This window comes from Cherax quadricarinatus, unplaced genomic scaffold (assembly GCF_038502225.1).
Source record: "Cherax quadricarinatus isolate ZL_2023a unplaced genomic scaffold, ASM3850222v1 Contig1634, whole genome shotgun sequence".
Lineage (NCBI taxonomy): Eukaryota > Metazoa > Arthropoda > Malacostraca > Decapoda > Parastacidae > Cherax > Cherax quadricarinatus.
Genome location: NW_027196660.1, coordinates 2,900 through 74,988, shown reverse-complemented (window position 1 = coordinate 74,988; position 72,089 = coordinate 2,900). Strand labels below are relative to the sequence as shown.

The 72,089-nt window shown below is 42.2% G+C and overlaps 1 protein-coding gene across 2 annotated transcripts; it reads left to right on the top strand.

Moving 5' to 3' along the window:
* Window positions 1-14,914: 14,914 nt before the first annotated feature.
* Window positions 14,915-64,383, top strand: LOC128697252 (nudC domain-containing protein 2). 2 transcript variants are annotated; one of them, XM_053788867.2, is made up of 4 exons: window positions 14,915-15,022; window positions 23,982-24,197; window positions 49,583-49,786; window positions 61,432-64,383. In XM_053788867.2, the coding sequence occupies exons 2-4, from the start codon at window positions 23,997-23,999 to the stop codon at window positions 61,609-61,611; spliced, it is 585 nt and encodes a 194-aa protein (XP_053644842.1). In that variant the 5' UTR covers window positions 14,915-15,022; window positions 23,982-23,996; the 3' UTR covers window positions 61,612-64,383. The 2 variants fall into 2 exon arrangements, with proteins under 2 accessions (XP_053644842.1, XP_053644843.1); XM_053788868.2 differs by lacking the exon at window positions 61,432-64,383 and adding an exon at window positions 54,601-55,129.
* The last annotated feature ends 7,706 nt before the right edge of the window (window positions 64,384-72,089 follow it).

The window sequence follows — 72,089 nt, the reverse complement described above, 5'->3', positions numbered from 1 at the left end:
CCCTCACTACCTACACTACCCTCACTACCCTCACTACCCTCGCTACCCTCACTACCCTCACTACCCTCACTACCCACACTACCCACACTACCCTCACTACCCTCACTACCCTCACTACCCTCACTACCCTCGCTACCCTCGCTACCCTCACTACCCTCACTACCCTCACTACCCACACTACCCACACTACCCTCACTACCCTCACTACCCTAACTACCCTCACTACCCTCACTACCCTCACTACCCTCACTACCCTCACTACCCACACTACCCACACTACCCTCACTACCCTCACTACCCTCACTACCCTCACTACCCTCGCTACCCTCGCTACCCTCGCTACCCTCACTACCCACACTACCCACACTACCCTCACTACCCACACTACCCTCACTACCCACACTACCCTCACTACCCTCACTACCCTCACTACCCACACTACCCACACTACCCTCACTACCCTCACTACCCTCACTACCCTCGCTACCCTCACTACCCTCACTACCCTCACTACCCACACTACCCTCGCTACCCTCGCTACCCTCGCTACCCTCGCTACCCTCACTACCCTCACTACCCTCACTACCCTCGCTACCCTCACTACCCTCACTACCCTCACTACCCTCACTACCCACACTACCCTCGCTACCCTCGCTACCCTCACTACCCTCACTACCCACACTACCCTCACTACCCTCACTACCCACACTACCCTCACTACCCTCACTACCCTCACTACCCTCACTACCCTCGCTACCCTCACTCCCCTCGCTACCCTCACTACCCTCACTACCCTCTCTACCCTCGCTACCCTCACTACCCACACTACCCTCACTACCCTCACTACCCTCACTACCCACACTACCCTCACTACCCTCACTACCCTCACTACCTACACTACCCTCACTACCCTCACTACCCTCACTACCCTCACTACCCTCACTACCCTCACTACCCACACTACCCTCACTACCCACACTACCCTCACTACCCTCACTACCCACACTACCCTCACTACCCTCACTACCCACACTACCCTCACTACCCTCACTACCCTCACTACCCACACTACCCTCACTACCCACACTACCCTCACTACCCTCACTACCCTCACTACCCACACTACCCTCACTACCCTCACTACCCACACTACCCTCACTACCCTCACTACCCTCACTACCTACACTACCCTCACTACCCTCACTACCCTCACTACCCACACTACCCTCACTACCTACAATACCCTCACTACCCTCACTACCTACACTACCCTCACTACCCTCACTACCCTCACTACCTACACTACCCTCACTACCCTCACTACCCTCACTACCCTCACTACCCACACTACCCTCACTACCTACACTACCCTCACTACCTACACTACCCTCACTACCCTCACTACCCACACTACCTACACTACCCTCACTACCCTCACTAACCTCACTACCCTCACTACCCACACTGCCCTCACTACCCTCACTACCCTCATTACCCACACTACCCTCACTACCTACACTACCTACACTACCCTCACTACCCACACTACCCTCACTACCCTCACTACCCTCACTACCCTCACTACCCTCACTACCCTCACTACCTACACTACCTACACTACCCTCACTACCCACACTACCCTCACTACCTACACTACCTACACTACCCTCACTACCCCCACTACCCTCACTACCCACACTACCCTCACTACCTACACTACCCTCACTACCCACACTACCCTCACTACCCACACTACCCTCACTACCCACACTACCCTCACTACCCTCACTACCCACACTACCCTCACTACCCACACTACCCTCACTACCCACACTCACACTACCCTCACTACCTACACTACCCTCACTACCCACACTACTCACACTACCCTCACTACCCTCACTACCTACACTACCCTCACTACCTACACTACCCTCACTACCCACACTACCCTCACTACCCTCACTACCCACACTACCCTCACTACCCACACTACCCTCACTACCCACACTACCCTCACTACCCACACTACCCACACTACCCTCACTACCCACACTACCCACACTACCCACACTACCCTCACTACCCACACTACCCACACTACCCTCACTACCCACACTACCCACACTACCCTCACTACCCACACTACCATCACTACCCACACTACCCTCACTACCCACACTACCCTCACTACCCACACTACCCTCACTACCCACACTACCCTCACTACCCACACTACCCTCACTACCCACACTACCCTCACTACCCACACTACCCTCACTACCCACACTACTCACACTACCCTCACTACCCTCACTACCTACACTACTCACACTACCCACACTACTCACACTACCCTCACTACCTACACTGCCCTCACTACCTACACTACCCTCACTACCCACACTACCCTCACTACCCACACTACCCTCACTACCCACACTACCCTCACTACCTACACTACCCTCACTACCCACACTACCCACACTACCCTCACTACCCACACTACTCACACTACCCTCACTCCCCTCACTACCCTCACTACCTACACTACCCTCACTACCTACACTACCCTCACTACCCACACTACCCTCACTACCCACACTACTCACACTACCCTCACTACCCACACTACCCTCACTACCTACACTACCCTCACTACCTACACTACCCTCACTACCTACACTACCCTCACTACCCACACTACCCTCACTACCTACACTACCCTCACTACCTACACTACCCTCACTACCCACACTACCCTCACTACCCACACTACCCACACTACCCTCACTACCTACACTACCCTCACTACCTACACTACCCACACTACCCTCACTACCCACACTACTCACACTACTCACACTACCCACACTACCCTCACTACCCACACTACCCTCACTACCTACACTACCCTCACTACCCACACTACCCTCACTACCCACACTACTCACACTACCCTCACTACCTACACTACCTTCACTACCCACACTACCCTCACTAGCCACACTACTCACACTGCCCTCACTACCCACACTACCCTCACTACCTACACTACCCTCACTACATACACTACCCTCACTACCCACACTACCCTCACTACCTACACTACCCTCACTACCTACACTACCTACACTACCCACACTACTCACACTACCCTCACTACCTACACTACCCTCACTACCTACACTACCCTCACTACCTACACTACCCTCACTACCCACACTACCCTCACTACCCACACTACCCTCACTACCCACACTACCCTCACTACCCACACTACTCACACTACCCTCACTACCTACACTACCCTCACTACCTACACTACCCTCACTACCTACACTACCCTCACTACCCACACTACCCTCACTACCCACACTACCCTCACTACCCACACTACCCTCACTACCCACACTACTCACACTACCCTCACTACCTACACTACCCTCACTACCTACACTACCCTCACTACCTACACTACCCTCACTACCCACACTACCCTCACTACCCACACTACCCTCACTACCCACACTACCCTCACTACCCACACTACTCACACTACCCTCACTACCTACACTACCCTCACTACCTACACTACCCTCACTACCCACACTACCCTCACTACCCACACTACCCTCACTACCTACACTACCCTCACTACCCACACTACCCTCACAACCCACACTACCCCCACCACCCACACTACACACACTACCCTCACTACCTACACTACCCTCACTACCTACACTACCCTCACTACCTACACTACCCTCACTACCCACACTACCCTCACTACCTACACTACCCTCACTACCTACACTACCCTCACTACCTACACTACCCTCACTACCTACACTACCCTCACTACCTACACTACCCTCACTACCCACACTACCCTCACTACCTACACTACCCTCACTACCTACACTACCCTCACTACCCACACTACCCTCACTACCTACACTACCCTCACTACCTACACTACCCTCACTACCCACACTACCCTCACTACCTACACTACCCTCACTACCTACACTACCCTCACTACCCACACTACCCTCACTACCCACACTACCCTCACTACCTACACTACCCTCACTACCTACACTACCCTCACTACCTACACTACCCTCACTACCTACACTACCCTCACTACCTACACTACCCTCACTACCCACACTACCCTCACTACCTACACTACCCTCACTACCTACACTACCCTCACTACCTACACTACCCTCACTACCTACACTACCCTCACTACCCACACTACCCTCACTACCCACACTACCCTCACTACCCACACTACTCACACTACCCTCACTACCTACACTACCCTCACTACCTACACTACCCTCACTACCTACACTACCCTCACTACCCACACGACCCTCACTACCTACACTACCCTCACTACCTACACTACCCTCACTACCTACACTACCCTCACTACCTACACTACCCTCACTACCTACACTACCCTCACTACCCCACACTACACTACCTACACTACCCTCACTACCTACACTACCCTCACTACCTACACTACCCTCACTACCCACACTACCCTCACTACACTACTCACTACCTACACTACCCTCACTACCTACACTACCCTCACTACCCACACTACCCTCACTACCCACACTACCCTCACTACCCACACTACTCACACTACCCTCACTACCTACACTACCCTCACTACCTACACTACCCTCACTACCTACACTACCCTCACTACCCACACTACCCTCACTACCCACACTACCCTCACTACCCACACTACTCACACTACCCTCACTACCTACACTACCCTCACTACCTACACTACCCTCACTACCTACACTACCCTCACTACCCACACTACCCTCACTACCTACACTACCCTCACTACCCACACTACCCTCACTACCTACACTACCCTCACTACCTACACTACCCTCACTACCTACACTACCCTCACTACCTACACTACCCTCACTACCTACACTACCCTCACTACCCACACTACCCTCACTACCTACACTACCCTCACTACCCACACTACCCTCACTACCCACACTACCCTCACTACCCACACTACCCTCACTACCCACACTACTCACACTACCCTCACTACCTACACTACCCTCACTACCTACACTACCCTCACTACCTACACTACCCTCACTACCCACACTACCCTCACTACCCACACTACCCTCACTACCCACACTACTCACACTACCCTCACTACCTACACTACCCTCACTACCTACACTACCCTCACTACCTACACTACCCTCACTACCCACACTACCCTCACTACCTACACTACCCTCACTACCCACACTACCCTCACTACCTACACTACCCTCACTACCTACACTACCCTCACTACCTACACTACCCTCACTACCTACACTACCCTCACTACCTACACTACCCTCACTACCTACACTACCCTCACTACCCACACTACCCTCACTACCTACACTACCCTCACTACCCACACTACCCTCACTACCTACACTACCCTCACTACCTACACTACCCTCACTACCTACACTACCCTCACTACCCACACTACCCTCACTACCTACACTACCCTCACTACCTACACTACCCTCACTACCCACACTACCCTCACTACCTACACTACCCTCACTACCTACACTACCCTCACTACCTACACTACCCTCACTACCTACACTACCCTCACTACATACACTACCCTCACTACCTACACTACCCTCACTACCCACACTACCCTCACTACCTACACTACCCTCACTACCTACACTACCCTCACTACCCACACTACCCTCACTACCTACACTACCCTCACTACCTACACTACCCTTACTACCTACACTACCCTCACTACCTACACTACCCTCACTACCCACACTACCCACACTACCCTCACTACCTACACTACCCTCACTACCCACACTACCCACACTACCCTCACTACCCACACTACCCACACCATTGTAAACTCTCCCCAAGATACCACCACCCTCTTTCTCCTGTGAACTTCTAAACTTGCAGAACTTTCTCTGTGATGACTTCACATCGTAAAATAACAAGAATATCTTCGCCATCTGGCTATTGTCCCAGTAGTTACTGCAGTGTTTGTGGGTATACCACAAGGTATAAAATACTTCTTAAATGTAAGGAGTCTACTTGTTCCAACTACTGCAGCACAGAGTGCATTCCAGAAGAATTTTTTGTTGTAGCCAGGTAGAAAATCTCAGAAAATTGGAAAATATCCATAATCCTGTGGTATATGTGGATACAAGCCTGGAGCTACAGGAGGAAGGTTCAGAAGTCCTACCTCAGGGACTCCTGTCCAAAGATCAAGACTGCCCTCTTGGGCTGTGTTGTAAAGTTGCAGCTAAGATAATCCATCACAGGGAAACACTTCATGAGCTCCTCAAATCATTAGATAACCTACAAGCTATTGTAGAAGGCCAGTGCAAGCCTGCATCAAGTGACGTAAGCTGCTCAGCCGATGGTGACACTATTGTAGAAGGTCAGTGCAAGCCTGCATCAAGTGACGTAAGCTGCTCAGCTGATGGTGACACTATTGTAGAAGGTCAGTGCAAGCCTGCATCAAGTGACGTAAGCTGCTCAGCTGATGGTGACACTATTGTAGAAGGTCAGTGCAAGCCTGCATCAAGTGACGTAAGCTGCTCAGCTGATGGTGACACTATTGTAGAAGGTCAGTGCAAGCCTGCATCAAGTGACGTAAGCTGCTCAGCTGATGGTGACACTATTGTAGAAGGTCAGTGCAAGTCTGCATCAAGTGACGTAAGCTGCTCAGCCGATGGTGACACTATTGTAGAAGGTCAGTGCAAGCCTGCATCAAGTGACGTAAGCTGCTCAGCTGATGGTGACACTATTGTAGAAGGCCAGTGCAAGCCTGCATCAAGTGACGTAAGCTGCTCAGCCGATGGTGACACTATTGTAGAAGGTCAGTGCAAGCCTGCATCAAGTGACGTAAGCTGCTCAGCTGATGGTGACACTATTGTAGAAGGTCAGTGCAAGTCTGCATCAAGTGACGTAAGCTGCTCAGCTGATGGTGACACTATTGTAGAAGGCCAGTGCAAGCCTACATCAAGTGACGTAAGCTGCTCAGCTGATGGTGACACTATTGACAAAGACTGGAGGTCCCACACTGAGCTTAACTCAGGGGTAAACAACTGGTGGAATTCTGTCATCACTTATGCTCCACAGAAGAGTTCAAAACACTACCTTTGTGAATTCTAACAATTCTAACAGATTCTCTTTCTAGCAACGGAACAAGCCTTGTATCTGTTAATTCTCCTACACCTGACATCTCTGCTTCAGCACCTGCCAGTACACTAGACAGTGCACATACCATCTCTGATCCTACACCTGTCAGCACACCTGCCGACACTATTCCAACATCTGGCAGCAGTGCTTCATCTGCAAGTATTGAGTCAGGATTTTTTCCACCAGAGATTGGTGCAGTTAATAATCAAGGGACTATCACTGCACCTGAACAGCTGCTGCACCAAAGTACGAGCAGCAGGGACACGTTTGTCAGACATGTACAAGGGCGTGGTAAAGGACTTGGAGGAGGAAGACATCTACAGTCGTCTCACCTTCCACCAACAGTCCCAGGAACACGTTCATCAGATACACAATCATCAGGCTCACCGGCGATAGAACCTGCGGATAAATAGGAATCCATCCTCCCCGACACCAAGGCAGTCCTCTCACTGTCACTGGAAGGGGTACACCACTAACAACTGCCTGTAAGATGCCAGGTGCAATTACTGCCACAAGAGGGGACATCAGGAGGACCAGTGTCGGAAGAAAAAGGAACTTGACAGACAGGACCACATGTTTAGAGACCTGTTCTTGGAACAAACCAGCAAGATCTCTGAATTGATGAACACACACACACGTCACCCACTCTGATACTATTATCTCAGCCCAGCAGGTGGTATTGTGCCTTATACAAGACCACAGATATACATCCCAACAACTGCCTCGGTGCCCCACCTCTCTCAAGGGCAGGCACCTTACATGCCTTACACACCCACCCCCTCAGGCTGAACAAATCATGAGGAGCCGGTCTATCAGCATCCTGTCGGCCAACATTAGAAGTTTCATTACTAATGTTGGAGAGCTCACACACAGTTTTGTGAACACTCGACGTCCAGACATGATAGCTGTTGTTGAAACATTTTTGGATGACAGGACTCCATAAAATTTTGCAAGAATTGCTGACTACACCTCATGGATGAGAAGAGACAGGCAAGGGCAAGGAGGAGGTGTTGCTGTGTGCTTCTCTAAAAGTGTTCATGCCCAGCACATTGATGTTGCCACCCCTACACATCTTGAAATGATGTTCTTCAAGCTCTGTATAAACACTAGTACCTCTGTACTAGCATGTGCAATGTACAGACCTCAGTGGCAACATGCAGTCCCTATCAACTTCCTAATGGAAAATGTGGACTCCCTTCTGCTCCAACACAACTGTCAACATATCATAATTGTTGGTGACCTCAACCAACATTTTATACAGAGGGACTTGGATGACCTTCTTGCAGTGTTTGACATAAGAAACTTTGTTGATTTCCCTACTCACATCTCTGGCTCCTCCCTTGACCCAGTAGTGAGTGACCTGGCAGAAGGTATAGTCACTTGTCAACCTCTCGGTTGTGTTGGATCGTCTGACCACAAGGCTGTTTTTACGATACTTAAGATCCCAACAGAACGAGGTGAGGAGTCCACACGCACAACCTGGCTATGGGAAAGAGGTAATTGGCCAGCCCTTTGCTCTGAGCTCGCTACCACTGATTGGAATGCTCTTCTCCAAGGGGATGTTGACAACCAAGTGAAAGCCTTCACTGGACACATCCTTAATCTGCAACAAGAACACATTCCTCACCGGCAATATGTGACGAAGCCTACAGATCAGCCTTGGTTTGGCTTTCGTTGTAGAGAGGCTGCTACTGCTAAGTACAAAGCATGGCGAAGGTATAAGAAACATCTTACAACCTATAACAGGAACTTGCACAGGCAAGCCTGCAGGCATATGGGTGACGTTCAAAAGTGGGCCATTGCTAAATGGGAGGTGGACACAAAAAGAAAGCTAGCATCAGGTAGGGTAGGCTTCAAAACCTGGTGGTCCCTGGTCAAGGACAGACAAGGTTATCTGCCTGATGAACTCATTCCACCTCTAAATCAACAGGATGGGACCACCTCTACTGGTAGTCAAGTGAAAGCGAACCTTTTTACCAAACACTTAGCTACCAAAATGCAGGTTCCAGATCCAGTAAAAGGCCCTCCTTGGCTAGCTGCAAGAACTGTGTCAAAACTGTCAGTGGTGACAATAGGCAGGAGGAGGTGCATTTCCTTATTAAATCGCTTGACCAAGAAAAGGCTGTCGGCCCAAACAAGTTGAGCCCAAGATTACTGAGTAGATGTGCGGACCAGCTAGCAACACCTCTTGCATCTTTTAGCACTGCCTAGCACAGTGTAAATGGTCTTCTCTGTGGGAAGAGGCAAATGTAGTCCCTGTTCACAAAAAGAAGAGCAGAGCAGAAATCAGTAACTACAGGGCAGTGTCACTCCTGTCAATCACTGGCAAGATCCTTGAGACAATTATCTCAAGACAAGTGGAATAACTACCACTCAATACTTTGTGACAGTTATCACGCATTTTGTGTGCTATTACACCATGGTCACATTTGCGAAAGGCTTTCGCAAAGTCTGTGTATACTACATGTGCATTTTGTTTGTCTTCTAGAGCATCCAGAACCTTGACATAGTGGTCCAGTAGTTGGGACAGTGTAGTGATACTGCTCCTGTGGGGAGCAGCAGCAGGATAATACTGCACCACCTCTCAGGGCCCTTAACAACAACAACAGTTTGGTGTGTGTCATGGGCGCCAACACATGGTGTGTGATTCTCTTCTCTTATATCCATATATTAGTGATGCAGATTACATGGTGAGTTTAAATATGTGGCCTGTAGTTATAACTTTTCTCTTGACATATGCAAGACATCACCATCCCTGTAGAAGCCGTTATTAGATGTACTAGTCATTATATTTTGTTGTTGCAGAAGTACTATGAAGATTCTATGTTCAATAAAGCCTAGAGATAAGGCCTGTGTTTCTATCACAACAATTTATTGAACATAGAATCCTGGGCTACCTGGTGGTGATCCTGCGCTAGACTACATCACAACATGGAGCGTTTACTGAAACCTGAGAGGCTAGACTGTGACCCCAGCTTATCAACGGCTGCTCAGGAATGGAAGCACTGGTTTAAGACTTTCGAAAACTTCTTGGGAGCCCTTCCTAAAGAAGATCTAGATAAACTAAGTCTGCTCATCAATTTTGTGTCACCTAAGATATATGATGCTATTTCTGAGTGTAATACCTACGAAGATGCTATCAAAACCCTCAAGTCTCAGTATATTAAACCTACAAATGAAATCTTTGCACGCTATCGCCTTGCAACTCGCCGCCAGCAGACTGATGAATCCTTAGAGGAATACCTTCAAGCACTGAAAATTTTAGGTAAGGACTGTCACTTCCAAGCAGTGACAGCTGCTCAGTATTGTGAAGAGTCCATCAGGGATGCTTTTATCAGTGGCCTCCAATCACCAATAATAAGGCAGCGTTTATTGGAGAATAAAACTCTCGACTTAGCCGCTGCCTTCGACCAGGCAAGAGCTCTAGATTCAGCCCAGAAGAATTCTGAAGTATACAGTACCACTCAGCCTTCTCGAGTGGTAAGTGCTGCAATTCCTGACCAAGACTTGCAATGAAGTTACTGTGGAACCTGCCTCAGTGACAGCAGCAGCAGGTACGGTGTGTTTCTTTTGTGGTTTTTCAAGACATCCACGTCCAAAGTGTCCTGCTCGTGAAGCAATGTGCCATAAATGCCACAAGAAAGGTCACTTTGCTAAAGTATGTCGTGCTAATGCATTAACAAGAGCTAGTGCCTCCACACTTTCCAGTGATCATGCGACTCTAGCAACAGTGACTTCTGCGGCTACTCCAAATTCACTGTCAAAGGCAGTTGTGAAAGTATTCATCAAAGGAACAGAAGTGGATGGTCTTATTGATAGTGGCAGCTCAGAGAGTTTCATCAACCTTGACTTAGTTAAACGCCACTCCTTGACTGTACATCACTCATCAGGTACTGTTTCCATGGCATTAACTAAAAGGCTTAGCATCCTTGGTTATGTAGTGGAAGGAGGCTCAATATTCCCAGACCCTGAACGACTACGACCTCTACGGGAACTTCCAATACCTCAAGACAAAAAGTCACTCCAAAGAACTCTTGGTCTCTTTGCTTATTACTCACAATGGATCTACAACTATTCAAGTAAAGTCTGCCCACTGAGTGCTACCACATTTCCTGTGACAAAGGAAGCAGAAGCCGCTTTACATACTCTCAAACAGGACATTGAAAACTCAGTAGTTCAAGCCATTGATGAGTCCCTACCATTCGAAGTGGAAACGGATGCATCTGACATTGCCATTGCTGCAGTCTTATCTCAGGCAGGACGACCAGTATCAGAGAAATGTTACGCTGCTGTAGAAAAGGAAGCCCAGGCCATCACAGAAGCAGTTCGCCACTGGAGGCATTATTTAACTGGTATACATTTCACCATAAGGACTGACCAACGGTCCGTGATGTATATGTTCGACAAGAAGCACAAAAGTAGGATAAAGAATGACAAGATATTACGCTGGAGGATGGAACTATCGTGTTATGACTTTGATATTCTGTACCGACCGGGTCAAGAGAACATCTCACCTGATGCATTCTCTAGGTCCCACTGTGGAGCAGCATGTCATGATTTGCAATCACTCTCAGCACTCCACAAGGCTTTGTGTCACCCAGGAGTTATACGCCTATACCATTTTGTTAAATCAAAGAACATGCCCTACTCAGTGGAAGATGTGCGACAAGTGATCAGAGCATGCAGAGTATGTGCAGAGTGCAAGCCAAACTTTCATCAGCCAGAGAAGACTCATCTCATAAAATCCACTCAGCCTTTCGAGAGACTGAATGTAGATTTCAAAGGACCTCTACCAAGCACAAATCAGAATAGGTATTTCCTTAACATAGTAGATGAATATTCAAGGTTTCCATTTGTGTTCCCCTGTGCAAATATGACTGCTTCAACTGTTATTAGTTGTCTTTCACAGTTGTTCTCTATTTTTGGTATGCCAGCTTATATCCATTCAGACAAGGGATCCTCGTTCATGAGTAACGAACTTCAGGAGTTTTTGGCTAGCAAAGGTATTGCCTGCAGCAGAACAACAAGCTACAACCCTCAAGGCAATGGTCAAGTGGAGCGGTTCAATGGTGCTATATGGAAGGCAGTTACAATGACATTGAAGTTGCTCAATCTACCTGTTCAACACTGGCAAACTGTCTTACCTGATGCTCTTCACTCTGTTAGATCATTGCTGTGCACAGCTACTAATGCAACCCCTCATGAAAGACTCCTCAACTATTCACGTCGTTCCTCTACAGGAGCCTCCGTGCCCACTTGGTTATGTCATCCTGGACCCGTTCTCCTGAAGAGTCACCGTAGGATGAACAAGACGGATCCTTTAGTGGAAGAGGTAGAGCTCCTGCAAGCTAATCCACATTACGCCCACATTCGCTACCAAAATGGTGAAGAGACTACAGTATCTACAAGACATTTAGCCCCAGTTGAAATCCCCATTAGTGTGGAATCTCAAGATACACCAATAGATGTGAAAGATGCTTCGTTTTCTACTGGAAAGCCCCTTGAGACTACCCCTACGGAAATAGAGGATTCTGCTCCAGCAGTTAGTCAAACCCCGCTGGAAAATATTGAACCTGGTGAAGAGGCTCAAGGGCTATGAAGGTCGGGACGTGTACGTCGCCCACCTAACAGTTTGGGAGATTACTGTCTCTGATATTTTAGAAGGGGGAGATTGTAGTGATACTGCTCCTGTGGGAAGCAGCAGCAGGATAATACTGCACCACCTCTCAGGGCCCTTAACAACAACAACAGTTTGGTGTGTGTCATGGGCGCCAACACATGGTGTGTGATTCTCTTCTCTTATATCCATATATTAGTGATGCAGATTACATGGTGAGTGACATCACCATCCCTGTAGAAGCCGTTATTAGATGTACTAGTCATTATATTTTGTTGTTGCAGAAGTACTATGAAGATTCTATGTTCAATAAAGCCTAGAGATAAGGCCTGTGTTTCTATCACAACAGACAGACAGGAGCGACCTGCTCTAAACCCATGTTGCCCTGGGTTGTGTAATTGATGGGTTTCTAGATGGGTGGTGATCTTGCTTCTTAGGACCCTTTCAAAGATTTTTATGATATGGGATGTTAGTGCTATTGGTCTGTAGTTCTTTGCTATTGCTTTACTGCCACCTTTGTGGAGTGGGGCTATGTCTGTTGTTTTTAGTAACTGTGGGACGACCCCCGTGTCCATGCTCCCTCTCCATAGGATGTTAAAAGCACGTGAAAGGAGCTTCTTGCAGTTCTTGATGAACACTCGCTGTATAGTCCTTGTGGCTTAGCGCTTCTTTTTGATTATAATAATAATAATAATCTTGATGAACACGGAGTTCCATGAGTCGGGGCCTGGGGTAGAGTTTATGGTCATGTCATTTATCGCCTTTTCGAAGTCATTTGACGCCAGGATAATTTCAGATAGGCTCGAGTCTACCAAATTCTGATTATAATAATAATAATTGGAAACTTTAAGTTTCTATGCAGGGCCAGATTTAGAGATGGGGTCCCAGGGCCTGGGCCCAGGCCCCCCACCAGAAGAGGCCCTCCCTTCCGAATGATGAAAAATATTATGACACACATTATACCGAAAATTGAATAGATGGCAAAGAGAAAATGTATGCAAGAGTTTGAATTGTGGTGGGATTGTCATGTTGAATCATCTGATTGCTGGTGTTACATCATCGGAGCGAGTGCGTCGTCAGCTGCATGACGCGAGGATGACTCACAGCACATCATCATCCTGGGTGTGCAGGGCGCTGCAGTATGAATGATCGTGGTCAGTATGTGAAACAGTGTGGTAGTGAGACCCGGTTATGAACGAGCACGAAGGCTTGTGAACCTGACAGTCATGAGCATAGGTTCTGACATCCTGTGCTCGTTGGATTTTGATGGAGTCATCACAGACTTTTCCATCAGAAAAGCACGGAATGTACCTGGCTTATAATATTTTATCTGTTTGAAAAAACTCTTTATAACTTTGTAGATTACTTATGAGTTCCACTTGAAAATGAACTGAAAGGCTGCTAAAATACACTATAAATCCAATTTATTGTTTCAGTTCTTCATCTTAAGAAGATGGTACGTATGTTGAGAGTGGTGGAAGTTTTCCAAGGAGAAACTTAAAAGTCTTCTAACCATTAGACCTTTTTAATGCAAGGGGGGGCCCCCACCAAAATGGGTCCTGGCCCCACACCAAACTGGGCCCCAGGCCCCCACCAAACTGGACCCCAGGCCCCCACCAAAATTAGTCCTGGCTTCCACCACACTGGGCCCCGGGCCCCCACCAAAATGGGTCTCAGCCCCACACCAAACTGGGCTCTGGGCTCCCACCAAACTGGGCCCCGGGCCCCTCACCAAACTGGGCCCCAGGCCCCCACCAAACTGGACCCCAGGCCCCCACCAAAATGAGTCCTGGCCCCTACCACACTGGGCCCCGGGCCCCCCACCAAAATGGGTCCCAGCCCCACACCAAACTGGGCTCCGGGCCCCCACCAAACTGAGCCCAGGCCCCCACCACCTATATCCAGCACTGTAAACTCTGTCTATTTACAAAGGACATTATTATTAGTATAATCAAAAAGAAGCGCTAAACTACAAGGGCTACACAGCGCTGCCAGTTTCGGACAACAAATCTTCCCGGAACATCGGGAAGTCGGGTTCGTTACGACTTATTCTGTCAGTGGCCTTTATAAACCAAACAAAGAAGAGAAGAAGGAAGCCAGGGCTTACCTGGCTTGGCTTTATAGGTAAATTGGCTTCTTATATCTCGTATATTATTCTTGAAGAAGTGACTATAACCTGGGGAGAATATATTACTGATTATATTATTATATATGTGTATATTTCTTGTATATGGTCGAGTCGAAAATTATTTTTGACTTTTTTATTTTGTAATGGATGATTATCTCTCGTAAATTATTAATAATTCCTTGATGCTGGTGAGGGGCTCTTGATCTAGGGAGTTGGATCTGTGGTCCAGTTCCTTGAATTAAACCTGAATACATTTCATACCCCCCCACATAGGTGGTGTATAATCCCTACGGGTTTAGCGCTCCCACATGATTATAATAATTATAATGTAGATCAATAAAGTTTTATATATTGTACATTATATTTTATATATTTCATATATAGTGGGTGACCCGGTGGCCCGATGGCCCGGTGACCCGGTGGCCGGGCTGGTAAAGCTCTCGCTTCACACACGGAGGGCCCGGGTTCGATTCCCGGCGGGTGGAAACATTTCAACACGTTTCCTTACACCTGTTGTCCTGTTCACCTAGCAGCAAATAGGTACCTGGGTGTTAGTGGACTGGTGTGGGTCGCATCCTGGGGGACAAGATTAAGGACCACAATGGAAATAAGTTAGACAGTCCTCGATGACGCACTGACTTTCTTGGGTTATCCTGGGTGGCTAACCCCCCGGGGTTAAAAATCCAAAGAAAATCTTATCTTAATGGAACCACGGTTGTCGAATTTAATTTATTCCAAGTTTGTGGAGTAGGATGCATCTCCTGTCGAGTCTTTTGCTTTCATATGGAGTGATTTTCGTGTGCAGGTTTGGTGCCAATCCCTGTCAGAGGAGAGGTAATGTTGTTTCTCTTTTTTGTCTCTTTTCACCACTAACACCAATGGAAATAAGTCACTCTGTCTGACTTTTTTGGGTTATCCTAGGTTCTCTACACATATGCTGCTATGTATGATAATTCTATGTAACTGTATTTGTGTATACCTGAATAAACTTACTTACTTAACAACTTGTTCTGGCTCACTGGTTCTTTGTCACTTTTCACCACTAACACTTTGTTCTGGCTTACTGGTTCTTTGTCTCTTTTCACCACTAACAACTTGTTCTGGCTCACTGGTTCTTTGTCACTTTTCACCACTAACACTTTGTTCTGGCTTACTGGTTCTTTGTCTCTTTTCACCACTAACAACTTGTTCTGGCTCACTGGTTCTTTGTCACTTTTCACCACTAACACTTTGTTCTGGCTCACTGGTTCTTTGTCACTTTTCACCACTAACAACTTGTTCTGGCTCACTGGTTCTTTGTCACTTTTCACCACTAACACTTTGTTCTGGCTTACTGGTTCTTTGTCTCTTTTCACCACTAACAACTTGTTCTGGCTCACTGGTTCTTTGTCACTTTTCACCACTAACACTTTGTTCTGGCTCACTGGTTCTTTGTCACTTTTCACCACTAACACTTTGTTCTGGCTCACTGGTTCTTTGTCTCACTAAAAACCTGTCCAGTGAGGTTTGTTTCAGGTTCCATTTTAACACTTGTCTAAAGTGAGACATTACACTGTCTTTGTACATGTTAGAGAGACAGACGGCCACTGCTTTTTCTGGATGGTATTTTTCAGCAAACTCCTGCACTTTACACCATTTAACACACATTTCCTTGACAAACACAATGACCACATCATTCCTTCCTCCTCTTCCTCTGATGACAGCTTCTCTGCTGCAATCTGTTGCTGCTCCTTCTGAAGGTCTACAAGTTCTTCTGTGGTGAGTTCAGTTCTACGCTCCTCTACCAACTCCTCGACATCATCTTCAGTCACCTCTAGGTCCAAGGTCTTCCCCAGGGACACAATATCTCTTCCACATCATCTTCAGTCACCTCTAGGTCCAAGGTCTTCCCCAGGGACACAATATCTCCTCTACATCATCTTCAGTCACCTCTAGGTCCAAGGTCTTCCCCAGGCACACAATATCTCTTCCACATCATCTTCAGTCACCTCTAGGTCCAAGGTCTTCCCCAGGCACACAATATCTCTTCCACATCATCTTCAGTCACCTCTAGGTCCAAGGTCTTCCCCAGGGACACAATATCTCTTCCACATCATCTTCAGTCACCTCTAGGTCCAAGGTCTTCCCCAGGCACACAATATCTCCTCTACATCATCTTCAGTCACCTCTAGGTCCAAGGTCTTCCCCAGGCACACAATATCTTCTACTGGCTCGGGTTCATCTACAAAGCCTTCAAAGTCTCTGGCTGCCACAAAGTCAGGCCACAATTTCTTCCATGTTAATTGCATGGTCCTGGAAGACACATTTCCCCAGGCTTTGTCTATAAGCCTCAAACAAGTGAATGTATTGAAATATTCCTTCCAGAACATCCTTAGGGTTAAATTTGTTTCTGAAGTGACTTCAAAGCACCTTCCATAAAGTGCTTTGGTGTAGAGTTTCTTGAAGTTAAGAATGACCTGCTGGTCCATGAGCTGGATGAGAGGAGTGGTGTTAGGAGGCGTGAACTTTATGGTTATAAAACTGAACTTCTCCAGCAACTTGTTTTCCAAACTTGGAGGTTGAGCAGGAACATTATCCATCAGTAAAAGGACCCTGAGTAGCAATTGTTTTTTAATGAGGTACTTTTTGACAGTGGAAGCAAAGACCTCATGAAGCCACTCAGTAAAAAATGTCTTGTTACTGAAGCTTTCATGTCGGCCCTCCACATTACAACCAGTTTTTCATAACATTGTTTTTCTTAAAAACTCATGGATTTTCAGACTGATAAACAAGTAAGGGCTTCAATTTCAAGTCATCACTTGCATTACTACACAGTAAGAGAGTGAGTCTGTCTTTCATTAGTTTGTGTCATAGCATTGACTTTTCCTCTTCAGTTATGTAGGTCCTCTTGGGCATTTTCTTCCAGAAGAGGTCTGTCTTGTCGCAGTTAAACACTTGTTGGGAGACAAACCTCTCAGTCTCTACGTACTCTTGGAATTCAGTAGCATACTTTTCATCAGTCATTTTGTCAACACTGGCAGCATCCCCATGCCTAGCCACACTGTGAATGCCACTTCTTGTCTTAAAATTATATAACCAACCCTTACTAACCTTGAGAAATCGAGTTTCAGCACTTGTTCCAAGTTTTTTCTCAAGAGGTCATCATGCAACTGCCTCGCTTTTTCCCAAATAATGGCCTCTGAAACACCATCACCGTATAACTGTTTTTCGTTTATCCTAATCAATAAGAGTTTCTCGACCTCCTCAATAATTTGATATCACTTTTGCACCTTTTGCAAGGTCAGCTGCTTTAATTTTTTCCCTTTGGCCCAGTATCATGCTAATGGTAGACTCTGATTTACCAAAAAGTTTTGCTATATCAGCCATGCATAGTCGATCTTCTTCATACCTTATAATAACTTCTTTTTTAACCCGTAAACGGTCCAAACGTATATACACGTTTTTTCAACATTTGAAAGTATGTAAAAAAAGTAGATCTTCTTTTTGTTTTTTTACATTTGAAAATGTGTAAAAAAAACTTTGATCTACTTTTTTTTTTTGTTATACAGTGGACCCCCGGTTTACGATCAGCTCCCAATGCGACCAATTATGTAAGTGTATTTATGTAAGTGCGTTTGTATGTGTATGTTTGGGGGTCTGAAATGGACTTATCTGATTCACAATATTCCTTATGGGAACAAATTCGATCAGTACTGGCACCTGAACATACTTCTGGAGTGAAATAATATCGTAAACCGGGGCTCCACTGTATTTGAAAATATGTAAAAAAACATAGATCTACTTTTGTAGCACTACGCATGTGAACGTAGATCTGCTTGGACCGTTTACGGGTTAAACTCAACAGCGCTTTTTACAACTTTTCTTCTTGCTTTTATCTCTCTATCCTTCTTTGGACCCATGATGACTTTTCTCACAATAAAAAAAATTACACCAAAACTGCAGAATAACAAAAAAGTTAACAAGATATATAGCAAAACTCAAGAGATGTTTACAGCACGTTAAGCTTACTTTCTGCTTAACCCGTAAACGGTCCAAGCAGATCTGCGTTCACATGTGTAGTGCTACAAAAGTAGATCTACGTATTTTACATACTTTCAAATATTGAAAAAACGTATATATACGTTTGGACCGTTTACGGGTTAATGAGTTGTTTCTATGAGGTCGCCTGGCTAAATTGGTGGCACACTTAGTTCTCTCTCTGAGGGTCCGGGTTCAATCCTGGGCACGGGTGAGACTTGCTGTCACTTCACCTAGCAGTGTGTACCTGGGTGTTAGTCACCTTACACCTGCTGTCACTGTTCACCTAGCAGTAAGTAGATACCTGGGTGTTAGTTACCTTACACCTGCTGTCACTGTTCACCTAGCAGTAAGTAGATACCTGGGTGTTAGTTACCTTACACCTGCTGTCACTGTTCACCTAGCAGTAAGTAGATACCTGGGTGTTAGTTACCTTACACCTGCTGTCACTGTTCACCTAGCAGTAAGTAGATACCTGGGTGTTAGTTACCTTACACCTGCTGTCACTGTTCACCTAGCAGTAAGTAGATACCTGGGTGTTAGTCACCTTACACCTGCTGTCACTGTTCACCTAGCAGCAAGCAGATACCTTGGTGTTAGTCACCTTACACCTGCTGTCACTGTTCACCTAGCAGCAAGCAGATACCTTGGTGTTAGTCACCTTACACCTGCTGTCACTGTTCACCTAGCAGTAAGTAGGTACCTAGGTGTTAGTTGACTGGTATGGGTGGCATCCTGGGGGAGAGAGATTAAAGACCCACAATGGAAATAAGACTTGACAGTTCCCCCATAACACTGACTTCATTGGGTTATACCCTGTGGCCCGGGCCATGACCCGGCCTCGTGGTGGATCAGGACCTGATCAACTAGGCTGTTACTGCTGGCCACACACAAATCCTAAGTAACTGACCCTCTGGATTAAAAATCCCATGAAAACCTTATCTTGTCTTCTCCAGACAATATCTTGGTCACTTTATAAGATAGTTACTATCTTGGTCACTTTATAATAGAAGTCACTATCTTGGTTACTTTATAATAGAACAGTCACTATCTTGATAAATTAGACACATGTGCAACTCTTGGGTATCTTTATTGAGGAAACGTTTCGCCACACAGTGACTTCATCAAGGTTGAGGGACTGATTACCTCATTCTCCTCCTGTTCTTAAAGATTCTCCTTTGTATGGACTGATGAAGCCACTGTGTGGCGAAACGTTTCCTCAATAAAGATACCCAAGAGTTGCACATGTGTCTAATTTATCAACATGTCGGTTCTCTGAACCATTCATCTAGTCACTATCTTCGTTACTTTATAATAGAACAGTCACTATCTTGGTCACTTTATAATAGAACAGTTCACTATCTTGGTCACTTTATAATAGAACAGTCACTATCTTGGTCACTTTATAATAGAACAGTCACTATCTTGGTCACTTTATAATAGAACAGTCACTATCTTGGTCACTTTATAATAGAACAGTCACTATCTTGGTCACTTTATAATAGAACAGTCACTATCTTGGTCACTTTATAATAGAACAGTCATTATCTTGATCACTTTATTAGAGAGTCACTATCTTTGTCACTTTATAAGATAGTCACTATCTTGGTCACTTTATAAGACAGTCACTATCTTCTAAAGATCGTCGATACTGTATGATTTTATTTTGTAAATATTATTAACTCTTTCAGGGTCCGTGCTGTAGATCTACGGCTTTACGTTCAGGGTCCAAACCGTAGATCTACGCCATGAGCTCAGCTCACTCTGATAAGCTGTGAGCGGTAAATTTGGGCCTATATATGAGAGAATACATCTGTGTGGTATGTGTACATCACATAAATCCTGCAACACACAGTGCATAATGAGAGAAAAAAAACTGAGACCTTAATTTTCGATTAAAACAGCGAATTTGCAGTGTTTTTCGTATCTTTTTTATAGCTGTATTTGCGATTTCTTGGTCTCATTTGATAGAATGGAAGACATATTACAGAAATAGAGATGATTTTGATTGGTTTTAGTACTGGAAATTGCTTGAAACCGAGCTCAAAGTAGCAGAAATGTTAAATTTTTGCTGATGTTCAAGAGTAAACAAACGACCTCACGTCTAATACACGCCAACTGGTGGGTCTAATATACATTCACAAATGTGGTGATATTATTTATACAATTATTACAATATTGCATAACAGTAAATCTTCTATTTTTTGGTTTGAATAAAAATTCATTATGTGAATTAAAAATCAAAATGGAATTCATTAGTAAAACCTGAAGACGTAACTAATGAACAGAAGAAATGTTACTTTAGTGCCAGGAATGCCTGCATTGTTTATTCTGGACCCTATTTTTAAACTGAAATATTCTGAACTTTGCATTAAATTGGCCAAATTACCAAATTCCGATCACTTTATTTTGTAGTTGAAACAGCTGATTTGCTAATTTCTTGTGCTCAGACGATAGAATAGTGAAATAGCTAAGAATTTGGTCGACTGGAATAATGTAATTGGCCTAAAATGTGAGCCGGAGTCGGCAAAATCGCCGATGCGTAAATATCGCCGACACATCAAAATTCGCGAGAGCATAATTTCATCACTTTTCCATCAAATTTCGTACGTTTTGTTTTATTACCTTCAGAAAAAGATTCTCTACCATTTCATAAGAAAAAATAAAATTATTTTTTGAAAATTCTTGGACCCTGGCACACACTTTGAAATTTGGCCTCTGGTCCCAGGAAGGGTTCAAAAAAATTGATTCAAAATAGGCGAACACATGGAAAGGCTCTGCAGTTTTGGATGTTGTTCAGTTTTGAATGCTATTTAATTTTGGATGCATGTTGTCAGTTACATTCACAAAAAATCACACTGGAGAAGTTATATAAGAAAGCTTACTATGTAATAACTTTAATAATTACACTCTTATACAGAAAACCCTGTACAGTGGAACCTTGTTTTTTGTATACCCTAGTCTGTATGTAAAACTATAGTGATTGGTCTATAAAATGTATTTTTTATTAATATTTTTGGGTGTCTGGAACGAATTAATTGGATTTATGTTATTTCCTGTAGGAAATATTAACGAAAAATATATTTTATAGAGATTAACTATACACAAATAACCCGCGCATAGAAGAGAGGAGCTTATGATGACATTTCGGTCAGACTTGGACCATTTACAAAGTCACAGTGTGACTTTGTCAATAGTCCAAGTCGGACCGAAACGTCGTCGTAAGGTCCTCTCTACGTGCGGGTTATTTGTGTATTGTTCCAGTCATGGTATTGTGCCTTTTTTGTTATTTAGAATAACTATAGTTTTGCATACAGACTAGGGCATACGAACACCGAGGTTTCACTAATTGAAGGGAAGTGGGTGGCTGGTAATAGCAGTTGTGATGGATAGAGAAGAGGTTATTTTGCCAGAATTGTAACAATAATGGACACTTGTGGGACCAGTTGATTTCATTTATTTCCAGATTGATTAACTTAGTGGATTTTGTTGTATATTTCCAAAATCTGTTATACGAAGGATTCACTGTCTCTCTTTTCTTTAATACAATGGCTGTCTCCCACACAGGCAGGTGACTCAAAAAAGAAGAAACACTTGCATCATCATTCACTCCATCACTCTTGCCAGAGGTGTACTCACCTATTTGTGGTTGCAAGGGTTGAGTCATAGCTCCTGGCCCAGCCTCTTCACTGATTGCTACTAGGTCTCTCTCTCTGCTCCATGAGCTTTATCATACCTCATCTTAAAACTATGTATGGTTCCTGCCTCCACTACATCACTTTCCAGACTATTCCACTCCCTGACAACTCTATGACTGAAGAAATACTTCCTAACATCCATTTAACTCATCAAAATCTTCAACTTCCAATTGTGACCCCTTGTTTCTGTACCCCATCTCTGGAACATCCTATCTCTGTCCACCTTGTCAATTCCTTGCAGTATTTTATATGTCGTTATCATGTCTCACCTAACCCTCCTGTCATCCAGTGTTGTCAGGCTGATTTCCCTTAACCTTTCTTCGTAGGACATTTCCTTAGCTCTGGGACTAGTCTTGTTAGCAAATCTTTGCACTTCCTCTAATTTCTTGACATGCTTGACCAGGTGTGGGTTCCAAATTGGTGCTGCATACTCCAATATGGGCCTGACATACACGGTGTACAGAGTCTTGAATGATTCCTTACTGAGGTATCAACCAGATAACTGCTGCAGCCCATATGCTGCAGCAGTTATCTGGTTGATGTGCGCCTCAGGAGATATGCTCGGTATTATACTTACCCCAAGATCCTTTTCCTTGAGTGAGGTTTGCAGTCTGTGGCCACCTAGCCTATACAGTGGACCCCCGCATAACGATTACCTCCGAATGCGACCAGTTATGTAAGTGCGTTTGTACGTGTATGTTTGGGGGTCTGAAATGGACTAATCTACTTCACAATATTTCTTATGGGAACAAATTCGGTCAGTACTGGCACCTGAACATACTTCTGGAGTGAAAAAATATCGTTAACCGGGGGTCCACTGTACTCTGTCTGTGGTCTTCTTTGCGAGGTTAAATTCGAGGAGCCAGTTGCTGGACCAGGCTTGCAGCCTGTCCAGGTCCCTTTGTAGTGTGTTGATACTACAGTCCAAAAACTGCAACTTGTCTCCATACCTCCTTCAGAGTGCAGGCACTGTATTTCCCACCTCCATGACTCAGGTCTGGCTCACCGGTTTCCCTGAATCCCTTCATAAATGTTACCTTACTCACACTCCAACAGCACATCAAGTCATAAAACCCACTTGTCTCTACTGACTTCTGTCTAACATGCTCACACAAGCTTGCTGGAAGTCTAAGCCCCTCATGCACAAAACATCTCTTGGTATTTTTAATGTGGGTAACATGAATTATTCAATATTGTTATTTTTCTATTAAATTTTCACATTTTTCTGTTTACTCTTCAGTATCCTAAGGGAGTCATGCCTGACTACGTGGAGACAAACTTTGATGAAAGGAGTGGGATAGTGCCATGCACAGTGCCATGGGGCAGGTGGTGGCAGACAGTCGCTGAAGTCCACATAGAGGTTGATGTACCCGAGGGCACCAAGTCCAAGTTGATACAGGTCGACGTCAAGCCGTCCCACATCAAGGTGGTACTGCTGGACAAAGTGATTTTTGAGGTTAGTGTATTTTGTTACGTGGATGTTGGCAGTGTTTTTAAGGTTACAAATACAAATTTTTGTGTCTTTATATGGTACAAAATAATCAAGTTTAGTTGTAATAAAGTATTATAAGGTACAAAAAAGTCACCAATATACAACAACAATAATAATAATAATTATAATACGTATTTGTTTATTACTTATTCAGTAACAGTAGTTAGTTAGGATGGATGGATAATGAGATGGATAATGGATGGATAATGAGAACTTTCAAAACTAGGAAGGCCAAGCCCATGATGACACTCTTCAGGTCACTTGTTCTATCTAGGCTGGAATATTGCTGCACACAAACAGCACCTTTCAAGGCAGGTGAAATTGCTGACCTAGAAAATGTACAGAGAACCTTCACGGCGCGCATAACGGAGATAAAACACCTCAATTACTGGGAGCGCTTGAGGTTCCTAAACCTGTATTCCCTGGAATGCAGGCAGGAGAGATACATGCTTATATACACCTGGAAAATCCTAGAGGGACTAGTACCGAACTTGCACACGAAAATCACTCACTACGAAAGCAAAAGACTTGGCAGACGATGCAACATCCCCCCAATGAAAAGCAGGGGTGTCACTAGCACGTTAAGAGACCATACAATAAGTGTCAGGGGCCCGAGACTGTTCAACTGCCTCCCAGCATACATAAGGGGGATTACCAACAGACCCCTGGCAGTCTTCAAGCTGGCACTGGACAAGCACCTAAAGTCGGTACCTGACCAGCTGGGCTGTGGCTCGTACGTTGGATTGCGTGCAGCCAGCAGTAAGAGCCTGGTTGATCAGGCTCTGATCCACCAGGAGGCCTGGTCACAGACCGGGCCGCGGGGGCGTTGACCCCCGGAACTCTCTCCAGGTAAACTCCAGGTGTTCGACTTACATTATTTTTGACTTATGATGGGTTTGTCTGAACATAATACAGTGAAACTCCGGGTTTCAGCCGTAATCTGTTCCAGGAGCTAGGCCTAAACGCGAAACGGCCGAAAGGCAAAATAATGTAAATAAAATGTAAAATGTAAACTGTAAATAAAATTAATTCATTCCAGACCCACAAAAATATTCACAAAAAATACATTTTTAAAAAATAACTATAGTTTTACATATACTCAACACAGATAAATACATATACACCTACCATCCGACTTACGACCTGCTCGACTTACAACCATGTTTTTTATGCCAAATTTCTGGGAAATAAACAACTATTAGTGTTGTACACAGTGTTTATCCTAAACCTTACAGTATAAAATACAGTACTAATAGCATAAAAAGTAAAGTAAAACATGAAATACCAAAATAAAACAATAAAATAAAGTCATTACAAAAATGTTTTGTTGATATTCAGTAGTAAAGTTCGACTTACGACCATTTCAACTTACGACCGGTTTCTCGGAACCGAACTCGGTCGTAAGTCAGATGGTAGGTGTATATTATACAATACACAAATTACAATTTAAATAAATGTTTAAAATAACATTTACTTACCTTTATTGAAGAGACTTTCTAGCATCTGGAAGGTAACGGGAGGAGGAGAGAGGGATGACTTATTGTTTGGAAGGTGAATCCCCTTCCATAAAGACTTAAGGTAACAAGTCCTTATCTTGGGTTACTTCCCGTCTTTGTCTTGTGACCCTTAAACTGTCCAAACAGATCTATGTTTACATGCGTATTGCTCCAAAAGTAGATCTACGTTTTTTACATATTTTCAAATACAGTGGTCCCCCGGTTTTCGTAGTTCCTGGCAATCGTAAAATTCGGCAATCATAGGGGTATTTTCGTATAAACATGGACTCGCTTTTCATAGATTGACTCGCGAGTTGTAGTTCGTCCAGGACACGTACCCACTTCGTGAGCCGGGGCAACAGCCAGTCTGGCATTGTTTACCAGTGAGCGAAGGTCCCCTCACGTGCTCCAGGGAAATATTTCATAATATTCCATTTATTTTAGTGCTTGCAAGTACTAGATAAGCTACCATGGCTCCAAAGAAAGCTCCTAGTGCCAAGCCTGTGGTAAAGAAGGTGAGAAATACGATTGAATTTAAGAAAACCATCATTGAACAATATAAAAGTGGTACAAGTGTGACCGAACTGTCCAGGATGTATAAGAAACCCTACACAACCTTATGTTCCATAGTGGCCAACAAAAAAGGAAATAAAGGATGCTGTTGTTGCAAAGGGAGTAACTATGCTGACAAAAATGAGATCACCAGTACTGGAAGAGGTTGAGAAGTTATTATTGGTGTGGATAAATGAGAAACAATTAGCAGGAGATACTTTTATGATTTCGATTATTTGTGAAAAGGCTAGGCAGTTGCATGAAGATTTGGTAAAGAAATTGACTGCAAATAGTGGTGAAGTGAGCGAATTTAAGGCCAGCAAAGGTTGGTTTGAGAGATTTAAGAGCTGTACTGGCATACACAGTGTGGTAAGGCATGGTGAGGCTGCCAGTTCGGACCACAAGGCGGCTGAGAAATATGTGCATGAATTCCAGGAGTACATAGAGGCTGAAGGACTGAAATCTAAACAAGTGTTCAATTGTGACGAAACAGGCCTCTTTTGGAAGAAAATGCCAAAGAGGACCTTCATTTCATAAGAGGAAAAGGCAATGCCAGGACACAAGCTTATGAAAGACAGGCTGACGCTAATGTTCTGTGCTAATGCTAGTGGGGATTTCAAAGTGAAGCCGTTACTAGTGTACCATTCTGAAAATCCCGGAGTGTTCAGGAAAAACAATGTTATGAAGAGTAAATTGTGTGTTTTGGAAATCTAATAGTAAGGCATGGGTCACGAGGGAAATTTTCGTCGAGTGGTTCAATGAAGTGTTTGGCCCTAGTGTGAAGGAGTATCTCCTGGAAAAGAAATTGGATCTCAAGTGCTTGCTAGTAATGGACAATGCACCTGCTCATCCTCCAAACTTGGATGACCTAATTTTCGAGGAGTTTGGGTTCATCACAGTAAAGTTCTTGCCTCCGAATACCACTCCTCTCCTCCAACCCATGGACCAGCAGGTTATTGCAAACTTTAAAAAACTCTACACAAAAGCAATGTTTCACAGGTGCTTGACTGTGACCACAGACACTCACTTGACCCTAAGTGAATTTTGGAGAGAACACTTCAGCATCCTCCACTGCATAACCCTTATAGGTATGGCTTGGGAGGGAGTGACTACCAGGACTTTGAACTCTGCCTGGAGAAAATTGTGGCCAGATTGTGTCCACAAGAGGGATTTTGAAGGATTTGGGACTAACCCTAATGAGCCTATGTCTGTTGTAAAATCAATTGTGGCACTGGGGAGTTCCATGGGGTTGGATGTGAGTTTGGAGGATGTGGAAGAATTGGTGGAAGACCACAACGAAGAGCTCACCACTGAGGAGCTGCAAGAGCTTCAGCAGGAAGAGCAACAGATCGCAGCTCAGAATCTTGCTGCAGAGGAGGAAGAGAGATGGAAGAAGGTGCCTTCTTCAGAAATTAAAGAGATTTTTACTATGTGGGGTAAGATGGAAAGCTTTATGGAGAAACATCACCCTAACAAGGTTGTTGCAAGCCATGTTGGCAACATGTACAGTGACAAAGTCTTGGGCCATTTTAGGGAAGTGTTAAAGAGACACCAGAAACAGAGCTCTCTCCACAGTGATTTTGTGAGACAGGACTCCAGTGACTCTCAAGGTGGTCCTAGTGGCATTAAGAAAGAGAGAAGAGAAGCAACCCCAGAAAAGCAAATGGTACCTGAGGTGTTGATGGAAGGGGATTCCCCTTCCAAACTATAAATAATCCACTCTCTCTCTCCTCCTCCAGTCTCCCATACACTAAGAAGAATCTCCAATAAAGGTAAGTGTTATGCTGTTAATGTTTCATTCATCATGTGGCACTGTATTGTTTATGTACTACATGCATATTTCATGTTAAAAATTTTTTTGTTTTAATACTTCTGAGTGTCAGGAACAGATTAATTGTATTTACATTATTTCTTATGGGGAAAATTGATTCGCAAATAGTAAATTTCATTTATAGTAGCTCCTCCAGGAACGGATTACAGTGGACCCCCGCATACCGATTTTAATCCGTGCAAGAGGGGTAATTGTTATGCGAAATAATCGGTATGCGAATGAATTTTCCCCATAAGAAATAATGGAAATCAAATTAATCCGTGCAAGACACCCAAAAGTATGAAAAAAAAATTTTTACCACATGAAATATACATTTTCCTACACACAAAGAGAAGGATACATGCACAATAGTAGAGTAGTACATGCATGTACTAGTCTACTAAATGAAGAATAAATGACACCTTTATTGAAGATGCAGCAATGACTGATGAGACACTGTGTCCTGGGAGTGCCTTTTCCTCCTGAGTACTGTAGGTCCTGTTTTGCATTTTCTTCCAGAACAGGCCTTATCACACTGTGTATGCCACTACGATTCTTAAATCTCTCAAACCAACCTTTGCTGGCTTTAAATTCACCAATATGAGCACTAGTTCCAGGCATTTTTCCCTGTTCACCTGGGTGTTAGTCGACTTGTGTGGGTTGCATCCTGGGAGACAAGATTAAGGACCCCAATGGAAATAAGTTAGACAGTCTTCGATGACACTGACTTTTTTGGGTTATCCTGGGTGGCAAATCCTCTGGGGTTAATTGTTTCTTGGTATTCTCAATAAGCCACACCAACAACGGTGCTACAGCAGCAGCAGCAGCAGCTGACGGTGGTACAGCAGCAACAGACGATGCTACAGCAGCAGCAGACGATGCTACAGCAGCAGCAGACGATGCTACAGCAGCAGCAGCAGCTGACGGTGGTACAGCAGCAACAGACGATGCTACAGCAGCAGCAGACGATGCTACAGCAGCAGCAGACGATGCTACAGCAGCAGCAGCAGCTGACGGTGGTACAGCAGCAACAGACGATGCTACAGCAGCAGCAGACGATGCTACAGCAGCAGCAGACGATGCTACAGCAGCAGCAGCAGCTGACGGTGGTACAGCAGCAACAGACGATGCTACAGCAGCAGCAGACGATGCTACAGCAGCAGCAGACGATGCTACAGCAGCAGCAGCAGCTGACGGTGGTACAGCAGCAACAGACGATGCTACAGCAGCAGCAGACGATGCTACAGCAGCAACAGACGATGTTACAGCAGCAGCAGACGATGCTACAGCAGCAGCAGCAGCTGATGGTGGTACAGCAGCAACAGACGATGCTACAGCAGCAACAGACGATGTTACAGCAGCAGCAGACGATGCTACAGCAGCAGCAGCAGCTGACGGTGGTACAGCAGCAACAGACGATGCTACAGCAGCAACAGACGATGTTACAGCAGCAGCAGACGATGCTACAGCAGCAGCAGCAGCTGACAGTGCAGCAGCAGCAGCAGCTGTACCACCAATAGTAGCGATGGTTGATTGGGGTTTATTATACAACCTGGCCAGCTCGGAGACACGCACTCCACTTTCATACTTATCAATGATCTTTTTCTTCATCTCTATTGTAATTCTCACCCTTATTGCTGTAGGGTTGGCACTAGAAGCTTTCTTGGGGCCCATGGTCACTTATTTTCCAGAAAAAGCACCGAAAACACTGTAATAATACGAAATATTCCGATTGTATGCTTGGATGTTACCGCGGAGGCTGGCTGGTAAATAATGCCACCGGCGGAACATGTGAGCGTGGCTCAGGCCGCACATTGGACGCGTCTCGGACGAAAATCGGTGAGCGGGTTTTTAAGCGGTATGCGAGGCAAAATTTTTGCGATTAAAGCAAGCGGTATGCGGATTAATCGTTATGTGATGCCATCGGTATGCGGGGGTCCACTGTAATTACGAAAAACGAGGGACCACTGTATAACAAAAAAAAAAAGGTAGATCAAAGTTTTTTGTACACGTTTTCAAATGTAAGAAAAAAGAAGATCTACGTTTTTTTACATATTTTCAAATATAACAAAAAAAAACGTAGATCAAAGTTTTTTTTACACGTTTTCAAATGTAAAAAAAAAAGAAGATCTACTTTTTTTACATACTTTCAAATGTTGAAAAAAAGTAGATGTACGTTTGGACAGTTTAAGGGTTAATGCCACTAGGACCAGCTTGAGAGTCACTGGACCTATGTTGCACAAAATAACTGTCAAGAGAGCTCTGTTTCTGGTGTCTCTAAGATTTGCCTGAAGTTGGACAAGGTTTTGTCACTGAACATGTTGCAGACATGGCTTGTTGCAGCTTGGTTAGGGTGGTACTTTTCAACAAAAGTTTGCAACTCATTCCACTTTGCACACTTTTCACAGTCACAATTAATGGCTGGCTGGCTGGCTGGCTGGCTGGCTGGCTGGCTGGCTGGCTGGCTGTCTGGCTGTCTGGCTGGCTGGCTGTCTGTCTGGCTGTCTGGCTGTCTGGCTGTCTGTCTGTCTGTCTGTCTGTCTGTCTGTCTGTCTGTCTGTCTGTCTGTCTCTCTCTCTCTCTCTCTCTCTCTCTCTGGCTGGATGGCTCTCTGGCTGGCTTGCTGGATGGGTGGCTGGCTGCCTGGTTGGCTGAATGGCTGGCAGGATGAGAGTGCAGGGTAATGTTCACTCGAGGATAAACAATGCTAGACTGGCTGACGACGCCTGTGCGGGGAGGCGCGGAAGCATGGGCAGGCGGACAGGTCTGGTATGCCAGTCGAAACCTGGGGCAACGGCCAAAATGCGGGACAAAATTTGGCCGAAAAAAAGTGGGTGAAACTCGAAGCGGCCGATTCCCAGAGCGGCTGAAACCTGGGGTTTCACTGTACCATTGTAAGTCACGGAGCACCTGTATACATTTTAAGTCAGTACATCTTGGGTAATTCATTACAATCATAAGTAATATAAAGCAGGTTGCTAATGAAGAATTGGTCACTTACAAATAAATTACATTGGTTCCATGACCTGCATTGTATAGAGTGGTTGAACTGAGGTGAAATCTAAGCGTGAAAATTTACGTGTAATTAATGGATATACAGTGGTCCCTCAATTATCATCCTTAATCCGTTCCTGGAAGTGGGACTATTATCGAAATAGACGATTTTCGAATCAATTTTCCCCATAAGAAATAATGTAAATCCAATTAATTCGTTCCAGACACCCAGAAGTATCAACAACAATTTTTTTTTTTACCTAAAAGATAGATTTACATGCACAAAAGAATGAACATTCAACATGACAGTTACCTGTATTGAAGGCTGTTGTTGTAATGAACGGTTTGAAAAACCGACAAGTTGAAGATTGAGACACTTATGCAGCATATGGGAATTCTTCAACACTGTTGAGTAGACTTCAGGCTGTACATGTTTATAGAGGGGCCACAGATATATCAGATCACTTTGTAGTTGTAGCTACACTGAGAGTAAAAGGTAGATGGGATACAAGGAGAATAGAAGCATCAGGGAAGAGAGAGGTGAAGGTTTATAAACTAAAAGAGGAGGCAGTTAGGGTAAGATATAAACAGCTATTGGAGGATAGATGGGCTAATGAGAGCATAGGCAATGGGGTCGAAGAGGTATGGGGTAGGTTTAAAAATGTAGGGTTAGAGTGTTCAGCAGAAGTTTGTGGTTACAGGAAAGTGGATGCGGGAGGGAAGAGGAGCGATTGGTGGAATGATGATGTAAAGAGAGTAGTAAGGGAGAAAAAGTTAGCATATGAGAAGTTTTTACAAAGTAGAAGTGATGCAAGGAGGGAAGAGTATATGGAGAAAAAGAGAGAGGTTAAGAGAGTGGTGAAGCAATGTAAAAAGAGAGCAAATGAGAGAGTGGGTGAGATGTTATCAACAAATTTTGTTGAAAATAAGAAAAAGTTTTGGAGTGAGATTAACAAGTTAAGAAAGCCTAGAGAACAAATGGATTTGTCAGTTAAAAATAGGAGAGGAGAGTTATTAAATGGAGAGTTAGAGGTATTGGGAAGATGGAGGGAATATTTTGAGGAATTGTTAAATGTTGATGAAGATAGGGAAGCTGTGATTTCGTGTATAGGACAAGGAGGAATAACATCTTGTAGGAGTGAGGAAGAGCCAGTTGTGAGTGTGGGGGAAGTTCGTGAGGCAGTAGGTAAAATGAAAGGGGGTAAGGCAGCCGGGATTGATGGGATAAAGATAGAAATGTTAAAAGCAGGTGGGGATATAGTTTTAGAGTGGTTGGTGCAATTATTTAATAAATGTATGGAAGAGGGTAAGGTACCTAGGGATTGGCAGAGAGCATGCCTAGTTCCTTCGTATAAAGGCAAAGGGGATAAAAGAGAGTGCAAAAATTATAGGGGGATAAGTCTGCTGAGTATACCTGGTAAAGTGTATGGTAGAGTTATTATTGAAAGAATTAAGAGTAAGACTGAGAATAGGATAGCAGATGAACAAGGAGGCTTTAGGAAAGGTAGGGGGTGTGTGGACCAGGTGTTTACAGTGAAACATATAAGTGAACAGTATTTAGATAAGGTTAAAGAGGTCTTTGTGGCATTTATGGATTTGGAAAAGGTGTATGACAGGGTGGATAGGGGGGCAATGTGGCAGATGTTGCAAGTGTATGGTGTAGGAGGTAGGTTACTGAAAGCAGTGAAGAGTTTTTACGAGGATAGTGAGGCTCAAGTTAGAGTATGTAGGAAAGAGGGAAATTATTTCCCAGTAAAAGTAGGCCTTAGACAAGGATGTGTGATGTCACCGTGGTTGTTTAATATATTTATAGATGGGGTTGTAAGAGAAGTAAATGCGAGGGTCTTGACAAGAGGCGTGGAGTTAAAAGATAAAGAATCACACACAAAGTTGGAGTTGTCACAGCTGCTCTTTGCTGATGACACTGTGCTCTTGGGAGATTCTGAAGAGAAGTTGCAGAGATTGGTGGATGAATTTGGTAGGGTGTGCAAAAGAAGAAAATTAAAGGTGAATACAGGAAAGAGTAAGGTTATGAGGATAACAAAAAGATTAGGTGATGAAAGATTGAATATCAGATTGGAGGGAGAGAGTATGGAGGAGGTGAATGTATTCAGATATTTGGGAGTGGACGTGTCAGCGGATGGGTCTATGAAAGATGAGGTGAATCATAGAATTGATGAGGGAAAAAGAGTGAGTGGTGCACTTAGGAGTCTGTGGAGACAAAGAACTTTGTCCTTGGAGGCAAAGAGGGGAATGTATGAGAGTATAGTTTTACCAATGCTCTTATATGGGTGTGAAGCATGGGTGATGAATGTTGCAGCGAGGAGAAGGCTGGAGGCAGTGGAGATGTCATGTCTGAGGGCAATGTGTGGTGTGAATATAATGCAGAGAATTCGTAGTTTGGAAGTTAGGAGGAGGTGCGGGATTACCAAAACTGTTGTCCAGAGGGCTGAGGAAGGGTTGTTGAGGTGGTTCGGACATGTAGAGAGAATGGAGCGAAACAGAATGACTTCAAGAGTGTATCAGTCTGTAGTGGAAGGAAGGCGGGGTAGGGGTCGGCCTAGGAAAGGTTGGAGAGAGGGGGTAAAGGAGGTTTTGTGTGCGAGGTTTTTTTGTGTGCGATGGTTTTTAATACTTGACGTGCTGTTGGAGTGTGAGCAAAGTAACATTTATGAAGGGGTTCAGGGAAACCGGCAGGCTGGACTTGAGTCCTGGAGATGGGAAGTACAGTGCCTGCACTCTGAAGGAGGGGTGTTAATGTTGCAGTTTAAAAACTGTAGTGTAAAGCACCCTTCTGGCAAGACAGTGATGGAGTGAATGATGGTGAAAGTTTTTCTTTTTCGGGCCACCCTGCCTTGGTGGGAATCGGCCAGTGTGATAATAAAAAAAAAAAAAATACACGAGTGAGAGGGGTTGGATTTGAGTCTGTCTTGCACCTGAATTTATTGCTTGGGTAGCATTTGTTCTGTTAGTGGGTTGGATTTGTGAAGGACCGGCCTAGTATGGGCCAGCAGGCCTGTTCCAGTGTTCCTACTTTCTTAAGTTCTTATTTAACATCACACTTACCAGTAGGGTGATCGAGGCTAGGACCTTGGGTAGCTTTAAGAAGAGATTGGACAAATATATGAGTTGGAGGAGCTGAGTTTGATTTGTGTCATTGGGTACGGGAGTAAATTCTTGGGTAGCTTTGGGAAGAGGTCATTTTGATAAGGACCTGCCTTGTATGGGCCAGTAGACCTGCAGTGTTCTTCCATTGTTATGTTCTTAGTGGGAAGGATTGTAAAGGACCTGCCTAGTATGAGCCAGCAGGCCTACTGCAGTGTTCCTCCTTTCTTATGTTCTTATTGGCGATTTGTTTGTGTGAGGGAGGGATGGCAAGTTTATTGTTGGAGAATATGACACTAATATCAACTCTGTGGCTTATTTATCTATCACAATTCAACTAATATGACATAATAAACAATATTAATAACGTAAAAGGACACAAGTGCAACTAATGTGACATTTTATTGTGGCAACGTTTTGCTCTCCAGGAGCTTTATCAAGCTATTACAAACAATACATGGACACAGAGGGTATATAATACAATTAAACAAAACAACGGCAGTTTCACTATCTCCGAAGTCTTAGCAAGAATCCTCCTGAAAACAGTAAACCCTGCCATCACATAGTCTCTCCTGTTATACTACACAAAGCACATTACAGAGAGTGAACACTGAAACAAGCTGCCTCTTTCCAGTCTATATTTGTCCAACCTATTTTTATGTTACCCAAGTAATAGCTTTTATATCCTTTTTCTCATGTACGAATTAATTGCTCTTCCATATTGTATGTATTACTTTTGTCACTACTACTACTACTACTACTACTACCACTACCACTAGTGAACATCTAAATGGTACCTCACTAATATTGCACCTCACTCTGAGCCTTTATATACCCTCTGTGTCCATGTATTGTTTGTAATGGCTTGATAAAGCTCCTGGAGAGCGAAACGTTGCCACAATAAAATGTCACATTAGTTGCACTTGTGTCCTTTTACTTTACATATTGTCGGTAATTCTACCAACATTATGACAATATTAATAACATAGAAACATGGAATATACTCTAGAATGAATAAAATAAGTCATTACGTATGTCACGAGAGGTGTTGTGTTGTTGTTGGGTATATAAGGGCCACTGAGAGTAAGCCGTTCATAATGGTGGTGAAGCAGCAGCTGAGGCGGTGATGTTTTCTGTAGCCCTATATGACTCCAACAACATTGGAGGAGTTGGTAGAATCGCTGAATCACTAAAGAAGGAACCCTCTACCACCATCACTACGACCTTCTACCACTATTACAACTGTTACCACCATCGCTACTACCTTCTACCACCATCAACCACGATCACAACTGCTTCCACTCTACCACCACCATCTTTGTATTTTTCTACAAACTTTTTCATAAATTATGTGTTTCTCACAATCTTTACCAAAGGGCTGGCACTAGAAGCTTTCTTTGGAGCCATGGTAGCTTATTTAGCACTTGCAAGCACTAAAATCAATGGAATATTATGAAATATTTCGTAGGAGCATGTGAGGGGACCGTCACTCACTGGTAAACAATGGCACACTGGCTGGGAAGGCAGGCCCAGGCGGCTCAGAGCGTGAGTACCCGTCCCGGACGAAGGACGATTAGCAAGTTAACGGACCATTTGCGAGCCAATGTTTAGACGAAATAACGGGACTATTTCCGAAATGGACGACTTTCAGGCCGGACGATTATTGAGGGACCACTGCATCTTTTATGTGATGTTTAATAGGTGATTTTTAATTATATTATTAACCCTTTCACTATCGAGACCCTGATCCTGAACTCACTCTCACTGTTGAAGAATTTAAAAAAAAAACTTTTTTTTTTTTTTTTGAAATGATGGTAATGACACCAAAAGTACGAAATTTGATGGAAAACTTAGGGAATTACAGTGGACCCCTGAGTTTCGTGAGCCTTGCGCTTCGTGAATTTCGACTTTCGGAAAGTTTTTTAATCAAAATAAAGCCTTTGCGGATTGTGATTTGCCTCGTGATTCATCCATCGTATGAAACGCGTCCATGTAACCAGGAGTGACTGGGCATACACAAAGGCTCCCACACAACATTCAGGAGTCAGTGTGGCATTGTCTGTGGATGAGTGACCACCGGGTACTTACCCACATACACGATTTGATTTGATTGGGACTTGCGCATGAGTGAATAGAATTATCAATACTTATTGCTTGGGTAGCATTGTAAATATGGTTGGACAAATATTCTTTTAGTGGGATGGTTTGTGAAGGACCTGCCTAGTATGGGCCAACAGGTCTGATGCAGTGTTCCTGCTTTCTTATGTACACCACGACTCATGAAATCGTAATGACATGATTGCAAACAAACCATACCATGGGTGGAGTTTGAACCCGTGGTCAATGAGTCTCAAAACTCTAGACCGCCGCGTTAGCCACTGGGCCAGCTAGCTTCAATAAGATTTGTCCAACTAGGTATATTTCTACACCATAGGAAGGTTAGCATAGGCACCACTGTGTCCACAAATGCAAGTTTTTACAGACGAATCTCCCGCTAGCATGGCCGTGACGAACTCTAGCTCAAGTCCCCTCAAAGCCGTCAACATGACTCATGAAATCGTAATGACACGATTGCAAACAAACCATACCATTTGTGGACACAGTGGTGCCTGTGCTAACCTTCCTATGATGTAGAAATATACCTAGTTGGACGAATCTTATTGAAGCTAGCTGGCCCAGTGGCTAACGCGACGGTCTGGAGTTTTGAGACTCTCTGACCGCGAGTTCAAACCCCACCTGTGGTATCGTTTATGTACACCAGCCGGGGTGCTTCCCCACACAAACCAGCCAGGGTGCTTCCCCACACAAACCTGTCAGGGTACTTATCCACACAAACCAGCCAGGGTACTTCCCCACACACCAGCCAGGGTACTTCCCCATGCAAACCAGCCAGACTACTTTCCCACACACACGGTTTGATTTGAGTGGGACTTGCGCATGAGTGAATAGAATTATCAAAGCTTATTGCTTGGGTAGCATTGAAAATTGGGTTGGACAAATATTCTGTTAGTGGGATGGTTTGTGAAGGACCTGCCTAGTATGGGCCAACAGGTATGTTGCAGTGTTCCTGCTTTCTTATGTTCCATACACCAACAAGAGTTTTCAATAAAGGTAAGTGTGCTGTTATTATGGTTTTATACTTGATTTCTCATTCTTTTCTGTATGTAAATCTATATTTATTCAATAAAAAAATAATTTTGGTTAAACTTTTGGGTGTCTGGAACGGATTAATTGGATTTACATTATTTCTTATGGGGAAAATGGTTTCGAGTTTCGTGAATTTCGACTTTTGGCAGACTCTGGAATGGATTAACCCTTAAATGGTCCAAATGTATATATACGTTTTTTCAACATCTGAAAGTATGTAAAAAATTGTAGATCTTCTTTTTTGTTTTATATTTGAAAACGTGTAAAAAAACTTTTATCTACATTTTTTTTGTTATATTTGAAAATATGCAAAGAAAAGTAGATCTACTTTTGTAGCTACGAATTTGAACGTCGATCTGTTTGGACCGTTTAAGGGTTAATCATGAAACTTGGGGGTCCACTGTACGCTCTTGCAGAGTTAGCGAAATTGACGATATATACGCATTGGCAATTTTGCCCACTTTGAGCCTTATACGTATTTGGCCAATTCCATTGTTCCAGTCAACCAAACTCGTAGTGTTTTCTCTAAAACTCCATTTATTCTATCAGTTGAGTACAAGAAACTGCCCATTTACCAATTTCAACTACCCAATAAAGTGGTCAGAAATTGGCAATTTGGTCAATTTCACGCAAATTTCAAAAGATGCCACTTTCAAAATAGGGTCTAGAATAAACAATGCAGACATTTCTGGCACTAAAATAATATTTTCTCTGTTCATTAGTCACGTCTCCAGGCCCCTCTTATATTACTCTTGCTTTCCATGTTGAATTTTTTATTCACACAAAAAATAGAAGATTTACTGTTATGCAGACTGCTGCATTATTATATAATTGTGTAAATAATGTCAACCTATTTATGACTGTGTATTAGACTGGCCAGTTGGACACTTATTGGATGATAATGTCATTTGTTTACTCTTGAACAAAGGCAAAAATCGAACATTTCCGTTACTTTGAGCTCATTTTCAAAGCGCTTTTCATCACAAAACCAATTAAAATCATCTCTATTTCCATAGTACAGTGGACCCCCGGTTAATGATATTTTTTCACTCCAGAAGTATGTTCAGGTGCCAGTACTGATCGAATTTGTTCCCATAAGAAATATTGTGAAGTAGATTAGTCCATTTCAGACCCCCAAACATACATGTACAAACGCACTTACATAAATACACTTACATAATTGGTCACATTCGGAGGTAATCGTTATGCGGGGGTCCACTGTATATCTTTCATTCTATCAAATGAGACCATACGAAAATACACTTCAAAGTCGGCGTTTTAATCCAAAACACGGTCAGAGCTTTTTTTTCTCGTTATGCACTGTGTGCTACAGGATTTTTTTATACTGTGCACACAGACCATGTAGACCCATTCTCTCACATGTAGGCCTACCAGCTTTCTCCTGCTAGACTTGAAGCCGCTAGAATTTTGGCGTATTAATATGTCACAAACACTGGCTTGTAAGTCGTATCTATACGGCAGCAACAGTGAAAGGGTTAATGATGTTGGTAGGGCGGAACTTTGGCATTTTCAAGCAGTGAGTTCCATATTTTTGGACTTTTTATTTGCATGAAGTTTTTAAACAGGTTGAATATTAAAGTGGAACACTAAAGTGATATTTGTTTTTTGTATTGTGTGTATGTGTTGCGTTGCAAATCTCCAGAAAAAATTTAAACTCAGGACTGATGTTCAAGTTGAGTATCCTATAGACATAGTGTGCACAGTAGAAAGGTCAGTATTTTTTCTTCAACACACTGGCCGTCTCCCAACAAGGCAGGGTGACCTGAAAATGAAGAAATACTTTCATTATCACTTGACACTTTCATCATCACTTGACACTTTCATTATCACTTGACACTTTCATTATCACTTGACACTTTCATTATCACTTGACACTTTCATTATCACTTGACACTTTCATTATCACTTGACACTTTCATTATCACTTGACACTTTCATTATCACTTGACACTTTCATTATCACTTGACACTTTCATTATCACTTGACACTTTCATTATCACTTGACACTTTCATTATCACTTGACACTTTCATTATCACTTGACACTTTCATTATCACTTGACACTTTCATCATCACTTGACACTTTCATCATCATGTGACACTTTCATCATCACTTGACACTTTCATCATCACTTGACACTTTCATCATCACTTGACACTTTCATCATCATGTGACACTTTCATCATCACTTGACACTTTCATCATCACTTGACACTTTCATCATCATGTGACACTTTCATCATCACTTGACACTTTCATCATCATGTGACACTTTCATCATCACTTGACACTTTCATCATCACTTGACACTTTCATCATCACTTGACACTTTCATTATCACTTGACACTTTCATCATCACTTGACACTTTCATCATCACTTGACACTTTCATCATCACTTGACACTTTCATCATCACTTGACACTTTCATTATCACTTGACACTTTCATCATCACTTGACACTTTCATCATCACTTGACACTTTCATCATCACTTGACACTGTCATCATCACTTGACACTTTCATCATCACTTGACACTTTCATCATCACTTGACACTTTCATCATCACTTGACACTTTCATCATCACTTGACACTGTCATCATCATTGTCTTGTCAAAGGCATGCCTAAACTACACTTCAAAACTGAAACATATAACTACCCCTCCTTCAGAGTGTAGATACTGTATATCCTTCCTGTAATTTATACAGGAGATGATGTTACCAGCCCCTTGCTCCCGGCATTTTAGTCGCCTTTTACGACACTCTTAATTTACGGAGGAAAGATTCTAACCCACATATTTTTGTATATTAAGCAAATTTAAACTTTTGAATAGGGAGGTGTGTGTTGCTTAATTCACTTGTCCCATGAATTATATCTTCTAGTAATTCTCTAGAAAGAAGACTGTTGTGATCACTAAGTAGTAGTTTCAGTCTTATCTAGACAACAGTTTCATATATTTTATCAGCAACACTAGGTATGCCTAATTTTCTCACCATATTAAGTGTGGTCCAAGTCAGACCGAAACGTCGTCGTAAGCTTCTCTTTTTTATGTGCGGGTTATTTGTGTATCGTTCCAGTCACAGTATTGTGCCTTTTTGTTATTTATAGGACAGCTAAGAATAATTTTAAGGGTTGTACAGTGGCCCCCCTCCTTACGATATTAATCCGTTCCTGAGAGCTCATCGTATGCCAAAATTATCGTAAGGCGAATTAATTTTCCCCATAAGAAATAATGGAATCAAATTAATCCATGCAAGACACCCAAAAGTCTGAAAAAAAAAATTTTACCACATGAAATATTAATTTTAATACACACAAACTTAAGAAGACATGCACAATTAATATACTCTACTAAGAATAGAATACATGACACTTACCTTTATTGAAGATCTGGTGATAATTGATGGGATGGGATTAGGGGAGAGTGTGGAAGTTGTTATTGTTTAAAAGGGGAATCCCCTTCCATTAGGACTTGAGGTATCAAGTCCTTTTCCGGGGTTACTTCCCTTCTTCTTTTAATGCCACTAGGACCAGCTTGAGAGTCACTGGACCTCTGTTGCACAACATATCTGTCCATAGAGCTCTGTACCTTCCGTTCCTTTAAGATTTGCCTAAAATGGGCCACAACATTGTCATTGTAATAGTCACCAGCACGGCTTGCAATAGGTGTGTTAGGGTGATTTTCATCCATAATTCAATTAAATTCAATTCAATTCAAGTTTATTCTCTATAAGGGTTACAATGTGGGGTTTACAGGTTTTGGATATTGTGTGGTTTACATGTTATAAAATACTAATTACAGAGGGGGTCACTAGGACACCTAGCATGGCTAGGCATTTCGGGCAGACTTAGATTAATTCTTAACATTAAATCCTTACAGATTATGGTATTAAGGCTAAGTGACTACATCATACTTTGTGAGTTTAGCAATGTGAATGCTTTTGTTTTAGCACAATACAAAGTGTCTATATTGGAGTATCATAGGAAAACTTATGACTAGTTAGTATTTATTATTTTAAGATTAAGATTAGTATTTCTGGGTTTATAGTCAGTGGGTGAGTGAGTGTAATTGTGAACCACCAGGTGGTTATCATGTAGTTAGTTGTCGGGGTGGATCAGGGAGATAAGATGTTTTCTAACTGTAGTTTTGAAAGTGATGAATGTGTCTGCAGTCCTAGAGTTTTCAGGTAGGGTGTTCCAGATTTTAGGTCCTTTGAAATACATTAAATTTTTGTAAAGGTTTAGTCGAACACGGGGAATGTCATAGAGATGTTTGTGTCTGGTGCTATGCCTGTTGATCCTGTCACAACTATCAAGAAAGCGTTTTAGGTCAAGGTTAATATTGGAATTTAAGGTCCTGTAGATATAGATTGCACAGTAGTAAGTGTGGATGTTCTGAGCAGGGAGTAAGTTTAGATCTATGAAGAGTGGGGGGGGGGGGGGGTGTTGCCAGGGATGGGATTTAGTGATTATTCTTATTGTGGCTTTTTGTTGGGTTATTATTGGCTTTAGGTGTGTTGCTGCAGTTGAACCCCAAGCACAGATAGCATAGGTGAGGTATGGATATATAAGTGAATGGTATAGTGTGAGAAGGGCAGTGTGCGGCATGTAGTATCGTATCTTGGAGAGGATCCCCACCGTTTTGGATACTTTTTTTGTTATGTTTGGATATGGGTGCTGAAATTTAGGTTGTTGTCGAGGTATAGGCCAAAGAATTTGCCCTCATTATGTATGGCAATTAGAGTGTTGTTGATCTTAATGTTAAGTTGCGCAACACCTGCTCTGTTACCAAACATAACATAGTAGATTTTGCCAGTGTTAAGTGTAAGTTTATTGGCTGTCATCCAAGTCGATATTTTGAGCAGCTCCTCGTTAACAATGGTGTTGAGGATGGCAAGATTAGGGTGGGAGATGACATAAGTCGTGTCATCAGCAAAGAGAATGGGTTTCAGGTGTTGGGATATGTTTGGAAGATCATTGATGTAAATGAGGAAGACCAGGGGTCGAAGAACACTTCCCTGCGGAACTCCAGTATCAAGTGGCCGTATTGATGAAGCTGTGTCTTTAATGGTGACATACTGATACCTATTAGAAAGGTAGGATTTAAAATATGCAAGCGCAAGGCCTCTTATACCATAGTGGTCAAGTTTGTGGAGTAGGATGCCGTGGTCTACTGTGTCAAATGCTTTTCTTAGGTCAATAAAAATTCCTTAATCTTTGAAGTAGGCACAATGGATTCCACAACTGGCATAGGCTTCTCAGGGTTAGCCCCAAACCCTTCAAAATATTTCTTAATTTCCACACTAATTCTCACCCTTTTTACCACAGGGTTGGCACTAGAAGCTTTCTTGGGGCCCATGGTGACTTACTTTGCAGTTACAAGCACAAAAAACACTGGGATAAGGTGAAATGCACCGAATGCATGTGTGGATGTGACCGCACTGGCTGGCTTGTGAACACTGGTGCTGAGGCCACACGTGGGATGCGTCCCGGACGAATCGCGTGAGACGAGGCAAAATTTTTGCGTTCAGATGTATTATATGGCGGATTTAACGTAATGCGATGCCATCATAAGGCGGGGGTCCACTGTATTTTATACTTTTTCAAGTCTTTCAATGACTTTACTGTTTTGCTAGGCTACAAGTGGTGCATGGTAATGTTCCAACAATCATATGTACCAAGCTAAGTACACTTCATTCTCAACTTCTGAACACATTGGGGACCTTCTGTATTGTGTATAATAATAATAATAATAATAATAATAATAATAATAATAATAATAATAATAATAATAATAATAATATAATAATGATATTTATTTATTTTATTTATTTAATGTCTTTGCAAACAGTACATTGAGATTGTGTATATACAATAGTGGGTTGCAATACAAAGAGAGCCTCTATTATGCCTAGGCATTATGGGCCAACTTAACATTATTGGCTTACAGTCTACTTAATACTAAGAAATAGTAAAGAAATTACTCTGCAGATCATAAAGGACCAAACAAGTGTTATTGTACCAGAGTCAGAAATAAAAGAAGCCAGGTTACTAGGATCCCATGGTAGAAAAAGTGTTATGCTTAGATTCCACTCACATGACAGAAAAAAAGACTTAATTATTGCATCTATTAAAGTAAAGAAAGAGGTATATATAAACGAGTGTCTTACCAAAAAACGTCAAAACCTCCTGTATAGAGTCAGAAAACTTAAGCGAGAGAATAATGACACAATACACCAATGCTTCACACGGGATGGGAAAATTCTAGTTAGGAAAACAAATGTAGGTCAACTGTACACAATCACGAACGAGAATGATCTATCACGATTTCTCAGGGATACTAATCTTACAGAGAATAACTAAACAATGTCCAACTTAAAAGCCTACGTAGTGTAGTGTATGTTTTGCTCCATTATTGTTCAAATTTCATTGTACAATCTCTTAGTAATTAAATAATCAACTACCTCATTTTGTGATTTTACTAGTAAGCATAGGTCACCTTATGTGATTTTCTTATTTACTATTGTTCGCTTAAACATTAGCTGAATTGATACTTTCTCTGTCCATATTACTACCTCATATTTTTTTTTAAATACTATCAATTGATATTACTTACTAAAATTAATAAATATCATTTTTACTAAAATTTCAATTTACTCTTAACAATTTTGACATTTAATAACCATTACTTGTCTAATTACCTTTACCTGTTTTAATACCACATTTACTATCCTAGATTACTCTTAATTACCTTGTACTGCCATATAACCTCAAGTATAACTACCAGTGCAATATTGAATGAAATAAACATTACTTTTTCACTTTTTTGTAATCATTATTACTTACTAAAATTTTATTAAACACCATATTTACTACCAGTCAATTTTAATTTTGTACATTAAACATTATTTTATACTTCTCATAACATTTTGTTGCCAAATTTTCAAGTTTTTATATTCAACCCCAACCTTTATATTATCCCTTGTACCTGTGTACTTGTCTACCCTCTTACTATCATATTATAATCAAGACATTACCATTGTTATTTTTTTACTATTATTCTTTTGGTACTTTAATTGTGAATTTTATTTTGTCAATTTAAATCTAGGTATAATCTTGATCTTGTCAACAACCTATACCAGACTAGTGCAATTGCAAGTACCATTTCAAATTGTATTTTTATATTATAAGTTTATATTATAATTCCTACCATCTGTCCATTTAACTTTGCTTACCATTACTTAATTTTAGTCCCTTATATGTTTTCTCCTTTATTTTAGCTTTATATAACTATCCTAGTTTATATATTCACAATTGTTAAAATAATCAAGGTGCTATTCTTAGGTGCTAAAGTAGAATAAGTTCACAATTTTGCCATTATATTCCAAAGCTCATTTTTTTGATTACCACTTTATTGGTCACCACAACCTATATTAGTCCCTTTTATATTATAATTTTATACTATAATTCTAACTTTAAAAAATTACCTTTATAGTACTACCTACTATCATATTCCCAAGCTCCACTATTTGATCATCACTTTATTTGTATTAGTCCCTTAGCTCATTATTTTACATTTGTTAAATAATCCAGGTGCTATTTTTTAGCTTAAGACTATTTACTTTGTTTTATACTTAATTCAAACTATAGATTCACTACAAATCTTATGATTACAAGCATTGATCCTGATACCAACCTCTTATTTAATGACTTAAATGAATCAAACAGTAACTGTAATTACTACACTGCAGAACAATCAAAGGCACTTCTCAGTGCCAACAACAACATAACTATATTTAACTACAATATCAGATCTTTAAGCAAGCATTACGATGACCTCATAGCATTACTAAATTCCTTACATGCCAATATGTCCATCATTACACTAACTGAAACCTGGCTAAAGCCTGATAGTACAGATGTCTATGCCATTCCTGGTTACACAGCCATACACAACTGTAGGCCAGATCAACAAGGGGGTGGCACAGCCATATACTACTCAGACCAACTAGAATGTATCACTAATACTTGCACAAGGGATGAACATGGGGAATATATAATAGCTAAATTCAAATCAAAGTACCTACAAAAACCTCTCACATTGATAAACATCTACAGAGTTCCACAGTCAAACATTAGCCAATTTAGTCAAAATCTAGGAAGTATGATAACTGATGCACGCATGAACAAAGATCACTTACTACTCTCAGGTGACTTCAATATAAATCTCCTGCAAGACCAAGACCCACACGTTACTGAATTCACAAACACAATGAGTAACTGTATGTTACTACCAACAGTAACAAAACCTACAAGAGTTACAGAGACTAGTGTTTCCCTACTTGACCACATCTGGACCAACACCATATCCCCTTTAAAATCAGGCATAATTACAGATAATACCACAGACCACTACCCTACTTTCCTCATAACAACTCTTGGTAAACTACCCCAAGACACTACTAAAGTCACCTTCAGACTTCACAATGAGGCAGCCATTAATAACTTCACAACAGCAATAGCAAACATTGATTGGCACACTGAGCTAGAAACCTATACAGATATTGACGAATGTATTAATAATTTTCTAAAAAAAACCCAATACCTCTATAACAAGCACTGCCCTAAAAAAACTAAACAGATGACAGCAAAGAGACTGAACAGTCCCTGGCTAACACCCAGCATTCTCAAATCCATAAATACAAAACACCAATATGAAAAACAGTACAGAATGGGTCACATAACCAGAGACCAAACAAAACGTTACTCGTCAATCCTAACCAGCCTGATAAGAAGGGCAAAAAAATTGTATTATGAGAACAGATTATCCAACTTACGAGGTGATATAAAAAAGACCTGGAAAACCCTATCAGAAATTCTGGGAACAAAAAAGATATCACGAAATAGCGAAATAAAATTAGCAAAAACAGATGAACCCCAACTCCCACCAACAGAAACAGCAAACAGACTCAATGATTTCTTCTCCACTATAGGACAAAACCTTGCCAATAAAATCCCAAGCTCAGATACCCCACCAAATGACTACCTCACCGGCAACTACCCGAACACACTGTTCCTAGCTCCGACTAACCCATACGAAGTCTCCCTTATTATCAACGCACTAAAAAACAAGGCAGGAGATTTAAATACCTTACCACCCCTTATATACAAAAAAGTGTCACAAGTGCTATCACCAATCATTGCAACACTCTTTAACAAATCCATTGAATCCTCCACCTTCCCTACAGTACTCAAAATAGCAAGGGTCACCCCGATCCACAAAGGAGGAGACCAAACAGAGTTGAATAACTATAGGCCAATATCCAACTTACACCCTCTCTCAAAAATCTTCGAAAAATTAATTCATAAACGAATCTACTCCTACCTTATCTCCCAAAACATACTCAACCCCTGCCAATTTGGATTCAGGCCTAATAAAAATACTAATGATGCTATTATACACATGCTAGAACATATATACACTGCAATAGAGAAAAAAGAAGTCCCACTGGGGATCTTCATTGACTTACGTAAAGCTTTTGATACAGTTGACCATGACTTGCTCCACGTAAAATTGTCACACTATGGTATAAGAGGGCACTCCCTCAACTACCTCAAGTCTTACCTCAGCAACAGAAGCCAATATGTGTACGCAAATGGGGCAAACTCTTCTGCACAACCAATTACAGTTGGTGTCCCACAGGGAAGTGTCCTTGGCCCTCTTCTCTTTCTCCTATACATAAATGACCTTCCAAATGCTTCGCAATTACTCAAACCCACACTATTTGCAGATGACACTACATACGTCTTCTCTCACCCGAGCCCAGTCACGCTAGCCAATACTGTAAATACCGAATTACAGAAAATATCTACCTGGATGAGGACTAACAAACTTACACTAAACATTGACAAAACCTACTTCATTCAGTTTGGTAACAGAGCTACAGATGTCCCTCTTAACATAATGATAAATGGATCACCTATCACAAAACTAACAGAGGGAAAATTCTTAGGAATCCACCTTGATAATAGACTCAAATTTCATACACATATACATCAAATTTCTAAGAAAATTTCCAAGACTGTAGGCATACTATCGAAGATACGGTACTATGTTCCACAGTCAGCCCTCCTGGCCCTATATCACTCTCTTATTTACCCCTATCTCACCTATGGAATTTGTGCATGGGGCTCAACAACAATTAACCATCTCAGACCACTAATTACCCAACAAAAGGCTGCAGTTAGAATGATAACAAATTCTCACTACAGGCAGCACACTCCACCAATATTCAATACACTAAACCTACTCACCATACAAAACATCCATACTTATTACTGCACCTATTACATACATAGAACACTTAACTCTGATATTAACCCTCCCCTCAAACATCTCCTTGCCAACCTCAACAGAACACATGACCATAACACAAGGCACAGATCACTCTTTGATGTTCCTCGTGTCCATCTCACACTATGCAAAAACTCAATGCACATAAAAGGCCCTAAAATCTGGAATTCATTACCTGTAAATATAAAAGAAACACAACCTGTTTATAAATTCAAGTCTCTTCTCAAAGATTACTTACTCACCCAAAACCAAATAAATACTGAATAACTGAACATTATAAATTGTATATCTTAAATGTTTCTCACAATTATATCACATAAATGTTAAACCTAAAACCCAATCTAACTTTATTATTTTTAAATACACTACCTAACAGAATCACTACCTAACTGAATGCAACTATATGACCTGTCTTTGTAATACTCACTTGTGCTTTATAGTTATCTGTTTACATTAATGTTTTATCACTGATTTCATCATTGCTTAGTAGCAGCGCTGTATAGTCCTTGTGGCTTAGCGCTTCTTTTTGATTATAATAATAATAATAATCATTGCTTAGTTAATCTTAAGTTAATTTTAAGCCAGCCCGTAATGCTATGCATAGTATAAGTGGCTTTGGCATACTGCTCTTATCTGTATTTTTTTTGTACCTCTGTATGTGTGCACAATAGTTGTACAGTAGGAAAGTAATTATTTCATAGTTGTACAGTAGAATATTAATTATAAATGAATCAAAATTTGTATAATACAAAGATATACGTATTTATATTCTAAAATGCTTTTGTGAAAAACAATGATTCAATTATATTCCTGTCAACACTGGATAAAAGGTTCAATGTGATTGTTTCAGTTATGATGTGGGAGTACATAGGTGAGTAAATGTGTACTGAGTATTTAGCATTTAGTCTAGGGTGATTAAGTGGCTTTTGAGAAGAGTCTTAAATTGATTTTCAGACTGGGTTACTTTAATATCTTCTGGTAATGAATTCCATATTTTAGGGCCCTTTATGTTCATAGAGTTTTTACACAGTGTGATATGGACACGAGGTAGATCAAAAAGAGATCTGTGTCTTGTGTTGTGGTCATGTGTCCTGCTTAGGTTGGTGAGAAGTTTGAGTGGGAGGTTTATATTTGTGTGCATTGTTCTGTGTATGTAGTAGGCACATGAATAAGTATGGATGTTCTTAATGGTAAGCAGATTCAGACTTTGGAAAATTGGTGGATTATGCTGGCGGGAGTGGGAATTTGTTATCATTTGTTATCATTCTTACTAATGATATTATACACAGTACAAAAGATTCTCAACGCGTTTTGTAAGTCGTGGACTTACTGTACTGTACTGTACATGGACTTACTGTACTGTACTGTACAGGAGGGCCCTGCTTATACAGCAGGTTAGGCTCCAGGCTATTGCTGTACATCATTTTGTCAATTATAACATTTGTACCATATTAAACATTAGTTAGGATTGTACCCTTCACCACTGAGACCTTAAAGTGTGTTTACAATGCTGTTTATTTTCTGGACAACTGTCACCATACATCAGACAGTAGTATTGAAATTTATTAACTCTTTTCCTGGGGGTCACCATTCCTTGTGGAAGACGGCCGGTGTGATAAAGAAGAAATGTAACTGGCTCTTGCGTTGAGGCTCCTCTTAGTACAGCAGCACTGTGTTGGTTTAACTTGCAGGGACATCTGTTGGTTTAACTTGCAGGGATATCTGTTGGTTTAGATTACAGGGATGTCTATTGGTTTAACTTACAGGGATGTCTCTTGGTTTAACTTACAGGGATGTCTCTTGGTTTAACTTGCAGGGATGTCTGTTGGTTTAACTTACAGGGACATCTATTGGTTTAACTTGCAGGGTCGCCTGTATGCTGTAGTGAGAGCAGACGAGACAGTCTGGACTCTGGAAGACAAGAGGATGTTACACATCGCCATGACCAAGGCTGACGCCTGCAGCAAGGAGACACTCTGGGAGGGACTCCTCACTGACAACTTCCTCGCCGACCCCTGGACCATCCTCGAGATGAGAAAGAAATTGGATTTAGAACGATTTCAGATTGAGGTTAGTTAATAATAATAATACGTACTAATACTATAATAATAAATGCCAGAAGCAAGCGACTGTTTCAGTTTAATATGTTTATTATGCACCCCATACCCATCCTGTGGGCGGTAGTGCGGCTGGTAACCCCTTCTCCTGTTTAAATTACTGAAATAGAGAAACTTTGGTTTTTCTTTTTAGGTCACCCTGCCTTGGTGGGATATGGTCGGTTTGTTGAAAAAAAAATTATTGCAGCATGATACAATGTTTATACAGAGATGGGCAGTATTTAGGCATGAATGCGGAAAGTTTTGCAGAGCATTTCTGGTCTCCGCATATTAACCCTTAAAGTGTCCAAACGTAGATCTATGTTCACGTGCGTAATAATCCGACCTTTATTTTCTCCATTTGAAAGCATGTAAAAAAAGTAGATCTATGTTCGGAGCGCTACGCACGTAAACGTAGATCTGTGTTTGGACAGTTTAAGGGTTAAAGCTAATATAATAAACCCTCAATATATACCGAGGGACTAATAGGGGATATTATCCGAGCATTCCAGCAGCTCACAACGAAGATTGTACCCCTTGAAGGTAAGTAAATTTATTCAGGTACAGGTATATATAAATACAGTTACATTAATTATCATACATAGCAACATATGTGTAGATTACTTACGATAACACAATAAAAGCTGGACAAGTGACTTATTTCCATTGTGGTCCTTGTAATAACTTCTTATTTAAACCTTAAAAGTTAAAACAGGCAACTTAACTATGTGAAAAGCAGTAACAAGGTAAGTAGTTACCTAGGCTAATAATAATAATTATTTTAATTCTCTGAGCCATACAATTAACCCTTAAATGGTCCAAACGTATATATACGTTTTTTCAACATCTGAAAGTATGTAAAAAATGTAGATCTTCTTTTTTGTTTTACATGTGAAAACGTGTAAAAAAAACTTTTATCTACATTTTTTTTTGTTATATTTGAAAATATGTAAAAAAAAGTAGATCTACTTTTGTAGCTACGAATTTGAACGTCGATCTGTTTGGACCGTTTAAGGGTTAATACAGTAAGTATACATGTCTCCCTCAACATTCGCGAGGGTTAGGGGATCAAGAGCCTCGCGAATGTTGAAAAACCGTGAATGTTTGGTGCCCCAATATATTGTAGGGAAATATAATACAATACTGCTTCCTTAACTTGTTGAACCATGAACAATCATAAAATACATGAAAACGTTGTAAATTGTACTAAATATATACATGTTATGCTTTAATAACATGTATGTTATTAAATACCACAGACTCCACCACTGCCTCCACCAATGTGAGTCCCTACTACCCTCCCTCCGACCCCCCACAACTGGCAGCCAGCCCTCCCACCACTCAGTGTGGTGAGTGTTTTGTTTGTTCATTATTTGCTATTAAACTACAGTATAAATAATGTAAACCCACTCATGACTGCATATTGGAATGGCTATTTGGACGGGTATTAGACGGTGACATCTTGTGTTTACTCTTGAACACTGCAAAGAATCAAACATTTCTGCTACTGCTAATAATAACAATAGTAATAATAATAATAATAATAATAATAATAATAATAATAATAATAAAAATAATAATACGATATAACTGAAGAAGGAAATTGTACAAAAATACGAGGGAGTGGTTGACACATCGTCAGTGTGGCTTTGTTTATGCTGGAGTGAACATTAGTCTCCCTGCTCTTCCAAACATTTCACAATAATTCAGCAGTTGAGGCAGTGGTATTTAATAACATTATTTTTTTTTTTTATTATCACACCGGCCGATTCCCACCAAGGCAGGGTGGCCCGAAAAAGAAAAACTTTCACCATCATTCACTCCATCACTGTCTTGCCAGAAGGGTGCTTTACACTACAGTTTTTAAACTGCAACATTAACACCCCTCCTTCAGAGTGCAGGCACTGTACTTCCCATCTCCAGGACTCAAGTCCGGCCTGCCGGTTTCCCTGAATCCCTTCATAAATGTTACTTTGCTCACACTCCAACAGCACGTCAAGTATTAAAAACCATTTGTCTCCATTCACTCCTATCAAACACGCTCACGCATGCCTGCTGGAAGTCCAAGCCCCTCGCACACAAAACCTCCTTTACCCCCTCCCTCCAACCCTTCCTAGGCCGACCCCTACCCCGCCTTCCTTCCACTACAGACTGATACACTCTTGAAGTCATTCTGTTTCGCTCCATTCTCTCTACATGTCCGAACCACCTCAACAACCCTTCCTCAGCCCTCTGGACAACAGTTTTGGTAATCCCGCACCTCCTCCTAACTTCCAAACTACGAATTCTCTGCATTATATTCACACCACACATTGCCCTCAGACATGACATCTCCACTGCCTCCAGCCTTCTCCTCGCTGCAACATTCATCACCCACGCTTCACACCCATATAAGAGCGTTGGTAAAACTATACTCTCATACATTCCCCTCTTTGCCTCCAAGGACAAAGTTCTTTGTTTCCACAGACTCCTAAGTGCACCACTCACTCTTTTTCCCTCATCAATTCTATGATTCACCTCATCTTTCATAGACCCATCCGCTGACACGTCCACTCCCAAATATCTGAATACGTTCACCTCCTCCATACTCTCTCCCTCCAATCTGATATTCAATCTTTCATCACCTAATCTTTTTGTTATCCTCATAACCTTACTCTTTCCTGTATTCACCTTTAATTTTCTTCTTTTGCACACCCTACCAAATTCATCCACCAATCTCTGCAACTTCTCTTCAGAATCTCCCAAGAGCACAGTGTCATCAGCAAAGAGCAGCTGTGACAACTCCCACTTTGTGTGTGATTCTTTATCTTTTAACTCCACGCCTCTTGCCAAAACCCTCGCATTTACTTCTCTTACAACCCCATCTATAAATATATTAAACAACCACGGTGACATCACACATCCTTGTCTAAGGCCTACTTTTACTGGGAAAAAATTTCCCTCTTTCCTACATACTCTAACTTGAGCCTCACTATCCTCGTAAAAACTCTTCACTGCTTTCAGTAACCTACCTCCTACACCATACACTTGCAACATCTGCCACATTGCCCCCCTATCCACCCTGTCATACGCCTTTTCCAAATCCATAAATGCCACAAAGACCTCTTTAGCCTTATCTAAATACTGTTCACTTATATGTTTCACTGTAAACACCTGGTCCACACACCCCCTACCTTTCCTAAAGCCTCCTTGTTCATCTGCAATCCTATTCTCCGTCTTACTCTTAATTCTTTCAATTATAACTCTACCATACACTTTACCAGGTACACTCAACAGACTTATCCCCCTATAATTTTTGCACTCTCTTTTATCCCCTTTGCCTTTATACAAAGGAACTATGCATGCTCTCTGCCAATCCCTAGGTACCTTACCCTCTTCCATACATTTATTAAATAATTGCACCAACCACTCCAAAACTATATCCCCACCTGCTTTTAACATTTCTATCTTTATCCCATCAATCCCGGCTGCCTTACCCCCTTTCATTTTACCTACTGCCTCACGAACTTCCCCCACACTCACAACTGGCTCTTCCTCACTCCTACAAGATGTTATTCCTCCTTGCCCTATACACGAAATCACAGCTTCCCTATCTTCATCAACATTTAACAATTCCTCAAAATATTCCTTCCATCTTCCCAATACCTCTAACTCTCCATATATGTTATAAATAATAATAGTACATATTATTAATAACATGTATTATTATTTTTAATAACATGTATGTTATTAAATACCACTGCCTCAATCGCTGCCTCAACAGCTGCCTCAATCGCTGCCTCACCCACTGCCTCAATCGCTGCCTCAACAGCTGCCTCACCCACTGCCTCAATCGCTGCCTCAACAGCTGCCTCAACCACTGCCTCAATCGCTGCCTCAACAGCTGCCTCAACAGCAGCCTCACCCACTGCCTCAACAGCTGCCTCAACCACTGCCTCAATCGCTGCCTCAACCACTGCCTCAATCGCTGCCTCAACCACTGCCACTACCACTCCAGTCACACTCAATCTACAAGCACCAAACACAATGAATTATTGTGAAATGTTTGGAAGAGCAGGGAGACTAATGTTCCCTCCAGCATAAACCAAGCCACACTGATGATGTGTCAACCACTCCCTCGTATTTTTGTACAACTTCCTTCTTCAATTATATCGTATTTATTATTATTATTATTATTATTATTATTTTTATTATTATTATTATTATTATTATTATTATTATTATTATTATTTTTATTATTATTATTATTATTATTATTATTACTATTATTATTACTATTGTTATTATTAGCAGTAGCAGAAATGTTTGATTCTTTGCAGTGTTCAAGAGTAAACACAAGATGTCACCGTCTAATACCTGTCCAAATAGCCATTCCAATATGCAGTCATGAATGGGTTTACATTATTTATACTGTAGTTTAATAGCAAATAATGAACAAACAAAACACTCACCACACTGAGTGGTGGGAGGGCTGGCTGCCAGTTGTGGGGGTCGGAGGGAGGGTAGTAGGGACTCGCAGGTGGCGAGAAACTTGAATATGATTTGGCGGCTGGGAATTTGGTGGCTGGGAATTTGGCAGTTGGGAATTTGCGAATGTGTGAAGCCCGCGAAAGCTGAAAACGTGAATGTTGAGGGAGACCTATACAAGAATTAGTATAAGTACTCCTCACTTAACAACCTACCTGTTTAACAACCGCTCGGACTTACGACCAGCTCTCTGACCAGTGTACTGTACGTGTGTTTTACTTTTTTTAATTTTTTTAATGCATATTTCTATTTTTAATAAAGAGTGGAACCGCGGTATACGACCAGCTCCCTACTCGAACGAAGCTCAGCACTCGACCAAACAAATACCACCTGCCAGAACTTTGCTGTAAACTATTTCGTGTTTCTTCGCATTTTTTGGTGTTTTTTGTATTGTATAAATAAGTCACCATCGGCTCTACAGAGATTAGTGATAACAGCCAACCAAACAGAAAATTGGTTGGGAAGAACTTGTTCCATTAAACGGAGCGGCACTCAAACAGCCTTCTGGAATGAATTAAGGTCGCATACCAAGGTTCCACTGTACTAAAAATGTCATAAATGGTACAAAGGTGATTTTAAATAAGTATCTTAAGATGGTTGACACAAACCCACTACCAGTACAGTACACTCCTCATTTAACGACCAATTTGCTTACCGACCTGCTCTTAGGAACGAAACTTGGTCGTTAAGTGAGGAGTACCCGTACATTAACCCTTAAACGGTCCAAACAGATCGACGTTCAAATTCGTAGCTACAAAAGTAGATCTACTTTTTTTTACATATTTTCAAATATAACAAAAAAAAATGTAGATAAAAGTTTTTTTTACACGTTTTCACATGTAAAACAAAAAAGAAGATCTACATTTTTTTTACATACTTTCAGATGTTGAAAAAACGTATATATATGTTTGGACCGTTTAAGGGTTAATAGGCACAAAGGAAAGCCACTAATTATGCAACGTTTTGCAAGTAAAAGACATCTGTGCATTGATTAAGACATTTAAGGAAACTACAGTGGACCCCCGCATAACGATTACCTCCGAATGCGACCAATTATGTAAGTGTATTTATGTAAGTGCGTTTGTACGTGTATGTTTGGGGGTCTGAAATGGACTAATCTACTTCTCAATATTCCTTATGGGAACAAATTCGGTCAGTACTGGCACCTGAACATACTTCTGGAGTGAAAAAATATCGTTAACCGGGGGTCCACTGTACTGCCATGGGTGGCTTCATCAGTCCTACGAAGACTGAAGTAGACACTCATGGCAACACATTTCCGTAATAAATGTGTTGATCTGTGCACGCGTGTCCTTCACCCACAGTCAGTCAAGATCATCATAACGTTATATTATTATTATAATCATGGAGGAGCGCTAAACCCGTAGGATTATACAGCGCATGTGGGGGGGGGATGGAAGGTATTCAGGCTCAGTTCAGGGAACTGGAGCACAGATCCAGTTCTCTAGATCAAGAGCCCCTCACCAGCATCAAGGAACCTACCTTGAGGGACCTAGATCAAGAGCCCCTCACCAGCATCAAGGAACCTACCTTGAGGGACCTAGATCAAGAGCCCCTCACCAACATCAAGGAACCTACCTTGAGGGGCCTAGATCAAGAGCCCCTCACCAGCATCAAGGAACCTACCTCGAAGGGTCATCATAACATTGCCAGAAGAGCATGTGAGTAGTGATAATGATAATTTTAGATGGAAACATGGCTACTCCAGGTTATGAGGCTAGACCACATTGATGCTGATAGAGTTCTTCATCCAAGGAATTTGAGCTCCCCTCCTTCTTGGGACCAAACACAGCGATCGTCTCCCACCGAGTCAGGGTGTCACAAGAAAGAAACAGCGAAAGTTTTTCTTCATTTTACATTTAATGACGTATACGAGAGAAGACGGGGTTACTAGCCTCTTGCTCTTGGTGTTTTAGTCGCCTCTCAAGACACACACGGCTTACAGAGGAAGGATTCTAACCCACGTCTCCATGGAGATAAATATTTTATGTACATGTACATTTATAATAGTTTTTGTACCTTAATTTTACTCTTTCTCTTTCCGACAATTGATTTTTTTTATTTTCTACTTTTGAAATTATAAAGCTGGCTGGACTTTATTTTTTATCATAATGTCCCATGCTATACTTTAAATCTACTTTCATGTGTACGCATTGTATTCATCAGAATTACTTTCATTTTATATACATCGTTAATGTCTTTTCATAGATTTTCATTTTTAAAACACCAGTCGCCTCCCACTGATTTTTTACATACTTTCAGATGTTGAAAAAACGTATATATACGTTTGGACCGTTTAAGGGTTAATAGGCACAAAGGAAAGCCACTAATTATGCAACGTTTTGCAAGTAAAAGACATCTGTGCATTGATTAAGACATTTAAGGAAACTACAGTGGACCCCAGCATAACGATTACCTCCGAATGCGACCAATTATGTAAGTGTATTTATGTAAGTGCATTTGTACGTGTATGTTTGGGGGTCTGAAATGGACTAATCTACTTCACAATATTCCTTATGGGAATAAATTCGGTCAGTACTGGCACCTGAACATACTTCTGGAGTGAAAAAATATCGTTAACCGGGGGTCCACTGTACTGCCATGGGTGGCTTCATCAGTCCTACGAAGACTGAAGTAGACACTCATGGCAACACATTTCCGTAATAAATGTGTTGATCTGTGCACGCGTGTCCTTCACCCACAGTCAGTCAAGATCATCGTAACGTTATATTATTATTATAATCATGGAGGAGTGCTAAACCCGGAGGATTATACAGCACATGTGGGGGGGGGGATGGAAGGTATTCAGGCTCAATTCAGGGAACTGGAGCACAGATCCAGTTCTCTAGATCAAGAGCCCCTCACCAGCGTCAAGGAACCTACCTTGAGGGACCTAGATCAAGAGCCCCTCACCAGCATCAAGGAACCTACCTTGAGGGGCCTAGATCAAGAGCCCCTCACCAACATCAAGGAACCTACCTTGAGGGGCCTAGATCAAGAGCCCCTCACCAGCATCAAGGAACCTACCTCGAAGGGTCATCATAACATTGCCAGAAGAGCATGTGAGTAGTGATAATGATAATTTTAGATGGAAACATGGCTACTCCAGGTTATGAGGCTAGACCACATTGATGCTGATAGAGTTCTTCATCCAAGGAATTTGAGCTCCCCTCCTTCTTGGGACCAAACACAGCGATCGTCTCCCACCGAGTCAGGGTGTCACAAGAAAGAAACAGCTAAAGTTTTTCTTCATTTTACATTTAATAACGTAAACGAGAGAAGACGGGGTTACTAGCCTCTTGCTCTTGGTGTTTTAGTCGCCTCTCAAGACACACATGGCTTACAGAGGAAGGATTCTAACCCACGTCTCCATGGAGATAAATATTTTATGTACATGTACATTTATAATAGTTTTTGTACCTTAATTTTACTCTTTCTCTTTCCGACAATTGATTTTTTTTATTTTCTACTTTTGAAATTATAAAGCTGGCTGGACTTTATTTTTTATCATAATGTCCCGTGCTATACTTTAAATCTACTTTCATGTGTACGCATTGTATTCATCAGAATTACTTTCATTTTATATACATCGTTAATGTCTTTTCATAGATTTTCATTTTTAAAACACCAGTCGCCTCCCACTGAGGTACGGTGACCCCAGAAAAGAAGACACTCTCACTGTCATTCATTCTGTCTTGGACCAATACTATATCCCCGCTCAAAGCAGGGATAATTACAGATAACAGCACAGACCACTACTCCACCTTCCACCAGCTTATGTAAATTGCCACAAGACACCAGTAAGATCTCATTTCGTTTCCATGATGAGTTGTCAGTTAATAAATTTATTTCAGCATTAAGTGACATTGACTGGCAGAAAGAGATACGTAGCTGACAGTCATGATATTGATGAATTTATCAAAAATTTTCACCACAAAACCCAAAACCTTTATAATAGACTTTTTTTTTAACACACTGGCTGTATCCCACCAAGGCAGGGTGACCTAAAAAGAAAGTGAAAGTTTTCTCTTTAAATTTAGTAATTTATACAGGAGAAGGTGTTACTAAATAGATCACAACAGCGAGAATAAACAGCCCATGGTTTACAGATAACTTCCTCAAATCCATTGATAAAAAAAAAAATAGAAAAAGACAGTTCAGATTGGGCTTAATTTCAGAGGATCAGACCAAATGATAAACAGCAGTACAGTAGAACCCCAGTAGCCATGGTTCCATGCTTTTAGTTATCCACAGTTTACTGTGGCCCCAAAATAATCCTTAATTTGGCTTAATAAAGACACCAAAGTACAGAAGTAGTGATGATGGAAGTTCTTCGAAGACTAAGAGAAGCTATGAAGTGTTTCCCATCAGTGAAAAAGTACCAATTCTTGACTTGTTGTGCATAATTTTTCAACTAAACTCTGTCTTAGGTGTATTAATGTTGGTAGAATTACCGACGATATGTAAAGTAAAAAGACAGAAGTGCGACCAACGTTTCACTCTCCAGGAGTTTTTTCAAGCCATAACGGCTGGAAAAAGCTCCTGGAGAGTGAAACGTTGCCACAATAAAATGTCACATTAGTTGCACTCGTGTCCCTTTACTTTATCATAGGTATGTGTAAAGGAAAAATGACATAGGGTTTGCTACCATGTGCAGTTTTGGATATCCATGGCAGGTCTTGCAACATATCCCCCATGGATATGGGAGGAACTACCATACTTGCCAATCTAGTCAGGAAGTCTAAACAACTTTATTGTGCAAGTAGGGGTGAGGAGAGCACAGTCTGGAAGGTCATCATAACTGTACTGCCAGTGTTCTTCTGGCAAGACAGTGATTGAATGAATGACAGTGAAAGTGTTTTCTTTTGTCAGGTCTCGTTTCCTGTGGGAGAGAGAGCCTCAGTATTAAAAAAAAATAAATACAGGTCAGCCATCACTAATCCGGCAATCAGTTATCCTGTTCCATCAGTAATCCGGCACTAATTTCAACTAGCATAATTTAAAATTTCAACATTATACTGACTCAGAAATTGCGCAGATGGTTGTAAATCCACAGCAGCAGCAAGCCAGTGGAGGAGAAACCAGTGATGATAATGAGGAAGATATAGCAGTCTCTCTCTTGATAGGTTAATTAAGTGTATTCTAACCTAACCATTCTGTAATCCAGCAAACTCGCTAATCCTGCACACTACAGGTCTCAGTGATGCCGGATTAGTGATGGCCGACCTGTACTAGATTAAGAATGTGACCAGTGCTGGATCAACCAGGCTGTGATGAATATGATATGCCAACATACAAACAAGTCACATTCCTGGTGTTTCATCTTGCAAACAAATTGTCATAGAAAACAGTGGTCATAAAAATACAGAGACTCTTCTACATACGAACATTCATGTTGTGAACTTCGTTTATTTATTTTCATTACCGGTATTTACTTAAAATAATTATTTATTTACTTATTCAGTGAGAATAGTTATTTATTAACTTGTCATATCGTATTCATACGTATTCGACTTAGGATATTTTCAACTTACAATGAGTTCATCAGAATGTAACCGCATTGTAAGTTGAGGAGCACCTGTACGCAGATAACCCTCACATAGGATAATGAAACATATGACAAGGTTTCAGTCCCACTTAGACCATTAACCAATCACCCAGGACTAGTTATTGGTTTCAAGTGGGACTGAAACATCGCGTAAGTTTTATTATAGTATGTGCCAGTTATTTGTGTATTGTTCCAGTCACGGTATTGTGACTTTTTTCTTTAGTCAAAAATGTTTGTTACATGTGAATTTGCACCACACTTCAGCAATGTAGAACCTGAATTAGTGCCTAAGTGCCCTGTTTGTATTTGTGTGTGTAACTCGGGGCATTTGTAAATTGGAGATTCACAAATTAGTGTTTTACAAATAAATGCAAATGCAGTGTAATGTTTCACCTGCACAGTTGTGTTTATCATGTCACAAACAGATCTACCTGGGTAAGGAGTAAGTGAATACAGTGGACCCCCGCATAACGATTACCTCCGAATGCGACCAATTATGTAAGTGTATTTATGTAAGTGCGTTTGTATGTGTATGTTTGGGGGTCTGAAATGGACTAATCTACTTCACAATATTCCTTATGGGAATAAATTCGGTCAGTACTGGCACCTGAACATACTTATGGAGTGAAAAAATATCGTTAACCGGGGGTCCACTGTATATATAATGTGGAGAGTCAGGTGGAGAATGTTGGGTAGGTTGTGTATGAGAGGGACCTACAGGTCCCATGTAGGTCCCTCTCATATGCAACCTACCCAAAATTCTCTACCTGACTCTCCACATTGTATATGCTCATGTACTCCTTACCCAGGTAGCTCCATTTGTGACTTGATAAACCATACCATGGGGGGGGGGGTTAGAACCCGTGATCAGAGTCATGTTGATGGCTTTGAGGGAACTTGAGCTAGAGTTCGTCATGGTCATGCTAGCTGGAGATTCGTCCATAAAAACTTGCACTTGTGGTCACAGTGGTGCCTGTGCTAACCTTCCTATGGTGTATAAATATACCTAGTTGGATGACTCTTATTGTAGCCAGCTGGCCCAGTGGCTAACACGTCAGTCTGGAGTTTTATGTCTCTCATATCGCAGGTTCTAACCCGCCTGTTTGCAATCGTGTCATTATGATTTCGTGAGTCAAGTGACTTGATAAGGCCCACTGTTTGGGCCAAATATAGTCAGTAAAGAATTGCATTATACTGCACTGTATTTGTGTTTATTTTTCCATCATGTTTGCATTTTGTACTATTTATCTCCATCATCACAAATAACCCACATGCAGTAGACTGAAAATTATGACATCGTCGTAAGTTTAATTCTCTTACATGCGGGTTATTTGTGTAGTGTTCCAGCCATGGTGTTGTGCCTTTTTTTTTTAAAGGCTATTTCATCAGATGACAGTAACCCATATATGGCTTTTCCTTCTTTATTTCTTTGCATTGTCTTTGTTTCCTGTCTTTTACAATTTTGTGATCGACTTCTGTGTTTATTAGAATGTTCAGTGTCCTTTTACGATTCTGTTCTTTAGAATCCCGGCTTTGACTTCAGTGGTGCCACACTCAAGAAATGCTACGACACGGTGCCTAATTCTGTCCTGCAGAGATGGGAGGAGCAGAATGCTCTCAGAGCTCAGGCGTCAACACAAGGTGATCAAGCAGCAGAGTGCAGCCATCCGGAGCACCTGTCTGGGGGCAGTGATGGCAGCTGAAGTTATGCGTGGAAAGTGTCGGTGTGCCATAGAGATGAATTAACAGTAACGACTCCTTGAATCAAGGTCCCCATCACCAGGACCAGCTTATCTCCACTTCCTTGGATCTAGAGATTATCTCCAGTCACCCTGGATCGAGATGCTCCCTCTCCCTGTAATTCCAATTCCTCAAACACCAGCGACTACAGTCAGGCTCTCTCGATATTTTTGCAAATGTGATTGAAAAAATACATCTAAAATTGAATAACATGTGAATAGGCCTTTATGGTACATCCTGTTCAATTATGAATGCACTTTTTGAATTGAATTTGCAAAAAGTCACTTTAATATACAATAGCTCTATAAGAAATCAAACTCTGTTATTTTTAACCCTTAAACTGTCCAAACGTAGATCTACATTCATGTGCGTAGCGCTCCGAACGGAAATCTATGTTTTTTACGTGCTTTCAAATGGAGACAATAAAGGTTGGAGTGCTACGCACGTGAACGTAGATCTATGTTTGCACAGTTTAAGGGTTAATAGTTTAGGTTTGTAATTGTGAGTGACGAATACTGCAAACTTTAAAATGCTGATTACATTTTACTGACGCCAGGAGCAAGAGGCTAGTAACCCATTCTGTATAGATTACGAAATTTGGACGTAAAAATGAAGAGAAACCTTGGTAACACTGCTTCTGTGGTCACAGTGGTCACACTGCCTCGGTGGTCCTCATGGCTCAGTGGTCACCCTGTCTCGGTGGTCACACTGCCTCTGTGGTTCTCCTGGCTCAGTGGTCACACTGCCTTGGTCACACTGCCTCGGTGGTCGCGCTGCCTCGGTGGTCACCCTGCCTCGGTGGTCACACTGCCTCAGTGGTTCTCCTTTCTCAGTGGTCACACTGCCTCGGTGGTCACACTGCCTCTGTGGTCACCCTGCCTTGGTGGTCACACTGCCTCGGTGGTCCTGGCTCAGTGGTCACACTGTCTTGATCACACTGCCTCTGTAGTCACACTGTCTCATTGGTCACCCTGCCTCGGTGGTCACACTGCCTTGGTGGTCACACTGCCCCTGTGGTCATCCTGCCTTGGTGGTCACACTGCCTCGGTGGTCACACTGCCTTGGTGGTCACACTGCCTCTGTGGTCACACTGCCTCTGTGGTCACACTGCCTCTGTGGTCACCCTGCCTCAGTGGTCACACTGCCTCAGTGGTCACACTGCCTTGGTGGTCCTGGCTCAGTGGTCACACTGCCTCGGTGGTCATCCTGCCTTGATGGTCACCTGCCTCGGTGGTCACCTGCCTCGGTGGTCACACTGCCTCAGTGGTCCTGGTTCACTGATCACACTGCCTTGGTGGTCACACCGCCTCGGTGGGAGATGGCCAATGTGTTAAAAACAAATGCTGATGATCTCCCAGCTTTGTCCCGAGTCTTTAGTCTTGTTCCAAACTATGTAATCACTTATGTTATTCTATATACTACAGGAGTTCGCCACATTTACGGATGAGTTGTGTTCTTGGTGTTTCAATTTATAGAAGAATTGTTATACAGTGGACCCCCGGTTTACGATCAGCTCCCGATGCGACCAATTATGTAAGTGTATTTATGTAAGTGCGTTTGTACGTGTATGTTTGGGGGTCTGAAATGGACTAATCTAATTCACAATATTCCTTATGGGAACAAATTAGGTCAGTACTGGCACCTGAACATACTTCTGGAATGAAATAATATAAACCGGGGGTCCACTGTACAGTAGGGCCCTGTTTTTACGGCTGTTAGGTGCCTGATCCTGGACAATAAATAAAAATCAACACTGAGTGGAAAAGAGCGCTTTTCATTATCGAATGTATCTAAAACGCCTGATAACATATTTACACTATCGCGTACTAAATACTCAGTATACTGTTAGGAATAAAAAATAATGAATAAGTAAAATACATTATGTATACGTTCTGTACGTATATATAAAACACGTTATGTATACACGGGTCATTATGTATAGAGTAAGATCTATAAAACTTCCCCATATAGTCTGATTTTTCGTAAACATGATTGCAAAAGTACATTAAAAAAGGACTGATAGTGAAAATGCCTTCATAGTCGTGCATTTCAAATTTGGGTGCAACGTGTCAATAGCATTTATAAAAAACCACCTTATGACGAAGAATTTTTTACCAGAACTAGGTAATTTGTTCTGTAATCAGTGTTTCGTATATTTTAATTAGTCATTAACCCTTCCAGGTTAATAACCTTCCAGGAAGGTTCCTTGATTCTGGTGGTGAACATGTGTGGCACATGTGTGACATGCGAACATGTGTGACTTGTGACACGCGAACATGTGTGACACGTGAACATGTGTACACATATAAACGTGTGACACATGAACATATGGCACATGTGAGCATGTGTGACACATGCGAACATATGACACGTGAACATGTGTGACACGTACAAACACACGTGACACGCGTGAATGTATGCAACACATGCAAGCATGTACTAACACATGCAACACGTGCGAACATATATGACACAACCATGATTATTAGTGTCATGTATTCTAGAGGTTAATGGCAAGAAGCTTGCAAACAACTTGTGTGTATACCTGGAGTATACCTGGAGAATACCTGGAGAGGGTTTCGGGGGTCAACGCCCCCTTCAGCCTGGTGTGTGTAAGTTGAAACACAGGGAATGTGATTTGTTGGTAACTTGGGTCACAGCTGTATTTATTATAGTAAATCTCAATTGTATGTAATTTTGAGTTTAATAAATCTATTCCGTAAATGCTGAATCCATGCATGGAGTTTTTTTTTCATCTCCTTACTTTTAGTTGTTAAATTTTACACAAGGGCTCCACTTATACAGCAGGTTAGGTTCTAGGCTACTGCTGTACACGAGGGCCCTATTTATACAGCAGGTTAGGTTCCAGGCTACTGCTGTACAGGAGGGCCCCACTTATACAACAGGTGAAGTGCCAGGCTACTGCTGTACACGAGGGCCCTATTTATACAGCAGGTTAGGTTCCAGGCTACTGCTGTACAGGAGGGCCCCACTTATACAGCAGGTGAAGTGCCAGGCTACTGCTGTACAGGAGGGCCCCACTTATACAGCAGGTGAAGTGCCAGGCTACTGCTGTACAGGAGGGCCCCACTTATACAGCAGGTGAAGTGCCAGGCTACTGCTGTACAGGAGGGCCCCACTTATACAGCAGGTGAAGTGCCAGGCTAATGCTGTACAGGAGGGCCCCACTTATACAGCAGGTGAAGTGCCAGGCTACTGCTGTACAGGAGGGCCCCACTTATACAGCAGGTGAAGTGCCAGGCTACTGCTGTACAGGAGGGCCCCACTTATACAGCAGGTGAAGTACCAGGCTACTGCTGTACAGGAGGGCCCCACTTATACAGCAGGTTAGGTTCTAGGCTACTGCTGTACACGAGGGCCCTACTTATACAGCAGGTTAGGTTCTAGGCTACTGCTGTACAGGAGGGCCCTACTTATACAGCAGGTTAGGTTCCAGGCTACTGCTGTACACGAGGGCCCTACTTATACAGCAGGTTAGGTTCCAGGCTACTGCTGTACACGAGGGCCCTACTTATACAGCAGGTTAGGTTCTGGGCTACAGAACCTGATTAACTAGGCAGTTACTGTTGGCCGCACACAAAACAGTGTACAGGCGCTGTACCTAAATAAACTTAATTTTCACTATTAGCATTCGTCTAGAAGGACATAGAGGCTCCTGGAGTCCAGTTTAACAAGCACTAGCATGTATTTATTAGCCCCTCAAGGAAGGTTTCCTTGACACTGGTGAGGGACTCTAGATGTAGGGAATTGGATCTCTGCTCTGGTTCCCTGAATGCCTTTAACCCTTTCAGGGTCCGTCCCATAGATCTACGGCTTCACGTTCAGGGTCCAAACCGTAGATCTATGCCAAAATTCTAGCGGCATCAAATTTAGTGCGAAAACGCTCATAGGCCTACATGTGAGAGAACGGGTCTGTGTGGTGGGTGTGCTCCGTAAACAAAAATTCTAGGCACCTGCATAGCATTGTGGGAACGCCGGCTCGGTTACCTTTGTTCACCATGCCTCGTCACAAGGCAGCTCTCACTCCAAGAAAAATTGGGACTCTCCTCTTCCTATCTGATAGTTCTGACACTGATGGAAGTGGAAATGAAGACGAATTCTTTGGCTTTGATCAGTTAGTGACCGAAAGGAATGACCAGGATATCGATAATAGTGCAGAAAACCCTGACGATCCTCACCCTTCTACCTCTGGTGTGGGCACTCGTCAGTCACGGTCAGTTGTGCCTCATCGCAAGAGAAAACTATTATTTTCGTGTGGCCAGGCCTCTGACTTCAGTAATGATGATGATAGTGATGTGGATTGTGATTTTATTGCTCTTGACGATCATTCGAGTAGTGATAGTGAGGAAACATATTCACCAGTGAAGCGTCGGTATATACGCCGCCGCATGCACTTGGGTAGTATACCCTATGCAGTGTTAGGGGACGGAGTACATCCTGGAGTACATCCCGTGGCCCTACACCAGGAATAGACAGTGAAAGTGAGGATGATGTGGCTACACTTGGCATGGATAGACCACAGGCATCAGTAGGTGGTGGTAGTGGTGATGGTAGTGTCACGGCCATGCGTGACTCGCCAGCCCCGGCTGGGACCCACGCTGCTGACTCCTCAGTTCAAGGACAAAGCGGAGCATCAGCTACCAGCCCACCGCAACCACAACTACCCGCACAACCAGCCTATGATGTCCAGTATCCACCAGCAAACCGTATCTGGGATTGGCAGCAAAATTCCAATTTTGTTCCCAGGCCCCACCACTTTGATGACTCTCAAAGTGGAATTCTACCTACTTGTCCCCTTGGAACCACAGCCAATGAACTGGAATTTTTGAAATATTCTTTGACCAGCCCTTGATGGAAACTATTGTCCGGGAAAGTAACAAGTATTTTGAGTACACCATGGCAAATACGATCATATCACCACAGTCAAGACTACACCGGTGGAAAGAGACGACTGTTGCAGAAATGTATTTGCTTTTGCAACAATAATGCTTATGCCTCATGTCTATAAGCATAATATAAAAGCATACTAGTCCACAGATTGGCTAATTTCTACCCCGGTCTTCAGTGAAATCATCCCAATGAACAGGTTTATCTTAGTGTTACATATGTTGCACTTCTCTGACAAAACCAGGCCTGACAGAAGTGACAGGTTATACAAGATTAGAAATGTTTTTATGTATCTGAAACAAAAGTTCAACATGTACTTTTATCCATTCGAGAATCTTGTAATTGACGAGTCTTTGATTTTGTTCAAAGGTAGACTGTCATTCAAGCAGTATATACCAAGCAAGAGGAAACGCTTTGGTATAAAACTGTTTGTACTCTGTGACTGTGACAGTGGCCTGGTATTGGATACTGTTGTATACACTGGATGTAAAACATTGAAAGATACCAAGATGTTATTTGGTATCTCAGGTGACGTAGTGAGAAGCATGATGGCACCTTATCTTGGTAAGGGGCATGCATTATATACCGATAACTTGTACACAAGCCCATTACTCAGTGATTTCTTGTGAGTGAACAAGACAGGTGTGTGTGGCACAGTGCTTTCTAATCGCAAACATATGCCCAGGTTCAACGCAGGTGCTCGTGGTGATGAGGTGCAGGTGTTTACTGCCAATGACATCATGGCATTACGGTGGCATGACAAACGAGATGTCACATTGTTGACAACCATTCACCGTAACGAAATGCAAGACAGTGGCAAAGTTGATCGAGTGACTAATGAACATATTCAAAAACCAGTGACAGTGATTGATTATACACAAAACATGCGCTTCGTTGATAAATGTGAAATGCAGATTGGCTTCGTTGATTGTGTTTGTAAGAGTTGCAAGTGATACATGAAACTTTTCTTCCATCTCATGGACATTTCAATGCTCAATGCATATAATATGTACCAAATGAAGACTGGAAACAGACCACCGTATGGTGAATTTTGTTTGTCTGTTGTCAGACAACTCATAATGAAGTACCAGGTAAGAACACCTGCTATACAACAAGGTCCTTGAATTCCTCAGAATATACCCAAGTGTTTGAGGAGGGAAGGTGATCATTTCATAATACAGCTTCCTTCAACTCAGAAGAAATTTGCTCAGAAGAGATGCATCGTCTGTGCACAAACAAAACGACGGCAACAAAGACGCAAAGACACTCGGTTTATGTGTGAGGAATGTAAGGTGCCTCTGTGCATGGTGCCTTGTTTCAAGGAGTTCCACAAGCTCCAGCAGTTCTAAAACCATGTCCAGTGATTGTAAATATGTAAATATATGATAGAACATTAGTATTATACAATATTTGTGCATGTTTATTGTAATAAACAACAGTGGTAAACAATACTATGATGATAACTTTAGTGCAGTTATTGTGTTCAATACAGTGAGTTTATATATATACATTATATACATTATATACAGTATTTAGATAAGGCTAAAGAGGTCTTTGTGGCATTTATGGATTTGGAAAAGGCGTATGACAGGGTGGATAGGGGGGCAATGTGGCAGATGTTGCAAGTGTATGGTGTAGGAGGTAGGTTACTGAAAGCAGTGAAGAGTTTTTACGAGGATAGTGAGGCTCAAGTTAGAGTATGTAGGAAAGAGGGAAATTTTTTCCCAGTAAAAGTAGGCCTTAGACAAGGATGTGTGATGTCACCGTGGTTGTTTAATATATTTATAGATGGGGTTGTAAGAGAAGTAAATGCGAGGGTCTTGGCAAGAGGCGTGGAGTTAAAAGATAAAGAATCACACACAAAGTGGGAGTTGTCACAGCTGCTCTTTGCTGATGACACTGTGCTCTTGGGAGATTCTGAAGAGAAGTTGCAGAGATTGGTGGATGAATTTGGTAGGGTGTGCAAAAGAAGAAAATTAAAGGTGAATACAGGAAAGAGTAAGGTTATGAGGATAAAAAGATTAGGTGATGAAAGATTGAATATCAGATTGGAGGGAGAGAGTATGGAGGAGGTGAACGTATTCAGATATTTGGGAGTGGACGTGTCAGCGGATGGGTCTATGAAAGATGAGGTGAATCATAGAATTGATGAGGGAAAAAGAGTGAGTGGTGCACTTAGGAGTCTGTGGAGACAAAGAACTTTGTCCTTGGAGGCAAAGAGGGGAATGTATGAGAGTATAGTTTTACCAACGCTCTTATATGGGTGTGAAGCGTGGGTGATGAATGTTGCAGCGAGGAGAAGGCTGGAGGCAGTGGAGATGTCATGTCTGAGGGCAATGTGTGGTGTGAATATAATGCAGAGAATTCGTAGTTTGGAAGTTAGGAGGAGGTGCGGGATTACCAAAACTGTTGTCCAGAGGGCTGAGGAAGGGTTGTTGAGGTGGTTCGGACATGTAGAGAGAATGGAGCAAAATAGAATGACTTCAAGAGTGTATCAGTCTGTAGTGGAAGGAAGGCGGGGTAGGGGTCGGCCTAGGAAGGGTTGGAGGGAGGGGGTAAAGGAGGTTTTGTGTGCGAGGGGCTTGGACTTCCAGCAGGCATGCGTGAGCGTGTTTGATAGGAGTGAATGGAGACAAATGGTTTTTAATACTTGACGTGCTGTTGGAGTGTGAGCAAAGTAACATTTATGAAGGGATTCAGGGAAACCGGCAGGCCGGACTTGAGTCCTGGAGATGGGAAGTACAGTGCCTGCACTCTGAAGGAGGGGTGTTAATGTTGCAGTTTAAAAACTGTAGTGTAAAGCACCCTTCTGGCAAGACAGTGATGGAGTGAATGATGGTGAAAGTTTTTCTTTTTCGGGCCACCCTGCCTTGGTGGGAATCGGCCGGTGTGATAATAAAAAAAAAAATAAATAATAATAAAAATACAGTATTGGTCTCTCAGGCCCCAAATGTTAGTAGGAAAAGAAAAAAATTGGAAAAGAAAAGAAAAAAACTACAAAAAAGGTTAAATAAAGTAATGCGTGTATATGGAAATCTTCGATGTTGCCGCCACCTGGTCATTTTGGACAAACTTCTTGGCACTGTATCTTGGTAAGTACTGATCAGAACATTTTTTTTTGTCTTATTACCTTCACAAAAATATACTCTTTAATTCTGTAAGAATTTTTTTTTTTTTTTTTTTTTTTTTTTTTTTTTTTTTTTTTTTTTTTTTTTTTTTTTTTTTTTTTTTTTTTCAAAATTTCATGGACACTGGGGCACCACTTCAGATTTTGGCCTTGGACCCTGAAAGGATTAAGAATTAAGGATTTTATTTCTTTGCATAGTTTACAATGTGTAATTAGAATATTGATTTGCTAAGCACAAAGAAAGCCACTATCATGCCTGGGCATTTCGGGCAGGCTAAACATGATGCTTTACAGACTAGTACTTAATACACTAGGGATATACAGTGGACCCCCGGTTAATGATATTTTTTCTCTCCAGAAGTATGTTCAGGTGCCAGTACTGACTGAATTTGTTCCCATAAGGAATATTGTGAAGTAGATTAGTCCATATCAGACCCCCAAACATACACGTACAAACGCACTTACATAAATACACTTACATAATTGGTCGCATTTGGAGGTGATCGTTATGCGGGGGTCCACTGTATGTGGTACCTCGAGTTACGAATGTAATTCGTTCCAGAAGGCTGTACGAGTGCCGATACCGAATGAATTTGCTCCCATAAGGAATATTGTAAATTAGATTAGTCCATTTCAGACTCCCAAAAATACACTTACAAACGCACTTACAATAATACACTTAAATAATTGTTCGAGTTGGGAGCTGTATGAAACTCGAGGTGCTGAATATTGTTTTATATATTTCAACAGCGGTAGTTAGTGGTTTAGCAGTAATAGTATTTATAACTGAGATGAAGTGATTAACAGGTTACAGTATTATATTTCATGCCCCTCCCCACAGGCATATAATCCTACGGGTTTAGTGCTCCCCCATGGTTATAATAATAACGTATGTATTAGAAAATGTTACGGCCCTGGGACCTTGGTCACTCCTAAGACACAGGTAGGTATAATGTTCGTCAGGAAACAAGTCAAGTGTTTCCTGTGGGTCATATGATGACCCACAGTTGGAGCAGTTGGTCATCTGACCGAGACCTTCCGCTGGCTTACCACTCCACCCCTTGAAAAATCATGCTTATGATTATAACCACTAGGTTAAAAAGACAGTACGAGTATACAGTGGTACCTCGGGACTTATTACATTTCGTGCCGATACCGAATGAATTCGCTCCCATAAGGATAATGTAAATTAGATTAATCTGTTTCAGACCCCCCAAAATACACTTACAAAAGCACTTACAAAAGTACACTTGCATAATTGTTCAAGTTTTGAGGTGTTTGTATCCCGAGGTACCACTCTATATAGCCGGAGATGTGAGTGACACAGTCAAGGATCACGAAGCAAATAAGTCACTGTCTTTTTTGGGCTGTCATACATAATTTACACATACATTACTATGTATGATAATTTGTGTGATTGTATTTATGTGTCCCTGTGCATATATAAACTTATAGTGACCTGAAAAATGACATGTTTGACATAAAGAAGAGTTGATAATGAGGTGATGTGATATTTGTGTTGCTAGGTAGGTGGTGCTTTGCCTGGTTGAATATCATGTATTTTTTTTTGAAGGTTATTTCGGGGGTCAATGCCCCTTTTACCTTCTCCTAGACCAGGCCTTGTGGTGGATGAGGTCCTGATCAACCAGGATGTTACTGCTGGTGGTACGCAAACCAGCGTAGGAACCACAGCCCGGCTAACCAGGTACTGACTTTGTGTCTGTCCGGCTCCCTCTTGTAGACAGCCCATTACCAGAATTTCTCCATGGACAAAACATGGGGCACTTGAGGTAGTATTTGTTACACCTGTACCCTGCCCAAGTGCCCACGTCCTGCATCATTGGCAGGGACAGGGAGGGTTAGCCACCCAGGATAACCCAGGGTAGAGAGTGTTAGCCACCCAGGATAACCCAGGGTAGGGAGTGTTAGCCACCCAGGATAACCCAGGGTAGGGAGTGTTAGCCACCCAGGATAACCCAGGGTAGGGAGTGTTAGCCACCCAGGATAACCCAGGGTAGGGAGTGTTAGCCATCCAGGATAACCCAGGGTAGGGAGGGTTAGCCATCCAGGATAACCCAGGGTAGGGAAGGTTAGCCACCCGGGATAACCCAGGGTAGGGAGTGTTAGCCACCCAGGATAACCCAGGGTACGGAGTGTTAACCACCCAGGATAACCCAGGGTAGGGAGTGTTAGCCACCCAGGATAACCCAGGGTAGGGAGTGTTAGCCACCCAGGATAACCCAGGGTACGGAGTGTTAACCACCCAGGATAACCCAGGGTAGGGAGTGTTAGCCACCCAGGATAACCCAGGGTAGGGAGGGTTAGCCATCCAGGATAACCCAGGGTAGGGAGGGTTAGCCATCCAGGATAGCCCAGGGTAGGGAAGGTTAGCCACCCGGGATAACC

Excerpts from the sequence above, each read along its gene's own strand:
- LOC128697252 (XM_053788867.2), top strand. The coding sequence starts at position 23,997 with ATGCCTGACTACGTGGAGACAAACTTTGATGAAAGGAGTGGGATAGTG. Across the intron at positions 24,198-49,582 it reads TGGACAAAGTGATTTTTGAG|GGTCGCCTGTATGCTGTAGT; the intron begins GTTAGTGTATTT and ends TTTAACTTGCAG. Across the intron at positions 49,787-61,431 it reads TAGAACGATTTCAGATTGAG|AATCCCGGCTTTGACTTCAG; the intron begins GTTAGTTAATAA and ends TCTGTTCTTTAG.